A 72,089-nucleotide genomic window follows, 5' to 3' on the forward strand; every position below is an offset into this window, starting at 1 on the left:
CAAGCCTAAAGAACTCACTCAGGTCTGTTTGGCCCACATCAAAACTGTCACTACTGTATCAGTTAATGGCTATCCCTATAAAACTAAACTAAGCTGAATAACTTCAGGTCCAGAAATGCTCTTTGAGGCTGAGGAAACATCAGTTTCATTTCATGATGTAACCTCCCTGTCAGAACACACCTTTATCCAGCCTCGTGTTGTGTCGCTGAGAAGAATCAAAGTCATCTGTCACTGGCCGGTGATGCTAATGAAGCCCAGATGTGGTCGTCCTCTGGTTCCAGCCGACTCCCGCCGCCCGATGCTTTGTTGTCACGGCCGTACAGTACCCAGAATCCTGCTGTTTATTGTGGTTGTCTGGGTGATGGGTTATTGTAACTGAGATGAAAGAGGAGCTGGACGTGATGGAGAGAACAGAGGCAGACAAACAAACTCACTGAAATGTACACATACCTGCACTGATTACCTTACTGGCTGGTTGGTTGGTTGACATTTACAGTAGCAGTACACTCTGATTTCATATTATGTTTATAAAACAGAAATATCTTTGCCAGGATTGTCTCTTGTCTCCGATCCTGTCTGTTGGATTCATCTAAAAGCGTAACCTGCATGAGAATAGAGTCCGGTCTGGGAACCTCAGTGTCGCATCTCTGCGTTTTGCAGATGATGTGATTCTTTTGGCTTCATTAAGCCAAGACCTTCAGCAAGCAAAATGTGAAGCGACTGAGATGAGAGTCAGCATCAGTCTGAGGCCGTGGTTCTCTGCAGAAAACCTGTGGATTGCATTAAACTGGCTTAGACATTAGCTGCTGCAATAAGTGAAGGAGTTTAAGGAGTAAAGAGGGAGTTGAGCTGGAAGGTGGAGCTCCTGATTTACCATTTGGTTGATCTACGCTCCGACCCTCACCTATGGCCATGAGCTCTGGGTAGTGACCACAAGGAAGAGTTAGCAGATACAAGCAGCTGAAATGAGTTACCCTCATAAGAGTTTTGGGATCAGCCTTGGAGGTAGGTTGAAGAGCTTGGAGTGGAGTCGTTGCCTCTTGGTGTCAAAAGGAGCCAGTTGAGGTGGTTTGAGCATCTGATACAGATACTTCCAGGGCGACTTATTTTAGAGGCTTTCTGGGCACATTCATCTGGGAGGAGACTCCATGGTAGACCGAGAACTTTCTGGAGGGATTATGTATCTCATCTGGTCTGGAAACACCTTTGGATCCCAAGGAGAAGCTGGAAAATGTGGCTGGGCAGAGGGACATCTGGAATGACCTGCTGCCACTGTGACTCGACTCCGATGAGCAGAAGAGGATGGATGGATGGATGGATGGATGGATGGATGGATGGATGGATGGATGGATGGATGGATGGATGGGTGCGTTTTGTGTCAAACAAAAAAGAAAGCTTGCATGAGAGTTAAAGTAGTAATAAGAATGAGAACAGACTTTTTCTTTATAATTTGAAGATGAACTTATTGGGATGTTCTATTGGTCCTCACAAGAAAGTCAAATCCTCACAATGCTACTGTGTGGATACATTCCCACAAAATGAGTATACACACTTACACACACCAGCACACACAGAGCCTTCCTAATTGTAACCGTCTGTACAGTTTCCACAGTGAAAGGACCACCATCTCCCGCTCATGTCCCTCCATCTATACCTGTCACTACTAAACACTTCCTGTCAGGGTTCAGGTAACCGATGGAAACCTGGCAGCCGACGGTGAAGGTGGTCTCCCTCCTCAAACACACACACTGCACACACAGTCACATCTAATCTTTCACCACCAGCGACTCTCCCTGACATCAGGCTAAGTGATCTCAGATGTACACAGACACACACACACACACACACACACACACACACACACACACACACACACATAGACACACATAGACACAAACACACTCGTGCCGTGACACTTCCAAACAGCAGAGATAAGCAGCAACATGTCACGGTCAACCAGAAGCAACCGCTGCCTCAAACCAAAAACAAACGGCGTGTTTGTAGGATGCTGGGATGTTTTTGGTCGAGGAGGGAAACCAAACCCACGGACAAACAACGGCAGCTGATCACGAACCCTGACGTCAAGATGATAAACTGGAATCAGAGGGGAAAAGGTCACTGGCTGTTTGTTACTGGACGTCATTTTACTATATTTATTTTAACAGTTGTATTTCTTTTAAGATTAATGGTTAGGTCAATATATAATTGTGGGACTTTTTGTATCATAGTCGAAATTTTTGCTGTTTTCAGGCCTAGTTATTTAGTTGACATTTTAGTGATATCCAGTCATTTTTTTCATTAATAAGTAATTGTTTCCTTAATAAATGACTATGGGATTTGTAAAGACATGATCATAATGAACATAAAAAAACATCAATTTTTTATTTTAATGAAAATATATGTAAGATATCTCCCATGGACTTCAAAAGTCCCTCAGTTATATATTGCCCTGGTTAATGCATGAAGGCAGCCAGTGTTAGGACATTTACTAGCGTAGTGATGATGTAACTATATACTGTAACTCAGTGTATACATCATAGTATAGTATTCATGTACTGGGGCACAGATAGGAATAGCATTAAATCAATGCAGTAACAGTTCTATCCAATGGTTCATGGCCAAAAAGAAATGCAGTTTCTGGGTGTTTTTTATTGTTGTTTGTCTTGCTCCTCACTCACTGTTGACTCATTTCTCAATCTAATTATAAAGTCCTGTATGCACCTCTCTGGAAACAACATGACCATGGATAGAAGTAGAAAGAGCTCAAACATGTATTTTGTCCATTGTGACAATATATGATCATTTATTTTACAAAAACTGAAAAAAATGGAATCAACATGCATAGCATTTTTCCAAATGTCCAGTGATGTTACAGGAAACTAATACTACTTCCAGAAATACTACAGATATTTTATTATTTATATTTTTACAATCTCTACAAACTTAGCTTTTTCAAATTAGTACATACATTAAATCTAGAAGGACCTTGCTGAATGTATCCTACAACAGCTTGCTGACAGTTTGCTCCTCTGCTCACCATTTCTGAGCGATGCCGCGTTTAATTCTTCGATCCAGTATGTTTCATTTTCCTGTCCAATGTTCTTATTCGTTTCCATACTTGCCTCCTCTCTGCTTTGTGTAAACACAGCCTGCAGTTCACCTGAATAGGCCCAGAAACGTCCCTGTAAGTGACAAGTTCTTTTACTGAAGGGTTGACAGCTAAATTATTCTACTTTATTTCTACTATTCTAGGGTTCTAATAGAGACGCAGGTGTCCACAGTGTGAGAGCTCTCAGAGCCTCTTGACTCGTGGACACTTGAACAAATGAGGATTAAGACTTCTCTTAATCTGGTGTAATTGTACCAGGGACGCTTTTACAATTCGAAACCATTATTGTATTTTCTGTTCATTTTTAAGCTTCAAATTGTAGTTTCTTGTACCAGATCCATAATTCAGAGATTGTATTGTGACAAGTGAAGCAAAACTAAGCAAAAGACCAAAGAATCCTTTTGACATGAAGTCTTGTTTCTATCATTTTAAGCATCCTGAGAGTTAATATGTTAGCACCACTCTCTCCTCTTTGAATAAATCAGCAGATGCTGTCTGGTTGGACCTAAACCCTCCGTCCTGCTGAGAGGACTGGATTAGGGAGCAGTGGAGTGGAGACGTCTGCCACAGGTGAGACACAACACCTGTTCTGTTTTATTCATGATCAGAATTAAAGGTTTCCTACTCTTTTGTTTTGCCTTTTTTATTCTTAATATAGTGACGTCAGGGTTTTTTTTTAAATTTTGTATCAATCAGAGATATGAAATCAGTTTATTGCGTGCATTCATAAAATTCCTTTGCCTGTGGTACTGGTTCTTTTCTGGGAATACAAAGGATCGAAAATGTCATTTATTTTTGATATATTTTTTGGGAGATAAATCATCTGGCCTATTTCTGTGCAATACATCTGTTTACTATCTGTTTACTTTCAGCTCACTTTCTGTTTATCTGTTTCTTGTTATTCAGTTTACAGTTTACGTTTCATACTTGTGTTATTTCACTTATTTATTTAAAAAAATGTTTAGACTCTATTCCTTGGCATCCATATAGACACTTCACACAAACACTTAGACACACAGACATTTTGTGTTTTATACTTGTATTCTTTTTTGATTTCTATTTAACTACTAACCTCTGTGTAATTGTGTATATTTCACTAACCTTCGTTTATTTTACTTTGGCAAAAAAAAACAAAAAACAAAGTACCGAACACAGGCGTGTGTTATGCATGTGTGCGTTATTTATGGATATCAAATTACATGACCTAAATATGTAGTGGGCAGAGGTAATTAATGGGATTTGGAAACACCCCCACAATTAAATCTATTGTTCCCTTTACGATTTCCAATGGAAATCCACAGCTGTGGATTTATAGTAGGATCGCAATCATGTGATTGTCAGCAGACAGCTGATGTAGTGTTCACATGTTGTCATGGTTACAGTGACACTGTGCCGCTTTCTGGCAATGATACAGAAATCTTTAACAAATCTGTGGATTCAGACTTTAAGCTGCATCACTGCCAGAATCTAATCACTTGGTCCTCGCGTCATTTCTGACCTTCTCTGAAAATTTCCTCCAAATCCCTTAGTCTGTTTTTGAGTAATGTTGTGCACAGACAGACGGAAGGATTCATGTACGCCGATCATCACATAACTCCGCTACATTCCTTGGTGGAGTAATATGTCCACTATCGTTCAAAAGTTTGGGGTCACCCGAACTCTAAGTGACCCTAAACTTTTGAATGGTAGTGTACATGAAATAAAGTTGCTCTATAATAGTTAAACTTGCTCTTAAAGAGTTCAAGTTGACATACACTTACATTCAAAAGACTGGGGTAACCCAGACAATTTCCATATTTTCCATGAAAACTCCCACTTTTATTCATGTGCTAACATAACTGCACAAGGGTTTCCTAATCATCAATGAGCCTTTCAATACCATTAGCTAACACAATGTAGCATTAGAACACAGGAGTGATGGTTGCTGGAAATGTTCCTCTGTACCTCTATGGAGATATTCCATTAAAAATCAGCTGTTTCCAGCTAGAATAGTCATTTACCACATTAACAATGTCTACACTGGATTTCTGATTCATTTAATGCGATCTTCATTGAAAAAAAAATGCTTTTCTTTCAAAAATAATTACATTTCTAAGTGACCCCAAACTTTTGAACGGTAGTGTACATCTGACTGCAAACATCTAGATATTCTTTACAATGTGTTCTTCTCGTTCTACTAAAAATAATATTCCCTAAAGGTTTTGCTGTGGCCTAAATTTAATAAATTCAACATCAGGATTTGCATTAGGGCCCATTTTTAAAAAATAAATGTGACCATTCTGGTTGTGTTGAAGCTTTTCAGATTATATTTAAAAGCATATTTTGCACTTTTGTGCTGGAGGTTAAACACACTCAACACCATACATCAAGCCCTTAAATTCCACCTTTAAGAGCCAGTTGTGGATGGCTGAGGGGGCTGAGGTTTTGGGTTTCATGTGCACAGATAAGACCCAGAGGGGTTCTTGACCCGGCCTCCTGCCTCTCCATTCACAAAGTGCCCCCTGAGAATGTTTTCATTCAGGCCTTTGTGACCCCCGTCTGTGGTTCGCCATCATCTTCACTTAACGTCTCACAGAGTTCTCATACTGTAGAGCTCTCACTTTTCTACACAAACGGAGGATAAACCTCGTGAGTAGAAAATAAATACAGGTACGAATTTATGTTCAGAATGTCTTAAATCATTGCTGTTGTGGAAATGATGCAACATATCACAAGAATATGTGTATTTATTTACAGCTATGAAGGCTCAGAGTGTTACTTGGACTCAGCTACAGGTAATTTAATTCATCTAACTGTTGTTCTAATGAACTCTGAGCAGGTTTAAAGGGTTAAATCAACAACTTTTGCTGCTGGTCAGAAAGTGTGGATGTCTACATAAATAGAATTCAGTCCCCAAATATAACCTGCGCTGTTTTCATAGCGTCCACGATGGCAAAGAACGGAAAAGATGCGGAATACTGATAAAGTCAGAGCAGGCAAACCAAACCTCAAAGTCTCTCACGGGAAAAGATGTTTGAAAGGTGACATTTTTTGGAAGTTTTTCTTCTTAAAGCACTGCAATATTTCTAAGACTGTCTTTAATGGTAGAGTTTTAATTTCTGGGCCTGAACTGAACTTTTTACTGTGACAACAATAAAAAAAGGGAATTATCTTCATCCTGGGAGAAAATTTGCTGCGAATGTCAGCGTAAATGTTTCCTCAGACACCTAGAAACCAACCAGGGCTCTGATGATCAGTTTCATTCAGTTGATTAATGGAAAGGGAAGCTATTTTAATAACTTAATAATCATGTGAGTCATTTTAAAGCAAAAAATGTGAAAGATTCCCCTTTTAAATGTGAATAGTTTGACTGAAATTTGAGTTATTGAGCTATTTGACTGTGTTAATATGTTGTTTTTGGCACAAGCTGTCATTTTATACACTGAAAATAAAGTAGATTATTAAATAAAATAGATGTCAGGTGTATTGGCAGTTAAAATAACTGTAAGTGGATGTCTTGCACTCCTCCTGTGATTTATTAGGAGGATTTTGCACAACTTCAGAACAAATGCAAGCAGCAGAAACTAACAAGAAAAAGCATTTAATGTAGAATTTGTCACCATTTGAGACGTTTATCCACCAGTATATATCTGGATATTTGGGCCCCTGAACATCTGGGGCCCCCTGCAAGCTCTTGCTTTGCTGAATTCAGTCTTATTCTGTTGGTTTAAACGACCAGCTCAGGAAGAAAAACGAGCGTCCATCCAATCCTCACAGTAACAAATGTAAACCTTTGAGTGATGCTGCAGCAGGCGGGTCCATGCAGGCCTCCACAGGGGGAGGTGCTCTGGGGTGTTTAAAATGCCCAGAAAAGACAGGCCGGGCTCTCACAAAAGGTGGTGAGAGGGCAAAGTCACAAGAACAAGAAGTAAAGCTGGACTAACGCTGCTGCTGCTGTGGAATAAAAACATCTGTCTGGACGGGGATGCTGCAGGAAAATGTTTAACTGTGTCTCCAACAGCGCAGTGAGTAGGAAGGAATCCAACTAGAAATAAGTCCATTTTTTTGTTTTATTTTGTTTTGTTTTTACCAAAATTTGTGGGTTTTATTGGGATTTATCTATTGTCGTACCACAACCTACAGTCTACAATTTCCTCTATTACAATTTGAGTTGACGTGTGAAATCAAACATTTATATATATATGCATTTATTCCTCTTAGCAAAAATTGAAATCAAGATCTAAACCCTGTTACAAACGGTAACATTGATGTTCCATGTCGTATGTATTTAGTAGGTAAATCTGTCAGCAGGTGCACATTTCAGAGGGGAAAGCAAGCGAAACATCTCCCTTAATATTTACAACACATGCATGAGTACTCGCAAAGCACACAGAAAGCGACGACTTTTATTTTGAAAAACTGCTGTAGAATTACTAATGGGCTCAGCAGGACCTCTGAAAGGGGCAGACACCAAGTCGATTTGATGGATGTTTTATTTATTCACACTATAAAGAAATAATGATAAATTTTGTTTTAAAAAAAATGTAAAAAAAAACAAAAAAAACCAAAGCAAAACTATAGTAGCACAGGTGCCAGAAAAAATAAATTAGTTAAATTTTGTCAAATATTCAAATAATTTAAAAACTGTGAAAATAACTGCAAATATCTGTTATTTAACGTCAGCTGTAGCTGATTTAAATACAGCAAAGTGGTTTTTGTTGTATTTTTTGAGTCAACATGTAAATTAATACAGTTTGTTTTACCTGATTTTACTAGATACTATCAGAAATTTAAGAAAACAGGAATAATCTGTAAAATCACAGTTCTATTTTTCAGTCCTTAAAATATATAATTTGTTTTTCAAATAACAGCATATATCTGTAGAAAAAATTATTATTTGATGATTTAAATGCAGTAAAAAAAAAATAGTACCATTTCAAAGTCTGACACTGTAAAAGAACAAATAATTATTCATGAAAATACAAATTTTTAATGTGGGCATCTTTAACGGTTACCTTGTAAACAAAAAGAAAATCATTTTCTGTGATTTTACTAGTTATTATCAGTCATTTAACAAAAGAAAATAAGGAAAATATGTAATTTGGTTAATATAATATTGAATTTCTATGCTCCAATTTGTTCTTTTTCTGATAATTCAGAGTAGAACGAGATAGCTCGACCATTCTATTCTGCTTTCAAGCATTTATTAGTAACTTTTCTCATTAAATATGAGTTTCTGCTGAGCCAACACTCTGATGGTCATTTACTTTTCAGTGTTCTTTTGTGCCTTTTTGTTTGTACAGAAATTAACTTTATTTTAAATGTGCATGTGGCACCTTTCCCCATCAGTGATTCATTTAAGATAAGATAAACAGCAGCTAGGATGTTTCTGCATGGAGTTTCTTCGGCTTCCTCCTACAGTCCAAAACATCTCTAGTTGTTCCAGTGCCCTTTAAAAAAAATAATTTAAAAAATTAGTGCAGTTTGAGAGCTCATAATGTCAAAGCATTAATTAACAAACAGGTTAGAATTAGTTTTTCCTGGACAAAAATGTTTTTGTTGAAAATATGGACACTTGAGTATGTTACTGTTTAGTACACACAAGTATCTTTTCATTGTTCTCAGATTCATGCATATTAGGTCAGCAGCTCATTTATTTACACAATTCAGTACATACTGACTGCGGAACAAACCAGTTTCATTTCATCGGCTGGTGCACTGAAAATATTCCACCAAAAATTTATTTTTAAATCAACCTCTGAAAAATTGCTTTTGTGCACTGAAAAATACAGATCATTTCTTTTTGGCAGTTGCCAAGGTTATGCTGAGGTTAATTGGTAACGCTAAATTGTCCGTAGGTGTGATAGACTGTTACCTGTCCAGGTGTCTCCTGCCTTCACCCTCAGTCAGCTGGGATAGACTCCAGCTCCCTGTGACCCTAATGAGGATTAAATGGTGTATAGATGGATAAACAGCAGCTAGATACAAGACATCCAATAAGCAAGACAAGGAATGCAGAAAGATAATAAGGCTAAAAAATAAAGATGTAAGAAGTTAAGATGCCTTTATTATCAATGTACATAAAAATACAACAGAATTTTGTTGGCAGTCTTTTACAATAGCAGCACGAGTTGTTGTGGTCATTGGAAATCATAATATATATATATAAATTTTATATATATATTATATAAATTATATATAGAATATATAATTCTGAATATATGGCACGGAAGTCTGAATATTCATTCCATACATTCCAAGTTTCATTATATATATTCAGAGTTTCATTCCATATATTCAGAATTCTAGATTCTAAATCATAATTTCCTAAACTGCATTCCATACATATATAATCAAATAAATATGGAAGTATGTACACAAGTAGCAGCAAGGATGTGGTAAACAGGTGCATTTATAAAGTGTCCAGTCGAGCAGTTATTGCACCCGTTTTTAAATATGTGTGTTTTTATGGATTATGAGTTCAGACTCTAACAAATACTGAAATTTGATTCCATTCATAAACTCCTGGACTTTAATATCTCCTTCGTGTTTCAGTGAGATCTGTGCTCCTGTCCAGCACTTTAACAACATACATGTCAGCGTGTGATGATCACGTGATCACAGCAGCTGAAGCAGGAACTCACCTGCGGCTCGTCATCAGGTGCACGTGCGTTGCTCGACACAATCAATCGGATGACGCTCAGGTGTGCGCGCGAGGCCGATGTCCGACAGGTGTCGAGACAGGAAGGGATAACTAAACACCAGAAGCTGTTTTTATTCATCCTAAATATAACCGATAATATGTTAAACACATAAAATACAGTGACAGACGCGTTTGCAGATATTTGGTGATCATTATCGGTGTTCGGTTACCATGGAAACATGAAGGAGTGGAGCTGAGCTGCGGGTCATTGAGGCTCCGGGCTGGTTTCTGGCATCATGTCGGACGGAGAGTCTCGACCGTCGGAGGCTGTTTTCACTCAGCTGCAGCAGGGACACGTTTATATCGACACAGTAGGTCTAAGAAATAACAAAATAACATGTATCCCCCCTAAAGTTACGATTTGAGGCCCAAAGTGAACAATAAGGGCCAAACAAACACCTTTAAAACTCTCGCCTCTGCTTTCCTTTGGATTTTCCAGGCTTTTGACGACATTATAGCTCATTTTTAATTCCAGGAGAGTTTTTATAAACTGTTGTTTTACTGTCTTCATGCCAGGGCTCCTCCGGGCCGGAAGACATCTTCGAGGAGGACTCCTACTCTCCGTCCTCGCTGTCCTCGTCCTCTCTGTCCTCCGTCCCCGCCTCGGCCCCCCTGCAGGGGAAGACTCTGTGCTCCTCCTGCGGCCTGGAGATCGTGGACAGATACCTGCTAAAGGTCAGGCTGATGCAAAGCAAATAACACAACAAGTCTGCAGACTAAGAGCCCAAAAATCATAATAATATTTCAAGTTTTGAGGCTGTTTTGTGTCATTTCTGTCGACAAACTAAACTAATAAATTAAAAGTGGGATGCGGTTGCTCCTTTCAAGATTTCTTTTAAGCTATTTTTTGGCCATTTTTGGCTTTATTGGAGTTGAGAGGCAGACAGGAAAGTAGGGAGAAGAATTGGGGGGAGACCTGCAGCAGAGGGCCGTGAGCTGGACTCGAACCCGCACCGCTGCGTCGGGGAATCCAGCCCCTGTTTATGGGTCTATCTAGGCACCCCTGCTCACCACATTTCTGACATATTTTCAGTTAATTTAAAATTAAATTGAGATCAAAAAGTAAAACTTAATCTGAGTTTGAGCTCCGCTGCTCATTTTTGTAGTTTAAAACATGACCGAGATGCAGCCCATAACTGAGAGCAAATGTTCCCTAATTTTATACTGATGCTTCATTCTACTAAAAGTAGCTAATAGTTGCTGCTTTCAACATTTATGACACTTTTTTAGTTTGTTCAACATGAGTTAAAATTTTAAAAAGACTGTAGATTTGAGTATGTGTTCCTAATTTGTAAACTCCATATTAATAATCAATTTCTGCTACATTATTAGTTTGTTCAACATAAAGTAAATTTGATGATAATGGTAAAAAATTTGTGTGCATTAAATTATCCTGCTCCCACTTTTCTAATTAAAAAATGACCAAAATGCAGACTGTAATTCAGTGTTTACAAAATTTTAAACTAGGTTTAAAATTTGTTCATGCTTTATTGTACTAAAAGTGAAAAAGTGAACATTTCTGTGAATTTTTTTTCAGCATGAAATTAATTTGACTTTTTTAATTTTTGAAAATTTGAGTTATGCTGCTTATTTTTATTTAGTTTTAAAAATGCCTAAGATACCGCCTGTAATCAGTTGCTTAGTTTTCCTAAAATTTAAAATTCATAATCATGTTTCAGTGTACAAAAAATCTGCAGTGAAATAATTTTGAGCTCATTAGACCACCATAGTGAACAAGCAGTTAGTCTTGTTTATCTTCAGCAAAATTTTAACAGTACTAGCATTTTAATATCCTCTGTTTTCTTTAGTTGCAAGGACAAATTTTTTGGTTAAAATCTCCTCTTTTCTAGGTGAACAACTTGTGCTGGCACGTTCGCTGCCTCTCATGCAGTGTTTGTAAAACCTCACTGGGCCGACATGTGAGCTGTTACATCAAAGACAAACAAGTTTTCTGCAAACTTGACTACTTTAGGTACGTTGGACCCAACATCTCAGGTTTATTCAAGCTCTTTTTGGTTTTATTGTATAAAAAAAAAAAAGTTTGATGACAAGCTCAGAAAGTTTGAAGAAGAGAAATGCATTCATTACATTGGGCTTCTTGTTATATGTTTGTGTAGTAATTTAGATTTAACATTATAATGTGACCATATAATTAATGAAAATAACGGTGATACAAGAATTCAACTCAAATGTCATTACCACAGATGAGCTGACTTGCAATCGGAAACATAGTGGAGGGAAAAAACATGAATTTAACTTCTAGTATTAAGGGAACATGAGCACTGTCTCTGGGGTATGTTGTTGCTGATAGCCTGCAAACAGTGATGGTTAGCCTTCCTCGTGTTTTTTGCTTTAAGAGTTATTATCAGGGCCGTTGGTGAACTCTGAGCTCGAAAACAAACGGCATCTGATTAATAAATTGACAGGTACAAAACTAATTTTAAATCTATTCCAGAGCTATACACATTTCAATGCACTTGTTTGTACATTTTTTATAATCTAATAGACATCTGCACATTGCAAAATACAGTCAACAGCTTTGTCTCTTTTTTTTTTCACTTTGCAAATAGTTTTGAAACGCTCAGTCATTTGGGTTTTGTACATATTATGACTAACAGTTAACAATGGGATTAGTAAACCTCTGAATAGGATATTATGACTCATAAAAAATCCCAAGTGAAGCCTGAGAACAGCTGTTATCTGGACTAAGCTGTGATGTTGAGAAGCATGGCATATCCGATTCTCTATGGGGATAAGGAGGGCGGTGTGCTGCAGCTTTATTGTGAAAGGAAAGCAAATGTTGCTGATTCAGAATGTTTACGTTTCATATCCAAGCCTGCATTTAGGTACAATCTCGTCAAACGTGCTGTTATTGAATGTTTTTGAGTCACTGATTAATCATCTATTTGTGACTAATGTTAACGTCAGAGCTTACTCATCCTCTGCTCTTCCTGTTTTCCATCTCTTCAGGAGGTATGGGACCCGCTGCGCTCGCTGTGGCCGTAACATCCACTCCAGCGACTGGGTGCGTCGGGCGAGAGGAAGCACCTTCCACCTGGCCTGTTTCTCCTGCACCTCTTGCAAGCGGCAGCTCTCCACTGGGGAGGAATGTGGACTTCTGGAGAACAGAGTGTTCTGCCGATCGCACTACGAGATCATGATGGAGAATCTCAAACGTGCCAAGGAGAATGGTGAGTTTATGGATTCAGGTCAACAAAAATGATTAGGAAACCAATATTACACGCTAGACTACATCATAAGAATATGAAGTCAAATAAAAACAGGTTCCCACTTTCACTTTCAGATATTCAGTTTTGTCCCCATTATTCAGAATAGTCCACACCTCGTTGTACCACAAAGCAGACTGATTGTTGACCATGTTGATTTTAGGCCTGAAAACAGCAAAAATGTCAACTATGATACAAAAAGTCCCACAATTATATATCGACCCCTTGTGTTTTGTCTTAAAGAACCAAAAGTAGAGGAAGAAGTGACCGACAAAGACGACTCCAGCTCCATCCCCAGACCTGCTAAGAGGGCCAGGACCAGCTTCACCGTGGACCAGTTACAGGCAGGTTCATCTGGTATTTCTGTGTGTTCACTGCTGCTGCACCTACTGGGGAGTTTTTCCTTCTGACTATAGTTGCTTTGATTGGCTTCCACTACACTGTTAGGCCATATACTGCCATCTATAAGAGTAATAAATAAAACGACAGGATTATGTTGGTCTGTCTGTGATATCGCTGCTATTGGCTCATTGTTGCTGTTTCCTGCTAAATCAGTAGCTGCATGTCATTATACTGTACTATGACCAGCAGAAGGAAATGAATGAATGAATGAATGCTCTTCAGTGTTTCATTTATATACTGAGCCATGCAATAATTCAGTATATTTCTACAAAACGGAGTTAAAAGGAGGGGAATTGACTTTGGTTTGTCAGAACAGAAGCATGACTCTAAATGAATGTTGTTCAGGAGGTAATGTTAGTCATAACTGAAGTATGAGCCAGTCAGATTTACTCTGTTTTGATGTGTTCCTGCCCTCTAGTGGCAGGTAACGCATAGTTTGAACACATACTGAGCACATTCTGCGTAATGGACTCCTGAAAATCTATTTTAACAGTATAAAACTGGACTCAAATGTCAGCCATCTAAGCATGCCCACCTCTGTCATCTCTACATCTGCAGGTGATGCAAACCCAGTTTGCCAAAGATAACAACCCAGATGCTCAGACTCTGCAGAAGCTGGCAGAGAGGACTGGCCTCAGCCGCAGGGTTATTCAGGTAAAACAGCCGCTAATGCCTTTAGGAGCACTGCTCTTATAACCGTTAGTCATTTCTGAAATTCCATTTGAGACACTGACTTCAGCAATTGGATAAATCCTCAGAACAGAGCAAGAATGATTGCTCTGTAAGATGAACCCGTAGGAAAAACCCTGTAGTTTAACTCTGCAGCATAAGCAGGCGTATTTTGTGCATCAGTTCACTAAAAAAGTAAATGTAAATTCACAGTCAATTGAAATAAGCCTGTTAAACTAGCATTTTACTCTCCTACAGATCTCCAATAGATATAGTCTAATTAGTAGCTGCATTTTTACAAGAACTATTAGTTTTCAGCCATGTTTCCTCATAAAGCATAGTAGTGTCATTAGGGTATTTGCTTTTGTTGTTAGATTGTTGGGTAATTTTAACAGCAGGAAAAACTGAAACTAAATCTACTCACTGAGTCAAAACTGTTGCAAAAAAATGGAAATTTTAAGATGAAGAATTTCACTGTCCATTAATGTTAATAAAGAGATGTCCGGGGTATTTTGCACAGTTAATGCTTTGATATTTTTCTTTCTAAAACAAGTAGTGAAGTGTTCTGGAACCAGCAGGCAGCACCTTAGAACGTGAAACCTCGATGGTTAGCTAAAAATTCAGTGTATTTCCATTCAGGTCTGGTTCCAGAACTGTCGAGCTCGTCAAAAGAAACACATCAGCCCGAGTGCTGCCTCTTCAGCCATGATGACGTCTCTCACTCCTGGTCAGCTGACTCCACCGCTGATGGAAGATCTTCAATACACAACCTATATTTCTCCAGACGCACCCCTCCTCACGACACTGACCTATATGGACGGTAAGAAGTGCCTACACTTTTAAAAAATTCAGAGTAAACAGCTGAGCTCCTGCCCATGTAGAGTAAACTCAGTCCTAACAATATAAATATTCTGTATGACAGAAGACCAATGCTGCCTACAGGAGTCACATTTTCACTATTGTACAATGATTAATAAATTCTAGTTGTTATTGCAGCAGTTCTTAAAGAAATGACTTGCTGATTTCCATCAACTGTCTGTGGTTCTTTAATTCCGTTTTATTTTTTTTACGTCCCCAGTCCAAACTCCAGATCCACTTTTGCTTCAGCCACTTCTATCCCATTCATTGACGCAGCTACCAGTCAGCCACACCTGAGCTTCAGCCTGCCTCCTGAGAAGAACTGAAGCTGATTGTTTGATGGGAGGATGAAGAGCACATCATTACGCTTTAATTTAAAAAATCCTGTAAGGATTGGGTCAGTTGAAATTTAGTAACTGTCCAGAAAAAGAGTCGCACTGAATTTTCACTGCTGCCTCGTGTGAGCAGACACTTTGAAGAATCAACTTGTTGGCACTGAATTGATTTCATTCTATCAGACAGGGATTCATGGATGAGAATAAGTTGAAAATGTCAAGTAAAATATTGAATTTTGTAAGATGAAAGTTTTGTTAATATGTGTTAAGATTTTTTTTGTACTTAATTTATTTGGAGGATTTGATGAGATAAGGCACTTTGCTGGAAAATGATGTAAAATCGATTTGGTTTTGAGTCAAATGTTATACTTTAAGACTGTAACTGAGAAAATGTCAGTTCTGGCATCTACAAGAGTGAAAATCAGATGTTTTTTGTTCCTGACTAAAGACTACTAGAAAATTTGGGATTGGGTTGTACTGCAAATTAAAACCACAGATTGGTACATTCATGGAGGAAGTCTACTGTTCCTTTCAGTATTATTGGCTCAAAAAACATGTGCAATGTATTAAACAGCAACTTTAATACTGGGCAAATGATATTACCTCAGCTAATTTATAGTTCAGCATGTGTTAAACACAGATGAAAAGCAATACAATTTATAAATGTTTCCTTAGATTTTGAAAGTTATATTTTACGTCATGTCATGTCTTACCTACACACAGGAAACAGATGGAGTTTAGTATTTGATATTGGTGTTGGGGATTCAAGTTCATGTACCATAGTTTTGTTTCTTTGCTTGGCAGAATTTATTTGCTCCTTTGAATCGGTTACTGTGGAAAGGATATCAGTGGTTGTATGAGAGTACTTATACTCATGTTTGTACTTCTAAATGTAAAATTTGGGGGTAGTTGGACCAATTCTTTTGATTATCTGCTACTTAAATATTTAATCTACATCCAGACAAACCTGTATTTACTTGACTATGTTTATCTGACATCGTACAAGTTGCTTTGCAGTGACACAGTATGATCAGTTAATAGACTAAAGTGCAGTGTTAAAGAATACATTGTCTAACATTATTTTGCTACTAGAATCTTGCAATTTTCTGTATTTTAACATTTTTGCATCACAACTTTTACTTGAAGTGCATTATGCCAATGCTTTTATACTTCAGGTACACAAATCAGCAGACTAAATGTAGTTGCAGATCAAGAATCCACTCCTTTACTCCAGTGGCCTCCCCCAGTAGAACAATGTTCCTTACCACACCAGAAACTGCTCAGACAGAGCTGAGGAACACGTGCAATTTCAGATAACATTCACAAAGGCCAACACTAATGCAGCTTTCAATTGTTTGATGGTGCTGGACAAAAGTTTGAGACACTTTAGATTCTTATCTGTTCAGTGGAAGAACATCAGGGAGGTGGAGATCTTACCTTACCCCCAACAGAACCCTGTTGTCAGCTTCTTGGGGTCAGTCTGAGATTACCTGAAGAGGCGATCAACACTGAGCCTGGCTCAATCCACGGAAGTACTCTGGTAAGTTGTCAGGTGCTGAACATTCTACTTGTCAGGCACCTAAGTGAGAGATCTTTTTAAGCCTTTTGCTAACCTCAAAGGTACCCACACTCTTTTTTTCTGAAGGTCTGAAAAAGCTCTTGAGATAGTTTAGCTCTTGACATGATGTCATTACACACTTCAGATCAGATCCTAGATGCCAGAGGTTTAAATAAGATAGGTTCCACCTGTTACTTGCTAATGATGTTCTAAATTAATCTACGCCGATCAGCAACAACATTAAAACCACTTACAGATGAAGAAAATAACACTGAGTATCGCATTACAATGCCACATGTCAAGAGTTGACATATCAGGACACAAGTGAGCAGTCAATTCCTGAAGCTGATGTGCTGATAGCAGGAAAAATGGGCACGTGTCGAACATTAATAAAACACCAGGTCCTGTGAGGTGTTCCTAGTATGCAATGATTAGTACCTACCAAAAGTGGACCAGCAACAGGAGATACTGTGGAGAGAGAAGGCTTGGCTATGTTGTCCGATCACGTAGAAGAGTTACTGGTCAGAACTGGACCATGGAGCAATGGAAGAAGGTCTTTTACACCATGTGCATGGTTGGGTGCGCTGTTTACATTTTTATGCCTCCACAGTGGTGACAGGACAGGCTGCAGGCGTTATATTTCGTTGTGCAACCATCCCTCTGTACATCACTCTGTCCATCCCATTGTAGTGAAGGTAATTTCTCTTGAACTCCTGGCAGGATTTTTTAAAACTTTTATTTTATTAATTATTTATTTATTTTTACAAATTTGGCACAAGTGAGTTCGAAAGTAAAATCTTAGAGATACTCAAAAATCACAATACTGGACATAACTCATGAATTCATACATTTATGACAAAAATTCACACAAATGTCTAATAAATTTAAATGACAGACAAACAGATACATAGATAGATAGATAGATAGATAGATAGATAGATAGATAGATAGATAGATAGATAGATAGATAGATAGATAGATAGATAGATAGATAGATACTTTATTCATCTCGAGGGAAAGTCAAAGTATTCAGCAACTTACATACAACAACAAAAAATAACAAAGATAAAACAGGCAGGTTGGTAACATTAACATTAAAGGTTAGTATATACTCTTCAAACACTTGCTGTACATTACTAGAAACAAAACATTTCTAATTTTAAAATCTATAGAAATACTAATTGTATAAAAAGTCAAAAAACAATATTCACACCTTTCAAAGCACCATGATTTAAAGTGATTTAAGTGGTTTAAAATGATTTTGACAGTTGTACTATTTTAATATAAAAGGTCAAAAGATCTGAACGGACAAGTTGTAAACTGCAACTTAAATGGCTGCACGATGCATAAGTTGCAGTCTTTTACATTATGTGAAAAAAAGTGCTTTAAAGCCGGCAGACGCAGCAGAGTGAATAATTTAGGGTTCAACTACAGTATGTTATTCAATGACGTAATCTCTTAAGCCTTTATTTTGAAAACGGAAGTGACTCTGTCACTTGACATGCGCAGATCAGCAGGAAGAAAGGCAGCAGCGATAACCAGCGGCGTAAAACTGTAAACATTAGCAACCCAGCCGACCTGTCTCTCCGGCTGGGATGGAAATATAAGGTAGAACCCTTTTCTAACATATCTGCTTCTTTGCTGCTTAACTGTCGCTGTTAATACTGTCAATACACGCCGTTCAGTGTTAACTTAATTAACGTACAGGCAGTTTCGAAGATCCAGTTCATGGTCTCTGACCTAATGGTGAGACTGACTCTCACACGGCCACAGAAACCTCCAACGTGTCGGCTAACTCATAAATATCTATAGTTATTGATGCAACTCGCTGTCTTTTGCTGTGTCTAGTCACTGTAACGTTTATAATGTGCTAGAAATCGGCTGTAGATTGACCACAACAGTGTTAGCTGTAGCACCTAGCTTTCTCAGACATGCTCGGGAAATGGTGTAAATTTACTAGTTAGCTACTGTTACTTCGTCGTTTTCTGAGTTCTCTGCCAATGAAATTAGACTCAGATGACCTAAATCCTTCTGTTTAGGTAATTTGTTTCTTCCGCACCTAGATGTAAACCTCGCTGGGATCTAATTCTTACCACACCGTTGGAAATTAGGATTCGTAGCTAACTAGCTAGCCAACTGTGCATCTGAAATAGCTAACAAGCAGCAGTTAGCCAGTCTGAGCTAAGCTACAGTACGTGTCAGTCATGCGAGGAATGCGTTCAGAAATACAGAAATACCGCTGAGTATTAACGTTACATAAACTGACAGGATTAATACTGGAGATATTTTAACACAAAGCTTATGAACTCACTACACCGCAGCAATAACCGTTTTGGCAGCTGGATTCTGTGGCGTCCTGATGTTCAAAATCTGTGTTCAGAGTTTAGTTTACTGTTGTTTCATCTGCAAATGAAGATGCCATAAGAAAAAGAGGTTCTGCAAGCACATTTTAGACAACTTTGCTGGCTCCATCCATCTCTTTAACCCTCCTGCTGTCTTTATTGATGGGCACCAAAAATTATTGTTTCCTTGTCTGAAAAAAATCCAAAAATTCAGCAAAAAAATCCCCCAAATTTCTTAAAATTTGCAAAAACCTTCAGGAAGAAAATTCTAATAATTCCTTAAAAGTTTCCCTTAAAAGTTTTATTTTAAGAAAATCCCCCAAATTTGGCAAGAAAATTCTTGTAAATATTTTCAACAAAATGAGTAAAAATCTTCAAAAAAAAAATCCTAAAAATATCTAAACTGATTCCATATATATCAGTAAAACTTCTAATATTTTCTTTAAGAACATTCACAAAAAAATCAAACAAAAACCAGCGAAATTTCCTTGATTTTGGTTGATTTTTTTGTGTGAATGTTCTTAAGAAACATTTTTAACATTTGTTTTTGTCTACCAAATATGTTCAGAGATTTCCCAAAAATGTTGAAAATGTGGACATCAGAAGTTTCACTGTGAAAATATGTTTTTTTTCTCCACATTTTCAAACTTTAAAACGGGTCAGTTTTGACCTGCAGGACAACATGAGGGTTAAATGATGGCATTCATTCACATATAGGCCACTTTTACATGAATGTTCCTCACAGCTTCAGTCAGACATACCAGTGACAATGACAGAGAGAGCCATGGTATGCATGTGGTATTTGTCATTCACACACGGTTAGAGAGTAAACAAAGAGATGTATAATACCTAATAATGCATCCCAAAACAAAAGACTAATTCCAAACTATTAGCAGCCTCTCAAACTGTCCAAACAACTTATAGCCTAGTTTATTTATCATTTTCTAAACACTGAAAGGTCCGTCTGTGATGATAATCTAACAATTACTTTACCAACTGTATAATACAAATATTTCGACAGCTGTAATGGAGCTCAGGACTCAACTTGAGGACTGCTACTGTGTACAAATGATTTATTGCAGCTTCCAAACTCTGACTCTGTATCGGCTCATCTGTCTAATATGAAGAAAGATACACAGTGTGACCAGCTGTTGGATCCAAATGAATGCTTTCTCCATTTTAGCAATAATTATGAGTAATTTATAAAGTATAAAGGAGTCTATCCCAGCTGACTTAGGGTGAAGGCAGGGGACACCCTGGACAGGTTACCAGTCTATTACAGGGCTAAATATAGAGACAAACAATCACACTCACAATCATACCTACGGACAATTTAGAATCACCGATTAACCTCAGCATATTTTTGGACTGTGGGAAGAAGCTGGAGTACCCGGAGAAAACCCACACAGGAAGCACATGCAAATCCATGCTCTTTATAGACTTTCTTTTATGTGAAGTTTACTTTTAGTTTTATTTAGTTTTCGTGTTTTATTCTGTATTATGTCCTGTTTATTTTAGATGTTCTCTCTTGTTTTATTTAAATCTTACCTGCCTGGTTCTTTGGTGTGATGTCGTCTTTCCAATTTTTTTTATTCTCAGATTTTTTGACTTTTAATTTTAACCCTCAATTTTGTTCTTTAATTTTCAAACTGCCTAGTTTTTTCTTGTTTGATTTGCGTGCTAATCTAGCTAATTATTCATTTAATTTATTGTCACTTTTTCTATTTATTTTAACTGACTGCTCTGACTTGTCCTCTTTATCTTGCTTGATTGTCTCTGTGTTTGCACGTTTTAACTGTTGTTCTTAAGGGTGCTATATAAATAAAGTTATTATATTATTGTTATTATGCTGGGATGCGAACTGGGGACCTTCTAGCTGCAAAGCAGCAATATAACCACCAAGCCACTGTGCAGCCCAATTTAATTACCTTATAGTACGTAATGTACTATATTTATGGAGCTTATGATGTATATTGTTTTTGTCCATACTGTGTCTGAGAAGGGTAGACGTGACATTACAGTCATTTTGACTGTGTTATGTGAGACTGTATTATATTGAAGAGGGAACATGTACTGCACAATTGTCTTTTAATTTAATGGAGGGCAAAACCTCTCTACAGATAATTATAGCCTCCAATTGAGTGTGACCTGTTTTACACGGTGTCAACGAGGCATACATCATACATTTTACAACACCCTGTTTTTCTGGAGGGTGATAATTTGGTTGCAGTAGATTGCACAGGTTTGATCTCAGTGTTGTTGAGGAAAAATGGCCACAGATCAAATTTGGTTGATAGCAGGAAAGAGGTGCAGCCCAGACTAGAATAAACCAAGAAAAAAGTATTAGACTGGGCTCATAGGAGGGAGTTTTTTTACTTTTCCATCAGGAAGCAGATATCATGAAACTTGATACAAAGAATTAAAAGTAAATGAAAAAGTCTCTGGTAAACACTGCTACGTTAAAATACATTTTATCAACTTCTTTTATATCTGTGGTGAGGACAGACTGACAAAGAGAGTCTAATTTGTTTTGATGTCTTTTACAGGTTACCTTGAAGGTGTGGGACCAAACATTGTTCTTCAGTGCATGGACTCAAAGCCAATGCGCAGGTAGGTGTGGTGTCAAAGTTTGTGAGCGTTTTGCAGAATGACAGTGATCCATCGGATTCTTTTCAGACACTTTGTCTTTTAACTATACTAGCTGCATGTCTTTTGTTATCTATCTGTTGGATGCTTGGATGATGAGGGGAACGGACCGAATCTAAGAGCTGCACTGAATGGATCCTGTTGTGTGCGTGTTTTATGTACTCTTAAGGAGATCTCATGTAGCTTGTATATTTAGTCTGCGTGCTCTGAAATGCAAATATAGAATTCTTGCTTTGTTACGTAAAACAATAAACAGTAAAGATAAGAATGCATAACAAGTGGCTCTTGGAGGCAGAAGTTAACTATAGGACTCTCAGTTTGCATCAGTTTATAGAATTTCAAAAATGATGAGAAGTTTGCTTGTGCTGTAAAACAGTAGTCCAAAACTCAACAAAATTGCTTTTACTCTTAGAAATTCAAACAAAAGCAGAAAGGCCTTATATTTAAGCTGCTGAAACTTTTATCTATTTATCTTGTTGCTTAAAAATCAGAATTAAAAATCATAGCGGATTATTTTCCTTTCAATCAGCTAATCATTTTTCAAATTATCAATCTTTATAATAAAAAAAAATCTAAAAGCTCTGGAATTTTTTTTGTCAATTCTCAAAGATTTTAGTACTGCAGGACTCACAGGGGACATAATGGCAAGGTCAGAATTAAAGCAGCAGTGCCAAGGTAACCAGACTTTATATTCACAGTATTATTCAGTGGTCTGTAATGCAAATGACGTCTTTCATCAGATCCTCTCTGTCTGCTAAATACGGAATGTCTGTGCTGTAGTTCATATAGACAAGTGCCCCTTTAATATCACAGCTGAGGTAGATTACAACCTGCCACACATGAATGTAGGTCTTTTATTACACGTCATTGTATACATTAAAGTAGTTTTGTCATGGAATAAATGTGTTTTCACTGTTTTAAAGAATATTTAGATTACTAAGATTTTTGAAAAACTGAACTGAGAGAAAAAAGCATAAGCAGTAAATATATTTCGAACACTATGAGTCATAAAAAATACTTGTCAGAAGCATGAAGCTATCGTTTATCCCTATCATAATGATAAATACACATGCTGTCGTGGATGAGTTGAAATGTCAAGGGTTTTTGGCTGATACTGAGAACATGATCTGAAGTGAATCCCTGTCTCAGAACCAAACTGATCCGGTGGCCACAGATCTAAAAAGATGGAGGAGTAGATTGAGTGAAGTGACTGCTGTGGATAAGTTTACATTCACTGCTGTACCTACGTCCAGTCATCCAACTATATTTATTTCAGCTGACCCCAGACTGTAGTTCACGTGTGAGCAACACCAGTACTCCTGTTTCATGCATCTATAAAACACACACTCATAGATCATTTTAATAGCCGTTTAAGAACTAAAATATTTCCAATACTAGTGGAAATTTGGCTAACAGGTAAATAAAATCCCTTCCCTTAATGTGTAGTGTGACAGATGCTGTTGTGTTGTTGAACAGAGTTCAGATCGATTTTTTTTTTCCACTTGAGCAGCAGGTTTTACACCAAACGGTGATGACATGAGTTTCCAGAGCAGCCTCTCAGCAGGAAGTAGATGCACTGTTTCCTCCCCTGTAACCTCGTAGTTTTATTAGCATCTGCATGTAATCAATGACTGACCATCAAATCAAATAAATTCAGTATGGTTCAAAAACATTTTGACAACTTTTATTCATAAATAACTTTTGATGTAACTGTACATCTGAAAATAAAGTGCAGAACTTGAACTGAACCAACTTATATACATCTTTAACAATACCTAAAGCTCAAAAATTGTAAACAATTGAACACTTTCACATTGTTTTTCTGTCTTATATCACTCCCCCTATATCACCTGCTGCTTAATGGGAGAACTGAGCTGCAGCTTGCCCTGCCACTACTTTTAATAGTGGTCTGAATGGTGTCAGGGTCATTCTCAAACACATTTGGAACTCATTGGTGAGTTTGGAATGATATTTAGTTTGATTATGTTCATAGTTGAGAAAGCTGCCTCACAGCTGTATGTTGAGCCAAACATAGTCAGCATGTGCAGGGCTATTTCCCTCTCGGTGACGCTTTATTTATTTTTCTATTTGTCTGTCCCTCGACTCTCAACTGGTTTCTGAATGCAGAGGTGTGATTTTTAGTGCCTGCAATGCAGAGACTTCATTGGCTAAGTAGCATCATGTGGGATGGCTGAACTCTGGTTGATTGGTCTGTGTGTTTCCTGAACTGATAACCGATGCTGTAAACACTGAAAAAGCTGCGCTGGTAAAATAGAAGCGACCTGTCAAATTTTAAATCCTGTTACAATTTACTGATTACAGGTCCGGGTACATATAAGATGGCGTTTGGGTCCGGATCTGGGACCGCGGTCCACCAGTTAGTGACCCCTGCTCTAGACAAATATGTCTTCAGCTCTTTTGAAGCTTTTGCCTGAATGTCTGTTGTTTAGTTGTGGGTTTATTTTCATCTCTGCACTGATCGTTTTCAGTTGTATCAGACCTGTGCTAAGTGGCCAGTCATTTTGTGCTGTTGCTGCTTCACACTACAAAGTTTCCACTGATGAAGTGGCAGGACAAGAATTATATTTTTGCTTTCCTTTTTAAAACCAAGAATTTCTCTCATATTCATGCACTTCCTACATTTAATGTATACCCTAGTTTTAGTGTTGTGAAGACAGATGGTGACTTAAGACTCAGTATTTGTACAATATTTTAATCAGAAAGTATGTTGTTCTTGTCACTAGAGGTTATAAACTGGACACAGGCTAAACTCCTCATTTGCTGAACATCAGCTTATGGATACATTCCAATTTCCCGATGCTCCTTAAATGCCTCACATTCAGGTTAGGTTAGCTAGTGGGCTACGCACAGAGAAGCTTCTACTTCTCAGGCAGCAAGTCACACAGGTGTGTAACCCAAAAAAGACTTTGAAAAAATTGAAATAAGATGTCCGAGGGGGTTTTCATCTGTCTACGCTGTTTTCTAGGTCTGGTGTTTTCTGTGAGGGAAGCATACTAAATGTCAAAATCAAAGCTGATCACATTTATTTAATTGTGGGAAGCAAAAAATCTTGATTAATATTTGTTTAGTTGTGTAGCTCTTATAGACACTTTAATTGATTGTGATTGTTCCTGTCTGACACCTAAAACTATTCATTCAGCTGTTACAGTGGTCCAGACATAAAGCGGTATGTTGCTCATTTTTTGTTAAAAAAAAAAAAAAAAAAAACAAAAGGAGGAGAAAGAGGAGGAGGCTGATGAAAAAGGAAAAAATCAGACACACCTGCTGATCAGAGTGCAGATACCAGCAATGAGATACTGACTGAGCCAGTGAAGAAGAACAAGTGCTGCTTCCAGCCCCAGTGACTCACACAGTAGCTGGTAATGTCAACCAGAGGACCTTCAAAACAGCCTAATGATCATCATGCACTTGCATGAAAGCAACAGCGTGAAATTGTAACATAGCCTCTAAAAAAATTGCACATACAAGCATTTTGGTTCCCCGATTTGTAATTTCTTGCACAAATGTTTCCAAACTTGGTATTAATGGATTAACAACAATACAAGGAGCAGTTTCACCACTAGAAAATGTCTGTGTGGTAGAAAGGTGAAATTATTTTTGAAACTGGTTGTTTGTGCCTAGAGGAAGAGGAACAAAGCCCTGTGGGGGAAAATCAACCAGACAACAACCAAAGTACTCTGCGATCTGTTCCTTACAAGGAAGGCTTATCTCTACTTCTCAGTTCCAATTTTTACTTTCTGTTTTATATTGTATGCCAAATGAAAACCAAGTATGTGTTTTACTCATTTAATTTTTGCCAATCTTTTTTACGTCAAGGACCACCAGCGCACGTCAAGACGCCACTGGAATGGACATCACCAGCCGCTGTACTCTGGGGGACCCCAACAAGCTCCCTGAAGGGGTCCCCCAGCCTGCACGCATGCCCTACGTCTCGGACAAACACCCACGGCAGACCCTGGAGGTGATCAACCTCTTAAGAAAACACCGGGAGCTCTGTGACGTGGTGCTGGTGGTGGGCGCCAAGAAGATTTATGCTCATCGTGTGATCCTGTCTGCCTGTAGCCCCTATTTCAGGTATGAACAGACACTTTAGCTATTTTATTCACAGCAAAGTTGGGAGTACCTGGTGCCGGCTGTATCAAAGCTGTATCTGTATTTCCTCTGTCTCTTCAGGGCTATGTTTACTGGAGAGCTGGCAGAGAGCAGACAGACTGAAGTGGTCATTCGCGACATCGATGAGAGGGCCATGGAGCTGCTCATTGACTTCGCCTACACCTCACAGGTAGGAGTAGTAGCATATCATTTGCATGCGGATGGATACTGAATTTAAAAATCAGGTTAATATTAGTTAAAAGAGGTAACATGATAGCTACCTGTGCTCCTGCAGAACCCACTGAACATGACTACATTTTTTACATATGGGTCTGCTTTAGTTGCAAAGGACTTTTTCTGTTTAAACAAATCCTAACAAGGGAAGGAGCTTTGTAAAGCCTGGGACAGCAAGTTGGAAGGTTTTGATATATTGTCTTTATCTATGACTATGAACATTTGGAAGGATAAACTTAAATTAAACAAAAATTCTCTTCATTTTGTACTTTGATATGAATTGTTTTTCAAAATTGAATAATAAAAGTAGCAATCAGGAGAAAAACTTTCCACAGACACCATATATTCTTCAGAATACAATAAGATCTGTAATAAAAAATGCAAGGAGTATGTCTCTGATGCTGACCTCCGCCCTCCCAGGTGACTGTGGAGGAGGGGAACGTCCAGACCCTGCTACCTGCAGCTTGTCTTCTCCAGCTGGCTGAGATCCAGGAGGCCTGCTGTGAGTTCCTCAAGAGGCAGCTGGATCCGTCCAACTGTCTGGGCATCAGGGCCTTCGCCGACACACACTCCTGCCGCGAGCTGCTCCGCATCGCAGACAAGTTCACCCAACACAATTTCCAAGAGGTAGGAAGATATGTGTAACTGTTCACTGTCCTGTAAGGCTCTTTAGCCACATATAGCATTGCATCAATATTACAAAAAAGCTACAGGGAAATTCAAACTGAAGGTGCAGAAAAGTAAAATGTAATTAGAGCGTGTTCAATTAATTATTTACATGTAATTTTTCAAAGCCAAACAAGCAGACTAAGTCTTTCATTTGTTATTTTATTCGTCAGACTTTGAATTATGCAGTTCTTGGAGATGCAAGATGAACATCATCATCGGTGTCGGCTGGGTCATTATAGAATTACACGACTTTTTGTATCATAGTTGACATTTTTGCTGTTTTCAGGTCTAAAATCAACATGGCCACCTATAACCAAACACCACATGGCATTTTTAGAGGAAGATTCTTCTTAATATTATATATACAATTGAGTAAAATTGAAATTGAAAGTTATTTATAAAGATTTTGTAGTAAACCTGTTGACAAGCGATAAATCCACACTTGACTCACACAATAGTTTATATTAAATAACTCAGAAAGCCTTGGAGTCTTGCCAGTCTGTTCTTCAGGAGGAAATGACATCATGTGGAGCAGGTCATGTGATCTGGAATTAACACACTTCCTTGAGAGGTGTTTTTGTAATGGGTAACTTAGTTGAAAGGGATTTCTTAGACACAGGTACAATCTGTTATTTTCCATATAAAATTTGATATATTGCTAAAAAAGAAATATCTGTCATGATTATCTGAACTTAATAAAATGAACACAATCAAAACTATTTCTGAATAAACTCATTTTATTATTGTTTAGCTAATTAGAAGGTGGTTGTTATTAAATTCAGACGGTTATTTAGTTGACATTTTAGTGATATCCAGTAATTTTTTATTAATAAGTGATTGTTTCCATAATAAATAATTCTGGAATTTGTTAAGACATGATCATAATGAACATAAAAACATTGTTTTTTTTTTTTAACTTTTAATAAAAATGTATGCAAGATATATCCCATAGACTTCAAAAGTCCCTCAATTATATATTGACCAGGCTGATGAAGGCCTTAAAGTGAGATCTCGGTATCAGGAAGATAACACCTGTCAGCCTTGAAGTTTACAGTTTAGTTTGTAAATGTTCCATAAAAACATTACATTTAACTAGTTTTCTTATTTAGTGTACTGAATGTATACATTTAAAAACTATCGTATTTTTTATCTGCACCTGCCTTTACAGTAAGAATAATGACAATATTAATAACCTGTTAATTCCTTTACAGTCGAGATGTGATGGTTTATGTAGTTAAATGGATAAATATGTGCATACCTCAATATCTGCCCTGGCAATCAGCCAAAATGAGATGGAAAATATTGGTAGGTCACAAATGGCCTGAAATTTAGTATCATGCATGCTGAGTTATTTTCAGTATATAGACAGCGCCACACTTAGATTTTAGTCTTCCTTCTATCCTACCACACTGCTGTCAGCTGCTGTTGCCACATGGTTAGTCTTTGTTGTGCTCCTGTGTGTCTGTAAAAACAAGTTTTGAAAACTCAAAAGAATTTGGTTAGTGCAGTAAAACAAGCAATAACATGCGTCCTGTGTATCTACAGCCTGGTGCTCCTTATTGAAAGCATGTGAAACGAAGCATGTGTCAGTTTACATTCACCTTGTCTCATAGCTCAGCTTGTTTTCTGCGTCTCTCTCCAGCAGTGTTTGTTTATCCTTCTTCCAAGCCTCAGGATGTGTGCACACACTAACTAATAGAGTTGTTGGAGTGATTCTGAGTTTGGTGTTATAATTTAACGAAGCATTGTCAGCATGGAAAAAGACCAGACAGTCTATTGACTCATGATTGTGAACTCCAGATGGAGGCATGTGACTGCAGGGTTAAGTGGTAAGACGGCACAGAAGAGGGAAGCTGTCACTGCAGCACGTTCTGAAAAGTTTCATAGCCCTGTAGCAGAATAAATGTCTGCAGTCAAGCAGAAAGACAGAGGACATGCTCTCTATTCATGATGTTTTGAGGTGCAGCAGGTAGAAGTGTAACAGTGGATTTGCTTATGTGAGTAGTGATTATATTTTATCTCTGAGGAGTTCAGCAGTTAACTGTATGAACTGTAAATGACTGGTATTAGAGATGTCTACATCAGGTGTCCTTTGGCTCTGATCCCAGTCTGAGTGGTTTAACACTGAGTATCTGCTGATGGTGAGTCCAGTCTGGTCCTTATATCTAACTAAATGCTGATTAAATATGGAGGGTATTCCATAGGTTTCTGATGCGCTTAGGTGGAAGTGGTGGGTTAGCATTTTCAGACTGTCTTTTTGAGCTTATCAACCATGACTTTTTTTCTTTATTTTCTCTGTAGAGGTGAAACATGTTACAGGAGCCTCCATAATCTCAAGGTTGAACTAGGCTGTTCAAACACTTTCAGTGCTGATTAACTCTTGACGACTTACAGTAAACAGATGAAAACACTCTTTAACTAGGCAAGATTAAGGCTTCCAAAGAGACGTGCAAACTGTAACTCAACAAAGTTTGAGAGTTGAAGCATTACTCTCGAAATACCACCGACATTGATCCTCCTGCCCTTCAAAAGCATCTGTCAAATGAATATATGTTGCCAACAATGCTTCACGTGTTGTGCTAACTCACACACACAACATTATATTTTAACAGAATGAACAGTATTGACCGCACCCAGGTGAGGTTATTGCTGCTATGTTAGCTTAAACAAAATAAAGTTGTGTGTTGCAGCTGTTACAATTTACAGACCATAACAGCAGCATTTCAGAATGTAATAATTTTTGATGAAATGCTGATAAGATTAACAACTTAAACTCATGCCATAATTCTACTATATTGGGGGCAGTGGACGTGCAATGGTTAAGTCTCTGGACTACTGATCAGATGGCCAGTGGTTCAAACCCTGATGCAGCTACTGTTGGGCCCTTGAGCAAGGCCCTTAACCCTTCCTGCTCCAGGGGGCGCTGTACTGTGGCTGACCCTGTGCTCTGACCCTGATTGCGATAAGCGAAAAGCGACATTTCACAGTGCTGTAATATATTTGTGACAAATAAAGGCAAATTATTTAAGTATTATTATTATTAAATTAATAATTATCATTAATAAATTATTAATTGTTATTGTTATTAATAATTAGTATTATATCCAGCTCCTGTCATAGCTGGGGTACTTTCACTTATTGCAGACCATAACAGAAACAAGTTTCCATGCAGTATCTGTTCTCATGACAATACTTCTGAGCTGCAAGTTGGATGGTTAATACAAGTTATACTGGCCAAACCAAATGGTTTCTGGGTCATCCTTGTTTTTTCTTGTGAAACTATTATATAGCTACTGATAACGCTGAGTGTTCTCGTGGTTCACCAGACCAGAGGAGTCATTATTGCCTCTGAGGTCACAGGGTGGAGAACCTCTAGAACCACAGTTGTTAGTGGGTGTTTTTTGACCAAAGGCCGGAAGAGGCAACAACACGAACCACACAAAGTGTAAAAAGCGGAAAAATGGTGAATTCATGCTTCATCAGTCTTTTCAAGCCATAGTTTTTGGTTTCACCAAAGACAATACTTCATTGAAGACGAGTAACAGATTGATCTGCCAAAATGTACAATCTGGTTTCTTAGCTCCATTTAAAGATCAGCCGCTTCTGTGAATTTTTCCACGTGACCTTTGGGGGACTGTCTGCCGCACAGTGAATAATGACACAGTCCTGAGTAGAGCTTGTAAATGCCAAGAATAAAAACCACTAGGAAGTGATATGGCTTTGAGATTTTTCACTGAGACACTTTGAGCAGCCGGTAAAAATGTTCTGCCTCTGAGTCAGTGTGAAGGAGAAACCGTGTTCGGACTGTTGAGCTGAGTGGGTTGGCACATCAACTGACACACTGCCAGCCTTGTTGTCTTCTTCTGACTCTTGTCCTTGCTGCCTCAGGTGACAAGTGAGAGGTTTCTGGCATGTGTGACACATTGTGATTGTGTGATAAACAAGCTGACACACTGACTGACAGAGAAACAGACACATAGTGACGGTTTCTGAACGCTTCTTTTCCTCATTTGGTGGAAAGTGAAGATGTCTGTCATATTTAAAGGTGTGTCACATATGTAGTATGTATTGAATATACACACTACCTTTCAAAAGTTTGGGGTCACTCAGGCAATTTCATGTTTTCCATGAAAACTCACACTTTTATCCATGTGCTAACATAACTGCACAAGGGTTTTCTAATCATCAATGAGCCTTTCAACACCATTAGCTAACACAATGTAGCATTAGAACACAGGAGTGATGGTTGCTGGAAATGTTCCTCTGTACCTCTATGGAGATATTCCATTAAAAATCAGCTGTTTCCAGCTACAGTAGTCATTTACCACATTAACAAGGTCTGGACTGTGTTTTTGATTCATATAATGTTATCATCACTGAAAAAAATGGGTTTCTTTCAAAAACATGAAACTTTTGAATGGTAGTGTGCATTTTTGAAATACACAAAGTATTTTCCTTGTTCTTTGTATAGTTCTTTATTTTTTTCCTTTAGTGTCCATGCTTCTACTACACAGACTTAGTTCATCCACACAGGTGCTTTCACTTACGTTGTCTCATTACAGTTTTTTTTTACTGACTGACATCTTCCTCGTCTCCTGTTTGATTTGCAGCACCTGCCAGGGTGTGCCAGTATACACCTTTTTGTGGTTTGTTTTTAGTTCATAATGTTTGGTAATGTTTTCAAAACATTCCCTCCAGCACATAACACTTAACTGGATATTGACATGTAGTATAGATAATTACAGCAAAAAGTAGTTCCATCTTTGTGAGGTTGTCCTGTTTCTAAATGAAGAACTTATGTAGCGATGTTATGAGTTTACAGAACAGCTTGGTTGCATGAAGGCACTTACTCGTACTTTGCATGCAACACAAACTGTAACTTGAATACTAATGTTCATAAAACGCAGTGGAGACTTGCTGGTCTGCAGCTACAGTCTAAAATACATTCACTGACAGTTTATGAGTCTTCATCTGAGCTCCTTCATCCACCTCATCTGAAGGTAAAACGGCTACATCTGGTGGATAGTTTGTGTCATGACATTCTTTGCAAACAAAATCAAATGGATGCTTCGGATCATTAACTTCTGTGACCTTTCTCACAGCACACATTTTGACTTGTCACAGGAAAGCCAGAGGAGCCATATTTTATTGGCAAAGGCTCAGTTCCATTAAGAATCCTGGTAATCCATTACAGTGAGCCAGAATCATGGAACCAGCTCAGTTCAGTAACTTTTAATGTCCTCAGCTACACTTGTGCTTTCCTGCTACGAAAATGCAAAATGTGCTGTAACAAACGTCTGTACCAGAAATGCTGAAAAACTCTTAAGGATCCCACCACCATTAATTGATTGATTGGTTACACTCGTGTGTGTCCTGAAAAATTGATCGTAACTCATCAGTTAATTGTGTAAAGTACAACACTGAAATTATAATAAATTTGAAGTATGCATTCTCAGAAGATTACCAAAATTTACATTAAGAAAGGTTGTATATTTGTTGTTGCAGAAATTTGTTTTCATGCATTCTGAGAAACTTAAATTGCTTCCACAAGGAGCCAAAAAAAGCTTGTTTGATTACATCTGTGAAGATTCCCAGTCATCCAGGTCATGGTAATCGTAGGAGTGTCAGTAAAAAATCATCTTGTTTCATCACAAGGCTGTACAGTGACAAAGGCTGATTTGCTGATCCATGGGTGCAGACCTTGAATGCTGCTCTGTCCTTTACTGATGGATCTTCTCTGTTTTCTCAGGTAATGGAAAGTGAGGAGTTCATGCTGCTGCCTGCCAACCAGCTGATTGACATCATCTCCAGCGATGAGCTGAACGTGCGGAGCGAGGAGCAGGTTTTCAACGCTGTGATGGCCTGGGTGAAATACAGCATCCAGGAACGCAGACCTCAGCTACCCCAGGTTTGTTGCAGAGGAGGAAAAAAAAATGACTGAAACTGGAGCCACTGGACTTGCATCTGTGGCAATTTTGGATGGATTATGAATTAAATCTCGATTTCTGCTTTGGTATTATATTTCAATAAACTAACTGTTCACCTCTTATGTGATTTAGTCGCCTTCAGTTGTAATGTTGATCATATTGCCAGAATGTCAAAAATGTCAGGAGGGTTGAATAATTTTTGCATGCAACTATATTTAGCACCTCTGTGTTTGATTATCACATTGCTGTCTGCTGGTTTATTGCCATTCTTGACACTTCTTTTAACTTGTTAACTTGTATGTTTGTCCTGCTATTGTCTTCATTATTTCTGTTCATGAAGTGTTGAGACACTCGCATGCTTATGCACTTTAAGTACTGACATGTGGAGTTTTGTGTTCTGCAGGTTTTGCAACATGTCCGCCTGCCGCTGCTCAGCCCCAAGTTCTTAGTCGGTACTGTGGGTTCAGATCCTCTCATCAAGAGTGACGAGGAGTGCAGGTAGGTGCTGTAGCTGCAAGGAAACAATCGTTCAGATGTTCTCGGTGGGGAAAATGCTGCTGGTGCAAATCTGGATCTGAGAATTTTCCGGTGTCCTTAACCTGAATGTTTTCTTGTTGGATCCAAAATGAATGGTTCAAAGTGGAGAAGATGCAGAGACAATATAATTGATTTATGGTTAACATCAGAATCTCTCTGTTTCAGAGACCTAGTGGATGAGGCTAAGAATTACCTGCTGCTGCCCCAGGAGAGGCCGCTGATGCAGGGACCCAGAACCCGACCGAGGAAACCTATTCGATGTGGAGAGGTTCTTTTTGCTGGTCAGAAATTAAAACTGTTGTTTTCTTTAACATCAAATCATATTTTTAGCTTTTCCAGAGGATTAATCTTAATCTGTAACCACCATTACCTGTGTAAAATAATTATAAAAACTGTGTCCTGCAGCGTTTTATCTTAATTTTACAGTGTTTATTCTTCTTTGTATCCTCCCTGATGTCCTGTAGTTGGTGGTTGGTGCAGCGGAGATGCTATTTCCAGTGTGGAGCGCTACGATCCACAGACCAACGAGTGGAGGATGGTTGCATCGATGAGTAAGCGGCGATGTGGAGTCGGTGTCAGCGTCCTGGATGACTTGCTGTATGCGGTGGGAGGACACGACGGCTCGTCATATCTCAACTCTGTGGAGAGGTCTGCCTCCATCGCCAGTGTTCTGTTCTTAGACTCAATGAGTCACTCTCACATTTCTGAAGCTGAAAATTCGATATTTTTCCTGTCCAGATATGATCCCAAGACCAACCAGTGGAGCAGTGACGTGGCCCCAACTAGCACATGTCGTACCAGTGTGGGTGTCGCTGTGCTTGGTGGATATCTGTATGCTGTGGGAGGACAGGATGGGGTTTCCTGTCTCAACATTGTAGAGAGGTATACTGTGTACATCGTAACCTGACCCTGTTTCTATTCCTTCATACTAAAATGACCAAACTGAAACCTGCAACTTTGTAACTTGTGGTAGGTCTTTATGATTATAGCCAAAAAGACGATCACTGTTACTTTATTCACTGTTGAGATCACTCGTTTTTACCATCTTTATAATTTATTGAAACAGAGCACTACTTTGATGACCTTACGTTTCTACTAATGTACAAATCTACCTAAAAATAAAGTTCTTCTTTTCATATTAGTGCATCTCCTAGAGGCAAGATATTACTAAAATTGCACCCAAAACACTTACACTATACACAAACCAACATTCCCTACACGTCTCACATGCAGGCTAAAGTAAAAGCTAACAAAGAGAAGCCTCTAGTCTCCATTCAGTTACCGCAGCAAAGCAGTTCAAACAGGTGTGGAATCAAAAATTACTTTGGAAAAGACTGAAATGAGATGTTCTATAGTCAGACTTTGTCAAGCTGAAACTAAGTGATTTTATCTACATGGGCAGCTTCCTGTGTGCTGAGTTTTCCATCATTTTAAACATCAGTATAACACAGGATCATGTTCCTTTAAATGTGAGAAGTCATGAATAATACATGATTATTTGCGCAGGCCAGACTTGGAGGTTATTCCTGCTTTCATGATTAACATGATTGAAAAGCCAACTGCAGACATGATGTGAGCATATTATCCTACAGAATACTCTGCATGGTTCTGGGTAATGGCTGTGTATAATAGACTGCCAACCTGTCCGTGCTCCAGGTATGATCCTAAGGAGAACAAATGGACTCGTGTGGCCTCAATGAGCACCAGGCGACTCGGTGTAGCTGTGGCCGTGCTGGGAGGATTCCTGTACGCTGTCGGAGGGTCTGATGGGACGTCACCATTAAACACAGGTGTGGTACTGAGCAAGCACAATGTTAAATATGACAAAAGTGTCATTAGGCTCTTAGTACACAAGTTAATGTTAATGTACGTTGCAGTAAGGACACATAGATGAGTAACAAGACTTAGAAACTGACAGTCGCTCACACTCAACTGAATGTCATCAGGTTTTTGAGACATAATGCAGAGTGTTAATATTTGTTCCAAAATTTTCTTTCCTCCTCAGTGGAACGCTACAATCCTCAAGAAAACCGCTGGCACACTGTGTCGCCTATGGGAACCAGGAGGAAGCACCTCGGCTGTGCGGTCTACCAGGACATGATTTACTCTGTCGGAGGGCGAGACGACACCACGGAGCTGAGCAGCGCCGAGCGATACAACCCCAGGACCAACCAGTGGTCTCCTGTAGTGGCCATGACGTCCAGACGGAGCGGGGTGAGTGTGTGGACCTAAAGCTGCACTGTATTTAACTTGTTAAGTTTTATGATATGTGTCATTTTAGGTTGAGAAAATGGATATTAAGGCATTGTAATGCTTCTGCTCAATGCTATAGTCCATTATGTGAGGCAGAGGTATAATTATGTGTGTCTGTAGGTGGGCTTGGCAGTGGTTAATGGTCAGTTGATGGCAGTAGGAGGCTTTGATGGAACGACGTATCTCAAAACTATAGAAGTCTACGACCCTGACGCCAACACATGGAGGTAAATGACACTTTATAACAGGAGTACATTAGACTACATTACATACAATTCTGGAACAAATACTGTATAAAAGGACACTCTTCAATACTTAGATCTGCCTCAGTACCACAGTTTACTGTCAGATGCTGCTAGTTTTAAAGCTGCTTCCAAAACCTCTGTCCTTTGTCACTTCGTCTGGTGAAGGAAAAACTCCCTAAAAACAGGAAAACAAACCTACAGAAGAGCAGCAGAGAAGGAATCTGTCTTCCAGGATGGACTGACATGCAATAAGTGTCTTGTGCACAAATAGTAAAGGCAGTAAAATTACAGAAAGCACAATTAAAATGATAGAATCTAATTAGATATAAACAGTATTATCCAGGAGGATGCTGAGCAGTTTCTAGCCACATGAGCTCTTCTCTCCTGCGGTGCTTTATTAGTAAAACTAATAGTTTTGCAGATTGGCTGCTTTTTTGTTGGCAGAGTTTTTGTTGATGTTTATGTTGTTCATCTTGGCAGTTTACTTTCTTTTGAGTTGTCACACATCCAAAAGTGCACAGACTGCTTTTGTCTGCAGCTACAATTACAGCCACAGTTCGTTTGTATGGACACCAGAGACTGGCTGATATCTAATATTTGACAATAGCAGCATCTGCTCTAGGCAGTGTTATTTTCACTGTTGGTAATTAGTATGTAAACTTCAGTATGTGTCTCAGCTTTTCTTCTGAGAGTAAGCCATTCGATGCAAAACTAATTAGAAATGTTCATTTTAAGTTTTTTTTAGTTTGACAGCACAACTCAGAGTGTGATACAATAAAAAAACTGATGTTTTTTTCTACTTGAGGCTTTTGAATTTGAAGTCAAAACCAAGCAGTGACGAACTTTAGCTTTCACTTTACACCATTTACAGCGTATAGATACTTGCATTTTTTATATTGATATTAGGGATATACGATATTGGCTTTTTTTTTTGCCAATAACCGATATTGTCCAGCTCACAATTTCCAATTCCGATATCAACAGATACCGATATATGTGGACTATTTAACTAATTTTAGGAAACATCACATATCTCCTGTGGTGGAATTAACACATCATGCCTCATTTAGTTTTGATGCCCCATTGGATGTGTTCTCAAATGCAACAAGGCTTTCTAAATGTAAACACTGTGAAAAATAAGAAAAACTACTTCAACCTAAGTTATGGAAAAAATGCCATATTTATTTTTCTTTAATTGTCTCAAACAGCAGTTCACTCCTTCACTCTATGAGTCCGGTAAATGCTGGCGAAATCCATACATTATTTTATTGGTTTTCATGATGGGAAAAAAAACAGATAACGACATTGACCGATATTACATTTTTATGTCAATATCGGATATCCCTAATAGATATCCAAAAGTATGTGAACAGTAGAGTGAAATTTCACCCTGGCAATGTGTTTTACACTTGAATTTTCACAGTAAGATTTTATAGATATGTCACTGATATAATTTTCAACCACTATGGAAGGAAATATAATTGATTTTATCTGTAAAACTGCATGTTGATGCATGTTTGTTGGGATAATATTTATTTAAGGTTTGCATCTGAAGCATCTCTTTTAATTTCCTGCTGTCATAGAAGAATAAATTTAGCATATTGAACATTATGTGATTTATTATCTAGAAAAAATACAGTAGTGGAATTTTTTTTTGTGGATACTATTAAAATTTTACACAATCTCAAATATTATCATGAAGTATTTGTGGAAAAATCTTTTTTGTGTTTCAAAGGCGTGGCTGCATTAGACAGACACAAACGAATGGAAATGATATTTTTTTTGTTTATTGTTTATAAGAAAAACTAACAAAACTAAAATCTACCAAAATAACCCAATACTCAAAATGTGTTATTTTTATGGAACCAATGAATTTCAAGTTTTTATTGGTCTTTTTTAGGATTTGTTCAGTATTATGGCTGTGATTGTACTAAAAGAAATTGCACTTGAAGACCTAAGAGTGATTCTTAATGCAATATGCATGCAAATGTATGGGGTGTCTGAAAACTTTTTTCCACAACTGTATTTCCTCACTTGTTTTGTGCTAAAATTGGAAATTAACAGCTTTACAAAAATGACTTTTAAATGAGAGACTCTATGATTAATTAAAGCATCAAGGCTTTATGTGAACATCATTTTGCCTTCATAAGTACAGACTTGCTAAACTGTAATTAGCAGTTAAAATTCACTTTCTCAGTGTTTTGATTTCTCCCACTCGCTGCTGTGTCCTTGAACTGTGAACACTTTGAAATCTGTTTTCCTTCACCTTCTCTCTAGGTTGTACGGAGGAATGAACTACCGCCGGCTAGGTGGAGGGGTGGGCGTCATCAAAATGACTCACTGTGAATCCCACATATGGTAACGCTGTCCTCCCCCCTCCTCCCTCTCACACACCTTCACTTCTCATCACGTCGCCATGGATGCTTCTTTTTGCCGACTCTCGTGCCTCCAGTAGAGACGCTGTGAGAGAACCGGTGAGGAGGGCGGAGTCGGGGTTTCGGGAGGCGAGACGGAAAAGAGGGACAAACTTTTGAACTCTAGTTCATCTCCAACCCCCCCTCACTACAAGGTCATTAACTTTAAAAACACCCTGGCTGTCTTCGCTGACGGACCGCGGTCACCATGAAGTGCACTGAGAGCAGAAGTCTACCTTTAATGCTTCCAGTTCAGAGAGGTCTTAGATCTCCATGTGTGACGGGAGCTCACTTTGACTGAGACTGCTGCTGGGGAAGTGGGGGGGATGAGCTCATGTCTGAGGTTTCTAGGGGGGAATTTAAAAGCATTGGGTCACTGAAGGAGGCCCGTGAAAGCCTTAATTTGGCTTTAACCCCCAAATTCTGGCCACTGACCACCAGTGACTTTGAAGGAAGCAGCCAGCAGACCAGCAAACCTTCTCCTCATTGTGTGGGACTGATTATTTCCTGGAGACGCTGCATACTGACTGTCAGAGGTAAATCCACGCTCTCTCATTCTGTTCGCTTTTGGGTTTGAATCATACTGTACATCTCAAGTAGCATTAAACAGTAAAAAAGCTGGATGTCCAGAGAGGAAAACACTGAGGTGTCTCACTAAAAATGGCCTCCAGAGAAGTGCAGGAGAAGGATGTAATAAACTTCATCCAACAGGGGGGACTTTAAAATTCGGGGTCGACAGATGTGGTTTTTCAGAGCTGATTAGTAGTAATCAAAGAGACAGACAACGGATATTTGGGAACGATATCTGGAGCAAAAATGAAAATCTTGGTGTCAAAATGCCAAACTTACACAGAAAACTTCAGTAAAAATCCTTTATTTATTTATGTTTTGCATAAGGTATGTTTAAGTAAGCTAAACTTTCCAACATTTATCCTTCAGAGCACCAATAGAGCAAAGACGGCTCCATCAGAGCCAAAATAGTGCATTTTAAAATATAATTATTTACCAGGATTCTGTTTAAAAATATAAAATGATACCAATAATTGGGACAGTCGGTCGACCCCTAATTCTAATCAGGAGTTTCTTTTTTTCTTTCTTTTTTTTTTTTTTTTGCTGACTTCTGTGATAAATCTTCAAGGTCTCAACGTGCTTCAAACAACAATCACCTGTGAATGTCAACACTCATAATGCATTTAAGAGTAACTTGGCCAACTTTAACTGGCAAGTGACACATTTCTAAGAGCTTTAAAGGTTAATTCTTGCAGTTTTTTTGTGTTTTTGTTATTGTCAACAATTCTAACAAAAAAGACCAAAACCGGCAAATGTTGCTCAAAAATGAAAAAGTGGTGAGTTTGGTGTTTTGTTTGTCTGTTTTCAGCAGCACATTAGTACACATTTGGGACTCTGGTGAGTAATTTAGGGCAGCATGAAGGTGTACGTGGCTCTGAGTCAGAATGAAAAGAGGAAAATACAGAGGAACACAGTGTAACGGCGTGGGTTACTGATGTGTTTTTAGACAATAATGGAACAGAGAAATAAGAGATTCGAGGATTTGGATACACACTCAAATCAATTTAATGTTTGTTTTGGTCTTTTTTGTGGAATTTGTTTACATCAGAGTTCCCCTTGAAAGCTAATTTTCCTCATTTCAAAGTAGCCGCATCACAAACTCGCTGGTTTTAAACTAAATTCCATTAAAAGTGGCGAAATTGTCAGTCGTAAAATCACTTTCTAACACTGAAACCAGCAACCTATTGTGGACACGGCTGATTTTAGTGTCTGTCTCACTGTAATAAAGGTAGAAAAGAAATCTAGAAATGCCTGAAGAGAAGTGCTGAAGTTCAGCGTAAAATTAAAAACATCCCGCACTTACTCTGGTGCCATTTTTCAGGCTTCTGTTTGATCCTCTGGGTGACAGATTTACCACGATGTAGGCGACACCACAGCTCACTTATAGACTACATTCTATAGCTAAAACCGCTACTTTTTTACAGCACTGATCACAAAAATCCGACATGTTACTGAACTGGATGCCTCTTACTTTGAAATCTGTGCTGAAAATTGTGAGTTTCCTGTTAAAAATGTCGTTAAAAAGATGGCCCACGTGAATATAACTCTCAGTGCATTAATGAAGTAACAGTTATAGTCAGTATTTGTTCACACAGGTCTATTTTGCTCTGCTTTCTCCTTGTGTTGGTTCAGTCGTCACACAGTGTAACGGCGTATTTACGGCTAATAAACGGTCCCTGGTTGTACAGCTGATCTCAATGTGAAACACACAGTTTGAGTAGATGTTTGGATGAATCGTCTCAGAATTTATTGCACTGTGATTGGAAATGTATTTTAGATTTTATCTTTTCTTGTTGTTTTTGTTTCTTAATTATATTTTATATGGGTGTTTCCAGATATATGGGGAGGGGAAATCATCAGCCGGGGAATCAAAACATTTCAGACGTGGATTTCACACGCAACACTACATGTTCACACTCGCTTTTACACACAGTCGATCACAGCTCTGCACTTTAAACTGTGTGCGACAAACAGGAGGACACGGGGGAAGATGTTGTGCTTTAGTTTTGCCACACATTCGAGAGCAAGCAGCCTGAATGTCAGCGTTTATGTTCGATAATGTGGCAGATTTAGATTCGGTTGGGGTTTAGTCGTCTGTGCTAGTCAGGGGGGAGGGGGGTGGAGGAGAGGTTATGGATCGTGTAGTTACTGTATGCAGATCTTCACGTTTAAAGACGAATGTTTGTGCTTCGGGACGCTCACTTGACCTGTTGAATCTGAACATTTCATGCAACTTTTAAACGAAAACGTTGAGGAAAGGCCCTGCAGCTTGTGTTACAAACTGTACCGGTTGTGTCTCAGTTTCTGAACAAAAACCGTTTGCCTGCTTTTTAAAAAAAAAAAATCTCTTAAGCATATGTTTGCTGTTTTTTTTTTTTTATTTTTCACTGCCACAGAAGGAAATCCCACTCAGTTGAAGAGCCCATGTATGTTATTACTTTGGTCTTAGGCAGCCTGATTACTGTCTAGGACAGGAGTGTCAAACTCGTCTTAGTTTAGGTTCCACATTCAGCCCAATTTGATCTCAAGTGACCAGTATAATCACAGCATAATAACCTAGAAAAAAAAAAAACACAACTCCAAATATTTCTTGTTTTAGTGCAACAAAAGTACATTCTGAAAATGTTTACATTTAATGAATTATCTTTTTACAAAACATGAACAGCCTGAAATTTCTGAAGAAAAATAAGTTCAATTTCAGCAACATTATGCCTCAGTTTATCATTTCCACATTACAACTTCCAGATCACAGAGTGTGCAGGAAGGAGCAAAACATTTTGTCACAGATATCTGGAACTGAATGAGTGACTAACTGAATGAAAATATTTTACTTTATGATCAAAACGACAAAAATCAGACAAAAAAAGACACAAAACAACAAAAACAAGACAAAATATTACAAAAAATAGATGCAAAACAACACGAAACAAAACAAAAAATTACACAAAAAAGTTACAGTGACAAAAAAGTGGACAAAGGACAAAAATGAGACAAAAAATGACATAGACACAAACAAGACCAAAAATAAAAAAAAGAGAAACAAAACAACAAAAAAACTCCACAAAACAACGAATAAAGCAAAACACAAAATGACAAAAATAAGATTAAAGAAAACAAGGGAGACAAAAAAAACACAAAACGACAAAAGACAACAGAAGTCAGACAAAAAACAAAAATGTAGTATTTTACTTTTTAAATTATTTTAATTTTATAATTTTACAAATTTACAATCTGCAGTTAATGTCCTTTCTGTAATTTTTACACTTTACAAAGTCATCCCGCGGGCCGGATTGGACCCTCTGGAGGGCCAGTTTTGGCCCACGGGCCACATGTTTGACACCCCTGATCTAGGACATTGATCACTGGCTTATAGTCCACCTTCTTTCCAGCTGTAAGGGCACAGTTTTCAGTTTTCATGTTATGCAATGAGTTTCAAATCCTTTTTTTTTGGTAAAGTCTTTACTCCATTTCTTATTGATGATGTAAAGGCTTTAAAAGTATGGGAGGCAGGTCAACCTAATATTTGAATTGTTTGAAATTAGTCAAAAAGACATAAACATAAAGGAATTTTCTTCTTTAACAGGCCTTCAGCCAATGATTGTTTTCGTTGTCAGTCTGTTGAGCATCTCTTCGATCAATCGATTAGTTGTTTGGTCTGTAGTTTGTCAGAAAATGCTGAAAAATGTTATCAGTGGTTCCCAAAGACCACAACAATGTCCTTAAATGTTTTGTGTTGTCAACATAACACAACATATTCAGTTCATTGTCACAAATTTAAGAAGCTGGAATTAGAGAAATTTGACTTTTTCTCCCCTGTAATTACTCTACTAATAAGTTTACTGTCATGGAGGAGTGAAGAAACCAGCAAATATTCAAATTTAAGAAGCTAAAAACAGAGAAATTTGACTTTTTTCCTTTAGTTACCAATTGGTTTACAGTCATGGAGGAGTAAAGAAACCAGCAAATATTCAAATTTAAGAAGCTAGAATCAGATAATTTGGACTTTATTTTGTCTTTAAAGGTTATTCCAACAATATAATCGATGTTTGATGTTTTTGATTAAGTGATTAATCATTGCATCTCTGTTCCTCTTATTTCCTGACAGCTGACGTAGTGCTAACTATACTGTTACAGACCAAAGTAGTACAGCTACATTTGGCTTCCAGACTGAGTGGAGTTTCTCTTTAATCATGCAAGTTACTAATGATGCATTGTGATTGTCAGCCAGCCTTCAGTCAGCAGCCTTCCTTCAGATGTCTGGTTCTGAGTAGCAGCTTGTCTGTTCAAACATGGCTGTACTCGCAGGTGTTTGTTTTCATGTATCAGAGCATCTCTCAGCTGCTCTGGATTCACCATGTTACACTATGACAAGGATTAAAGTTTTTCCCTGGGAAATTAAACATGTCAGAGGTTTTTTTTGTGTGTGTATAATCGTGTGAAAGGTTTTCTCAGAAATGAACATTTATTTGGTCTATAACTAATCTCTACATACTCGATAAAAAGTCAGACACGTTTCCTGTGGGTGTTGGACTCCTCCAGGGCTGTCCCTTGTCTCTGATCCTGTTTGTGGTCTTCATGGACGGGATCTCAAGGTGCAGCCGGGATGAGGAGGGTGTTCGGTTTGGGGACCTCAGGATCATGTCTCTGCTTTCTGCAGATGATGTGGTTCTGTTGGCTTCATCAGACCGTGACCTTCAGCAGCACTGGAGCGGTTTGCAGCCGAGTGTGAAGCAGCGGGGATGCAGATCAGCACCTCCAAGTCTGAAGCCGTGGTTCTCTGCCAGAAACCGGTGGATTGCTTCCTCCGGGTTGAGGGGGAGTTGCTTTCCCAAGCGAAGGAGTTCAAGTTTCTCAGGGTTTTGTTCACGAGTGATGGGAAAATGGAGCGAGAGATGGGCAGGCGGATTGGTGCGGTGACAGTAATGTGGGTGTTGTATTGAACCGTCGTGGTCAAGAGGACGCTAAACTGCAAGGCGAAGCTCTCAATTTACCGTCCATCTTCATTCCAACCCTCACCTATGGTCATGAGCTCTGGGTAGTGACTGAAATAACAAGATCATGGATACAAGTGGCCAAAATGAGCTTCCTCCGTAGGGTGGCTGGGTTCCGCCTTAGAAATAGGATGAGAAGTTCAGACATCTGGAGGGAGCTCCGAGTAGAGCCGCTGGTCCTTCACCTCTAAAGGAGCCAGTTGAGGTGGTTTGGACATCTGATTCGGATGCCTCCAGGGAGACTTCCTTTGGAGGATTTCCAAACATGTCCACCTGGGAGGAGACTTTGGGGCAGACCCAGAACTCACTGGAGAGATCATGTATCTCATCTGGCCTGGGAACGCCTCGGGATCCTCCAGGAAGAGCTGGAAACAGGTGCTGCGGGGAGGGATGTCTGGAATAACCTGCTTCATCTGCTGCCTCCACGACCCGACCCTGGATAAGTGGAAGACAATGGATTGATGGATTTCAGCCTTTGGAAATGATAGAGCGACTGAACAGCCTTGACAGAGGACTGCACTCTGAGTGCTTTTCTTGTTGTTTTTGTTATTGAAAATCATAGAATTTCAATATTACCAACTGCCATGTTTCATAAAAGGACCTGAGTACAGATTATTTTGCCAAGCTACTGTCTCCAAGGTAAGTATGATTTGAACCTCTTCACTTAATAATTTTTTTGGGAAGCATTTCTCGTGAGCATATCTTTAAAAAAGTCATTTTTAAAATATTTATTGAGAGAACTCAATCAGTCCAGACTGATTTTCTGTCCATGTGAACAGCTTTCTAATAATTTGACATTCTGCCCACTGCAGCCAAAGCTGTGTATTATCTGCCCTTGAAAATACTTCAAATCTGTGGTAATGAAAAGTAAACTGATTCATTACGTTCTGTGCCCCTCTGCATGTTGGGAAATTATAGGGTACAAGATTAAATGCTTAAAAGACGTCCTTTTAGCAGTCATGTAGAAAATGAATTAAAATGTCCACTTCCATCAGCTTCAGAGGCTTTATGCAGCGAGGAACAAGATGCATCATAATTTCATCAGAACTGGACCAGTGAAAATGGGATTTTCTATGCTCCGTCTCCATGAAGGTTTCTTTTTGTTTTGGTTCTAGTTTCCCCAAATTGATTCTGTGTTTTGCTGAGCAGAATAGAGCGACAGCAGCAGATGACTTTGATTTGGTTACAGATCAGCAGCTCCCTCTTCGTCTGCAAACTGCTGAGAGGAATTTTGTCCAGATGTCAGGAAAAGAGAAGAAAGATTGATGTTCAGTCACAGTCAGCTAACTAACGACTAACAAAAAAAAAAGTTGTGTGCACCACAACAAGAGGAAAAGTGGAGCTGGAGCATTGTGGTGTCGTATCTTTTACCTGTTGTGCCTTCTTTGTCGTGTGAGGGTCACGGACAGAAGTTTGGTTTTGTCAGTTATAGAAGTTACTCACCATGTACTGCTGTCTTCGTTTTGTTTTCTGCTACTTGTTTGAAATGATACAGCTTCAGATAGTTTACAGTCACAGTTAAATTAACTGAGTCCCCTTCAGACATGCACTTCTTTTCGTGAAGCTGATGGTGTCTGAATGTGTCGGTGTTCATGTCTAAATTAGCACCCTGGTCCGCAAAACATTCTAACCTTACTGTATAACTTTTAACATAAGTTTGATCAATGTCGCGGTAACAGACAGGCACAAACTTTGAGTTGTGCAAAGTGATTGGGAAAGGCCTGGCTGAAGAAATTTCACTCTTAGTCCTTCAAAGTTTGCTGTAGTGGGGTGTTTATTGGCTTACCAACACAGAGCACGAGTCTGTGAAGGTAAGCCGACCAAGAACGTTTGCAGAATCCACATTTTATAGAGATGGTCAGAGGGTAGGGAGGGGGCCGTCTGTAAATACGAGGGTGAATAGTGGTTCATTTGCTTATAGTTGCTAATCAGTGACAGATGGTAAGACAACAAAAAACAGAAGGTGATTGAATCAAGAGATTTGGCAGAAAACAAAAGGTCAGAGGGGGATCTGACAGACAATAACAAATAAAAGATAAAAGAATTGTGGATAACTGAGAAATGGAATGAAGGAGTGACGTGTGGCACTAGAAGGTATCTAGAAAAAGCACTATTTTCTTCATCAGCCTCTTCTCCATTTCAGCACCAACACTGATCCACAAACATCACAGAGAGGAATAGACACCGTTTACTGCCAAAGTTCACATCTATTAGAAACTGAAAATCTGTAAAAAATAAACCTGAGAGATCACGTGACAGGTCAGATTAATGACCAAAGATGAATGTGATCCAGGTTTTGACAAAACATTAACAGGAACTAAAGTTTAGTTTGTTGCTTCCAGGTGTTTGTAGGAGCAAAGCATTTGTGTGCATTCACACAGCGGAACAAGAGGACCAGTGCCTTTATTCATTAATTATAATTATAAATTATCACCGATATGTAGACAGGATCAATCAGGATCTAGCAACAACTTCCACTAGGCACTTTTCTCTACATCTTCAATCCTTTGCCCATTTAAATTATTTGTTAATTGCTACTAGTTTACTGTTAATCTCTTGTTTAATGGTGCGTTATTATGAATTATACATGCCAAGGTGCACCTTCAGCGTCTGTACAAAAGAGATGATCTATCTACTCTGAATTTACTTAACATCTATCTGGAGGTTTTCCTGTGCTCTGTGTGTTTCCTCTTCATGTGCCAATCTAATATTCATAGAGAGCTGCGCCGTACCAGCGCTGGGATTGGATGGCAGGATGTCGGGTTGGCACAGGATTGGTTGGGCTACCATGAAAGCCGGTATTTAACGACGTCAGAGGGCGTGCCATCCATCCATCCATCCATCCATCCATCCATCCATCCATCCATCCTCTACTGGATCCAAGCAGCGCACACATCCAGCACAACTTGTTCTTTGTGTAGTAGACTGATTTATGGTTATGTATAGTAGGAGTGAGCTGCCACTTTTGGGTTAACTGGTTTTTCTCATGTTTAAGTTAAGATAGGGAGGTGAGACTGTGTTTCTGTTACCAATGTTTGTTTCCTCAGGCCAGTCTTGCTCAGCAGAATAGTGGGGTTTTTGTTCTGAATTTAAGCAAAACATTACCACTCCTTTGTTAGCAGTTCATATTTATTGTAAATAAATGATTCATTTCTCTGAGATAACACGTTTTGTGGCTGCTTGGGAACCAGTGAAGGATGTTTTTTCATGTTTCATTCCAGCAACCCCCAGCTTTTCCTTTTTCATTCTTTAATTTGCAAATTTGACAGTTTAGTTCAACAGGTCAGCTTGATAGTTCCATTTGTTCCATAGAGGGAATAACAATAATAACAAAGGTCTAACATTTTAAATACTGCACACACTGTGTATAACATTGCAAAAAATGTAATACAAAATAAACATAGGTTAGAAAATGAGAAACATGGTTAGAAATATTGCAAAGTGTAGTCTTTACCTTTAATTACACAATAAGTGCAAATTAAATGACCAACTGCTGTCATAACCTTGAATTCTTAATGTATTTCACTGTATTTTAGCATTAGTGTACCATGTTACATACATACCTATACATGTCATAGGTCGCCAGACTAAAATTTCACGCTGGTGCCTTCAGGTCTTTCAGATGGCAGCACCAGAGCAACATTTAGTGGCACCGCTTTCCTGTAATGTAAAAGTAGGAATGTGTCTGTCCACAAATTCCTTTACTGTCACATGTATGAGTGAGTGTGTTTACAATAAAATGAATATTTTATGAGATGAAGAGCCAAAAACTCAGATTCCAGATGGTCAAGAACACAGTCGACACACTGCCGGGCAGAATTAAAATGCAGAATAAGGTTTTATCTGGAGCTCAGCTTTACTCCAGAGAAGAATTTCTCATTTCATTTTAAAAGCCTTTTCTCTTGAACAGTGTGATATGCCGTGTTGAACACAAGGCCAGATTACTAAGTGAGCAACTGCCAGGGGCTCCAAACCTCCAGGGGCCTCGAATGTCTGATTTAATCCATATTATCTATGTCTACATAATTCAATTTATTATGAATATGGTGGCAATTTGAATAATGGAAGTAGAATATCAGCTACCAAGGGTTTTGTAAAGGCACTCTATGTTAAAATCTAGTTCTAACTAAAATCTACCACTACCGGTCATCAAAAAAAAAGAAGTAGGAAGAATTAAGAATTGTATTACCATTCATCACAGCCCCATGACAAAGCTTAAGATTCATGAAGCAGCATAGAGTGTCTTTGTGTGAAAAAACACAGGTGGAACACAAATATGTCTCCTTTAAAAATGAGTTTCTAGTTCAGCATCACACCAAGTTACAAAGTACTTCCACAGTCTGCAGATTGTTTTCTTACTGCTGGCCTCCAAACAGTAATGAAACTTTTTGTATTTTAGATTACAATGAATGAAAAATATCTCGCAAAAGAAATCAATCCTGATGCATTCCAACAAACACCGCATGTTTACAGTGATACTTACGAGTTTAAAAATATTTAATGTACCAATACATCACTGGAGGCACTTGGACAATTTGCCCACAGGGAGTGTTTCCTGTTAGTCTGCTGGATTAACTTCTCCACTGTCAAGCATGAAAGAGATGCCATGGTCTGTAGAACAATAAGAATGAAACATATTCATTGCAGTAAAACTGAGCCTTTCAGCTTAAACACTGTTACAGAAAGTCTAACGTTAACCGATATACTGGAGCTGACAGCTCACTGGTGAGACCAACACACCATCAGCCCAGTGTGACAACAGGTTTTGTGTTTAGAAGTTGTGGGGAACCTCAAATCAGAATTGTTTCTCTGCTCTTTGCAGTAAATGTTCTTATGTTAGCTTCATCAGACAACAACCTTCAGCCAGCATTGGGGTCATTTGCAGCCAGATATTAAGGGGTTAGGATGGGAGCTGACACCTCCACATCTGGTTTTCTGCTGTTAAAGAATGGATGGATTGCTCTGTATAGATTAGGAATGAGTCTGTCCCAAGTGTGGGAACTCATATCTTGAAATCTTCATGTACCAAAACATTGTGATGATGGAGGTGAGCCTCAAGACGAAGCTTTCCATTTTGTTGTTGTTGTAGATACAGTTCCCTACATATCAGGACACTGCCTGGACATTTCCCTTGGGAGGTTTTTCAGTTCATGTCCAACTTGTAGGAAACCAGAGTAGACGCAGAACACACTGGAGAGATTATGTATCCCATTTGCCTTGCAACACTGGGGAATTCCCAGGAGGAGTTGGAAGATGCTGCTGGGGGAAGTGATGCCTGGAGAACCTTCTCAGTCTGCTGCCATCATGACCCACTTCCAGATCAATGGAAGTAAATGGATGGAAGCAGCATTAATGTTGGTGCTTAGTTATTTGACAAACATGTACTGTATATTAATTTAAGTCAATGTCTGGTGATTTGATTTTTGTTGAAGACATTTCAGTCTTTAGTCATGCATTTTTATTGCTCATCTTCTGGGCATTTTAAGGGTAGAACTGTAGCCATCTTTGTCCTACAGTTGGTACCATGATTGCAGGTGTCTTGTTCTGTCTGGGATTAGCTTTAACATCAGATAACATTAACACTGTGATATTTCTTCAGCAAACACCTGAAAACTTGAGATGGTTGACCACTGACTTTATTGAAAGACAGCCGACTAAAAGTAAAACTAATATTAAAACAGCATCTAATGGGTTCATTGCTGGTTCTGTTTTTGTGGTCATTCTTGTCATTTTATTTGATTATTTTAATAGTCTGGCTCTTTGACAGATCAACTCGGTAAAAAGTTAACTGTTACATGCAATTTAAAGCATGTGTTAACAGGATCTGACTGATGGAGCAGTGTTTGTGCGAGAAGTAAGCTAGCAGCATGTAGCCACATCCATCCATCCATCCATCCATCCATCCATCCATCCATCCATCCATCCATCCATCCATCCATCCATCGATTTATAAGTTATGACATTATATGTTGGATAAAGTTGTAAATGATTGTTTGAGTTACTACAACACCTTGATTACTTGGACAGTTGTAGGAGCCTATCATATAAAATCCCATTAAAAGGTATCCAATCTGCTTAGCTTAGATGAACCCATCCCAATAGTCATCACCACCATTAGTCACCACTTCCTATTTTAAGCTGAAAAACTGCAGTAAAATTTTCTATAGTTTTTTGTGTGTTGTTTGTAGCCCAGTGGAGGCTGTGCTTGGTCGGAGTGTAAGCAGTGAAAAGTAAAATGGCAATAAGGTTTCTATATGCTCTACTGTTGCCTCAAGGCACCTGAGGGTGGAGAGACATCCAACACACCTACTGTATAAGAAGGAAAAACTCAGTCTCCACACATCGCTGCCTCTTGCCTCTCCTTCAGTTTCACTACTTCTATTTTCCCCTCTCTCTCATCTTTTTCTTCTTTTTACAGTCTCATAAATGAGTCGGTGGCTGCAGGCTATTCTTTACCCAACAATCTCCTGCTGACTGTCCCACAAGACACACCTTTACTCTACAACATACACTAAACCATGAAAACTTTGCTCTGGGCATGACTCCAAACAATCTGAAATGCACTTATACTGTAATGTGGCTCAGCTGGAACTGATTTCTGTTCCAGAGTGTGTGTTGTGTATATATATATATATATATATATATATATATATATATATATGTTTGTGTCACTTGGGTTTTTACTGCATCTTTCTGGCAGTTAAAACCTAAACACTGAGCCAGAATTACAACCCACTGCCTACTCGGTCCTATTACTGACCAACTCCTCCGCAGAGAATACTGGAAAACAAGATGAAGGGCTAAAGGTGATTGCTCAGCTGGTGCCAACATTGACACTTTTATGGGAATGTACTTAGGGGTAGATTTAGAAACACTGGGTTGACTTAATGAGTTGATTACCAGTTTTATGTGACAACTAAGCCTGACTGCAGTTGTTGTGTTTATAAAAAACCTGATAATGAAAAGATATCCTGGTATGTTGCTGGCTTCATAGTAAAATCCTCAGCTTGTGTTCTGATAACACCACATACTCATCACCACTGTTCCCTCTAAGCTGCGCGTGTGCGCAATTGCGCACTGCTGACACGGTCTCCGCGCACAGAAAATCTGCGCTGCGCACAAAAAAAAAAAAAAAATCCAACCAAAATTGTGAATAAAATAAACACGTAACAATTCATTCTGTGCTATTTTTCAATGTGAGTCAGTGAGTGACTGGTGACTGGCTGCTGCAGCCAATGATGCGATTCACATACGTATTTACCATAGACTGTATATAATGGTATTTACGCAGCTAATCAACGTCATTGACATGCGTCCTTATGTGCAGCTACCGTTGTTCTCATAGATATGAATGAGTAGATAGGACACGCCCCTTTGAGCTGCGTGCTACAGCGAGGCTAAGCTAGTGGGGGCAAAGTTTCAGTGCATTCTGTTGATGTAGACGGCGTGAAAACGGAAACAAGAAGTATGCCGGCTCACTGTGCTGCATACAATTACACACTACGTCGTACGATTGAGACAAGGAAACTTGGAATGACTTTTCATAGGTAAGAATAGTTTTTGGCTCTTTTTTCATTATGAAATCTTGTTGAGAGCTTCCAGTCTATGAGAGCTAACTAGTTAGCCACTAGCAAAACACTAAGGCGAGCTAGCAGCTTGACAACCAAATACCAGACGATTAGTAGTAGCTGTAGTATAGTTGTACAAGCAGTAGTAGTAATACTAAAAGTACAAGCAGCAGTAGTAGTATAAACAGCTGTTAGAGTCGTAGAAGTAGTATCAGCATTTGTAATAGTATTACAAGTTGTAGTAGCAGTGCCAGTATCAGCAGCAGTAGTGAGTACTACCAATACTACTAGTAGTAGTCACATTGCTATTACTACCACCAATACTACCAGTAGTAGTTATAAAGCCTAACTCATGTATATCCAGATTACCATCTATGTTCTTCCTCCAAACCCATTTTATGATTGGGATTACAGGCAGTTCTTTAGGACTGCTCTCAAATAATTGAAATGTTACTAAACAAGGTTATACTTATCAAATTAAATAGCTCTGGTCTCCAGTATATTGGCGAATTCGGTTCTTTGTACTTAATTTATTAGCATGATTTCTTTTTAATATGTTGTGTACAGACTTAATTACTTCTCTGTCTACTTTTCTTACTCCATGTAGGTTTCCCAGAGACTATGGGTTGAGGAGGAATTGGAAGTTTGTCGGCTTAGACCTGGTGTCATTCCATCAGTGTTAAACTTCCCAGGCTCATCTTGGAAGAGTACGTGCCAGAAAGACCACGACCAAGCAGCCTTGAGATCTTAGGCAGCGTCTCCCTGAGGTGGGTGTCAACGGTGTTCACTGTCAGGTCTGTGGTAATCCTGGCAAAAAACAAAACAGAAAAAAATCTAGATTATAAATCAACATGTAACCAAAGCACTCTGTGTATAACACCATAGTATAGGATGTAGTTCAGAAAATGTCAACGTATAGTATGCTTTACTGAAGAATAACATAGTATGGCCTGTAGTTCATAGTACAGCATGTTGGCAAGAAAAAAAAAAACATAGATTATTATGTGGTTCAAAAAGCGCAAAATGATAGGATGTTGCCTAAAATTGTCATGTATGATATGTGATTCAAAAAATGTGATAGTGCAGTATATTGTCAAAATAGTATGTAACTCAAGAAAACAGAGTATAATATGTCATCTAAAAAATGCCATAGAATAATAATTTCATTGCACAAGTAAAAGTGTAGTAACTTTTAAAACTGTTCGTATTCTTATATGTTGCTAAAAAAAACAAAAAAACTAAAACAAAAAAAAGGTCACAGTAATATGTCAATTAAAAAAGCCTATAGTATAGTGTGTCGCCCAACAAACATCATAGTATAGCATGTCACTCTAAAAACGTCACAGTATAGCCTTTAGTCCACAGCTGTCAGTAGGTGAGGAGCAACACAAAAACAGTCCAAACGCTGGTTTCCAGAGGGTTAGACGAGAATTTATTTGAAAGAGTACAACAACACATGTGAGGAGGTTAAAAACAAATGGGTGTTAGTAAAATAAAAATAAATAAACAGAACTAAAAGTGAACTTCATGTTGACGTTGATGGACATTCCAACCAGGAACAAAGTAAAACATAATCAATACGAAAAAAAAAAACTCTTCCTGTTCACCTCTTCAAGCCCAAAAACACACCTCAGTAGCAGCCTAAACTAAAACTACCAATGGGTTCCCTGTTTTCCTTTGTGAACAATTCAAAGGTCCCTCTCTGTCTCCCCACACATCCACCAACCACTGGAACACATCTCCAAAGTTCTGCCGGGCCAGCTCAGCTTCCCCTCAGAAGAAGTGCTGCCACCTGCCAGATGAAGGAGCCTTTTGAGAGGCAGCTGGCATCATGATTGGACTGTACTTTGGTCTGTTCCAATCCAGCTTCAGCTCCAGAGACGGCAGGCGGGACGAGTCAACGGAGGCCGGGTGGATGAAGACATGCAGCTGAGTACAATCCAGAAAACAACAGAGGAGGAGTGAAGCAGCCCAGTATAGCCTTCAGTATGAAAAAACACCATCATATACATCGTATATTGTACAAATAACAAGTCAAAGGAAAGAGACATACATTGTAGAATTGTAGTAATTGTGGGCTGACTGATTTACTGATTATCAGTATTTTATTTTTTACTGATTTATGGTAATAAATACATTTAAAAATGGTGCTACTTTGGCTCTGAACCTTTATCTACCTGTGGTCGCTCTGTCTTCTGGAGTGATTTGATTGGTTATACGTCACGAATAAAACTCCTTTAACTTAACATCTGTAAACAAAACAAAAACGTATCAACAAAGTTTTCTGTTAGAGTTTGTGTTCTTCTAAGTTTAACTCAAGATTTTAAATACTTTCATTTACTGCAAATGAATATCTACTCCAACTGTCTCACTAATAATCATTATCAGCCTTAAAAACCCACAAAACACCCCTTTATACTCGACCACACTTAGTACAGTCCGGTTCCCCCTTCTATAAATCTGCTTGGAATCTTCCACTTCCTGTTTGTCAAAGTGGCCTTCTACCTGGACAGGTTTTGTTGGAGCTCATGCAACAAACATTTTGGGTAACTGCACTTTAATATGGATGGATGACACTGAATTAGAGTCTGTTTTAATGAGACTGAGTTAAGATGTGTAGCTCTGTCATTAAATAGTAAATTATTTCTCAGAATTCACAGAGAAAAGTCTGAAATGTTTGCTAGGTTAGCGTCCCACATGTTCTTTGGCTCAGCTAAAGCTAACTCTCTCCAACTTCTGGATCTCTTGAGTTGGTTGTTAAAATATCTTGCTAGATTTGCTGAAGCTCAGAAAGTCTGAGATGTTTGTTCAGAAAAAGCTCATTCTCAAGTCTTATCTGAACTGTCCTCTTTTGTTTGAACTTTCCCTAAACTTAGGAGTTAATGACAGAGCAGCACATCCAGACTCAGTCTCATTCATGTAGAGATTAAACTTCAGTGTCATTCATTGATGTTAAAGTGCAGTTTTTCAAATGTTTGTTGCACATGCTCCCGACCAAACCAGTCCAGGTGGAAGACGATGTGAAGAGAAAGCTCCAGAGGATGAATATCACACATTTACGTTGGAAATAAATGTCCTTTAATTAGACATTGTCATGCAAAAGTTGGATTTCCCTTCAATGATGTTCAAATCTTTGTTGAGTGTTTTGTTGATGTTGGTTTCTAAATGTTTTTTGACACTCGGCCCCAAAGATTAAAACCTTTTACGGCTCACAAGCTGCAACAATTCACACATTATCAACTATCTTTCTGACTAAACTAAGATAAAAAGTGAAAAACTGCCTGATTCCTGCATCATGAATGTAAATGTTTTTGGTTTTTATGACAGTAAACTGAATATATTTGGGTTTGACATTTTATAAACCAAAACAAGAAATGAATTACTGGAGAAAACAATCAACAGATTAATGGTCAAAGAAAATGTGTTTTCCAACATATATGGCTGAATTACTCCAACATTACAAGATACATACAATTTGAATTCAGTTTTATTTATATAACGCCAATTACAGGACAAATTGTCTCAAGACACTTTATTATTCCATTTTTTGTCATATTTAAAATATGACAAAGTAAGAAATTTAAACCTCTTGACTAATCCAATTTAATATTTGGTTTTTAAGAGACTAATCGACAACTAAAATAACTTTCTCCACTAAAACTAATAAACATGAGGTCAAATAGAAGGAAGAGTTTTAAATACTGCAGTCCCACGATGACAAGAATAAAGTTTGTCAACAAAAACTAAATCTGCTGGTGGATTCCATTAAAGTCCTAATAAATGATAATAAAGTGTGATACTAAAGGTTTGTGGTGCTAAAAATGTCAAAGTAAAGATATGAAGTTGAACATCTGGATGGAGGTTGATAAAAATTGACCTTTCTTCATTTCTCTGGAGCGACTCCATGGATTTTATGGATGGTGGTTAAAGACCTGCTCTTCTAGTCGTCTTCCTTCTAGTCGCTGTAAAAAGTCAGTCCATCCTGGCCAACTTCAACATCTCTTCATGACTTGTTCTGCCTCCGACCTGGTGGAAACTCCAGAAACTCGGGAAAACCCGTGGAGACTCGAAGAACTCGTGGAGACTCGAAGAACTCGTCGGGAGGGGGAAGGTGTGGTGGGCGGTGGGGGAGTAGAGGGGGGAGGCCGCCACCCACCTCCCCGCCTACTCTCCGCCCTGACTCCACCCAGACTCCGCCTTGGCTCCACCCATGTGGTCACTTGAGAAACTACGATGTCAAAGGGACGACGAATTTATTTCTTTTTATCTGATCTGTAGCTCAGTGAGTTAAGGATTTGCCTATGGAGCTGCAGGTCGCTGGTTCAAGACCAGACCCTTCTTAAATTTTATCAAAATTCTGACAAAGACAAACAAAGAAAGCAGTCAGCGGCGGGTCTTGAACCTGCGACCCTCCGCTTGGGAGTCTGTCTTCTTATCCCCTGAGCTACTCGCTCAGATACTAATTCTTCTTTTTTTTGCGCATTTATCATCTATTTTTTGTCGTTTTCGAATTTTTTTTTAACTCGTGTCTCGACTCGACCGTTTTTCTCAGGAGGTTGGACTTCAGCCTTTGTGCTGGAGGGTTGAACCCTCAGTTCCAAGACTTTCCAAAGCCTCCACACCTCCCGAGTCCTCAGGACCTGAGCTTTCACACAGTCTGAGGGCTGAAATCTTCTAAGTTCCTGAGTAGTTCTCTGTTAGATTGAACTTTCAGACAGTCCAAGGACTGATATCTTCTAAGTTCCTGAGCAGTTCTCTGTTAGTTTGAACCTTCAGACAGTCTGAGGACTGAAATTTTAAAAGTTTCTCAGTACTTCTCTGTTAGTTTGAACTTTCTGGTTAACAGAAGCCTTAAAACTTGTGACCACGAGTCTTGATTTCACATTTAGACCATCCATCTGAGTTCTTCTCAGACCTTCACCTGTGGGTTTTTTAGAAATACTGAACAAACTTTGATTCTCTTCACTGAACAGTAAAGTTTGGGGAGATCAGAAGGTAACATTAGTTTGATCAATGCCTTCAACTACTAGTAGACTTTATCTGGAAAGCAGTTTTCTGAAATTAGTTCTTAGTAAATCTGTCCACAATCAAACCAAGAACATAGAAAGAGGAAATGTTTGAAGAAACAACTTGATGTTTTCATTTCAGACTAGAAAACGCTTTAAGACTTTATTGTGTTTTTGCTCTTTTTGATCGTTTTATTGTCTCTTCTGTTTAATTTGATCTTCTAAAGTCTAACTCGTGTCTTTTCAAATGTTTTGTCTTTAGTTTGATTCTTCTTAAATGTTTAGTTTTGCTCTTTTCTCACCTTTTATTCTTTTCTAATGTCTGATTTGATTTCCAAATGTCTTGTCTTTTTAATGTTTAATTGTTTTTTCAAATGTTTTATCGGCTTGTTTGAAGTTTTTTTCCTTTCCCAATATTTAATTTTTCGATTAAATCTTGAAGGTTTTTCTTTTTAAACGTTTTACCACCTTTTAATGTTTGTCTTTTTAAATGCTTCATTGTATTTTCTGTTTAATTCCTATTTGAAGTTTTATTGTCCTTAAGATGTAATTTTCTAATAAAACATTTAATTTTTTAATTAAATGTTTTCTTTTTAAAGGTTTAATAATCTAATTAAATGTTTTGTATTTTTTAAAATGTTTAATCTTCTTCTTGTTTAATTGTATTTTTTGAATGTTTAATTATCGAAAATATTTTATCTGTAATTTTGAATATTTGTATTTGAAAAATTTTGTTTAATTTCATAATTACATGTATTGTATCTTGTTTAATTATCTAATTCAATATTTTGTCTGTTTAATAGAATTTATTTGTATTTAATGTTTAACTATATTAAACAGACAAAATATTAAATTAGATAATTAAACAAGATACAATACATGTAATTATGAAATTAAACAAAATTTTTCAAATACAAATATTCAGAATTACAGATAAAATATTTTCGATAATTAAACATTCAAAAAATAGTCTTTAATAATAAACCTTTTTAAAAGTTTTATTGTATTAATTTTTTCCCCTTTGATTTAATTGCTTTTTGTTATGTAGTTTATTTCTTTAATTTTCTTTTTCTGTCAAGATTTTAACCCCAACCTTAAAAATGAAATAAACCCTTAAATCACAATGAAAACACTTCTGTTGTCACAATCATGAGTTAGTCAGTTATTCAGTTTATCAATTCAACTTTATTTGTTTAGCACCTTTTACACAGATGACAAAACTAAACAAGCAAAGAGAAAAAAACTATGCTAAATCTATGATTAAAACTCAAAACCATTAAAAAAAATAAATAAAATAAAAATTTAACATGGTAATAAAATATGTTGTGTCCAGGGTATGGAAGGAGTTTATTTAAGTCTTCTTGGACTCACATGGGAAATCATTTAAAATATAAACTTGATATTCAGTCTAAGGAAACTGCAGAGCGACAGAAGAACCAACAATATCTCCTGTTTTCTCCTTTAATGAGTCGACTCTTCTTGTGCTTTCAGACCAAAGAACTACAGACTCTTCACAACCTGCTCAAACTCTTGGTACAGGACCTCACCACACGGGTCAAGAAGGTTTCCATCTCATTTCTACTCTGAAGCTCACCTTCTCCTGCTCAAACTGCTGATAAATGTTTCTGCTGTCTAAAGTCTGCTCTCCAGAACTTCCTAAAAACTCTCAAAGTCTCTTCTGCTGCAGGCTGCTTTGTAGAACTGTTCCAGAAAACCTCACTAAACCACATGGAGGAGCCTCAAGATAGTCGTCCAAATGAAACCATACAAAAACCAAACTAGCACAACCCAAACGCTAAAGTCTCCTGCAGCCTACCAGAGAACCTCTGAGAACAGAGAATCAGGACAGGAACTCTTACCTTCTGGACAACCAACGCTGGTTCTCAAACAAGAATACAGAATGTGCCTGACCAAAAACCTCTAAAGACTCACTACAGCCAAGATAAAGACACAACTCAGCTGCACCAAATCCACTAATCACTGCACACATTAGCAACATGTGCTAACTGTGGCTAAAGAACCACATTTACCAAGACAACTATCCAGTACAAAGCCCTGAAACACACCAAGAAACACATTAAAGATGATTTTACTGCTGGAAGCTGCAAGCCAACGCCTAAAGAACAAACTGAAGCAACGGAACCAAACCCAGGTCACTGGTGAAGAGAAACGGAGGAAATGTTTGTCTGCAGCTAAATAAAGCAGGAAGACACTGAGCTGCTCAGGTGTTCCTGATAACACCAAGCAGCCACCTGGACAGCCAATAGGAACACAGCTTACTGGAAGTCCAGAGGGCTGGCTTAGTGAAGGAAATTTATTTAAAGTCGAAGCAGAAAGTTAACAAAGAAAGTTGAAAACCACCTTCTGATACCTGAAATCTCTGAGTTTTCACACAAAGAACACCTGAACATGTCAAACTGGTTCCATAGTAGAACCATCATTCTAAAAACGTCATAGTATGGTGTGTTGCTCAAAAAACATTAGGACCCGGCTGTCAGGGGACAAACATGTAAGAAACATGAGAACAGAGAGAATCCAACCAGTAGGTCACAGTTTATCATCCCCCAGTCATCTCCTGAAGTCCATATGGTGAGAGACATCAGTATCTGGTTGTTCATTTACCAGAGGATGCTTATAATCATGCTGATGTGGTCTGTACTCTACAGTATTTTAGTGACTCAATAAATACCTAAGTTGTTTTTTTTTAAAATGCTTTTTAGTTTTTAATAAACATTTAAGAGCCTATATGTAATCAATAAATGGCCTTTGCCTATCTTAAGAAAAATTCACTCAGAACTCTGATATGTTAACAGTACTAAATAAATCAATAAATACATGCATACACACAAAAATAAGTTAATACATTAACTGTGTTAAGATAAGATTTAGATTTTAAAAAAGTTGTTTATGTTTTTGCAGAATCCAGTATTGCTCACTGGTTGGTCATTACATTTTGTTAGTTTGATTTCACTGTTTAAAATGATGCCACCTCTTTTCAGACAGAACCTGTGATAATAAAACAATACAAAATTTTTAGTTCCGTGTTAATAAAGCACTTAAAGCTTTAAGTATGGCTAAATGCTTTTTTCAAAATTAAATATATCACTCCTTAGGTGGTAGTGGCCCCAAGTTCAGTAAAGTTGGAAAGATATTCACAGATTCGGACTTCCAGCATCAATAACTCGTTAGATATAGGTTGTCAAAACATAAACGGTGCCTCTTTCCCATTGTTGCAAGGCAGACAATGTGCTACAAGCCCAGTTTTATCAAAAGTAGCTGTCTTTCAAGCTACAGGAATAACATTGGTGTCTATGGAGTGAACAGGTCCGTCTGCAATTTGCAAAACCACTGCAACAGTAAAGAGAGACAAATATTCAATAACTTCACTCTTATACATTGTAGTGTCACTAAAATCACTGCAGCCTTCAACTGGCTCCTGTTGACAAAGTGTTTTAACAGAAATGTAAATGCTGTAATTTGATTCTTTTAATGAACCATGTAACTTGAATGGATGTGATGCTGGTGTGACCACAGTGCACACGTCTGATGTTGCTCACAGTGGTCCAAGGGACGCTCAGGGAGTTTGTGTGTTTGCTCACACTCAGGAAAAATTACAGGGAACATTGCTTATCACCTATGCTGATGACTGTCATCTATTCAGGATCCATATTTGCTTCCATCTCACGTTGTTGTCACTTCAACTTTCCCTCAGTTCATGGCTGCAAACTTTTGATTAAATTTCCCAAGCTGGAGCGCTTCTATGAATAGTCGATGACATTTCTGACACGGCTCAGAGTGAATCAAGTTTTAACCTCCGTAATGGAGCGTGATTTCTCAGTCAAGAAACCACTTTCTTCGGAGCTGTGCTATTCAAAAACCAGAGGAGAGTAAACAAAGCACGCCTCGGTTTTGGGTCCAGTCTGATTCTGAGCTTACAGAGAAATGTTTTGCCTGCATTGTGCATACAGAGGCATCTCAATATGCTCTGATTTCCAGAACAAAGTTTAATCACGTCTTTCTCTAACGAATTGACTCTGCACTCCCTACCACTTATTTTCCATTATTGCTGAGGATGTGGGAACAAATTCACCATTAGTACTGCAATCATAGATTCTGTCCCTGGTAAACAGATGATAAGGATCCTCAATCAGTGAGATGCCCCCCCCGACACACACACAAAGGCACAGGGAAAGTATTATAGATCTTTAATCAGCTGTCTCTCAGCAGGGCTCCTGCTTTGAGCTGAGTGACGCCAGCGAGATTCAGTATCTGAGTGGAAATTAGAACAGTGTTTGGTGTGTAAATGATAGAATGTTTAACACGGGCCATTAAAACACAATAATAAATTCATATAGAAAAGAAAATTGGAATTTAACTCATTTGTAATGAACAGCACGACATATTTGGGGTGACAAATAAAAGGAAAAACCAATGTAAAATGTATTGGTAGGGTGTTTGGTCACCATGTTTTGCCAGAACAGCTTCAATACAGCTTGGCACTGATTCTCCAAGTCTCTTGAACACTACAGAAGGGATAGAACATCATTCTTCAAAAAGATATTCCATTATTTAGTGTGATGACAGTGGTTGAGAGTGCTGTCTAACATATTGGTCCAAAATCTCCCATATGTGTTCAGCTGAGTGAAAATCTGGTGCCTGGGGGCCACTGTATAGGATTTACATCATTTTTATACTCATCAGACCATTCAGGCACCCTTTGTGACCTATAGATGGTGGCACTGTCATCCTAAAGGAGACCTATCAGGGTTGGTGATCACTTAGAATAACTTCACAATTGAAAGGATCGACTGATAAGGGTTTTTTTTGTGTTCTTTTGTTTTATAGGGATGATACCGATGACAATTATTGGTAATCAGGAAAGACGGGTAATTGATATCTTGAACCGATATATCATAACTAGGCTTCTTCATTAATAAGGGTGACTATAATTGGATACATAACATAGAAACAGGAGTCATCAAATTATGACGCTCTCCTTTTTTGTGGAATCGACTGAGATTGATGAGTTTGTCTCCTGTTTATGTCTGTTGTTTTTTTCTATTATTATCAATTTTTCACTGTTCTGTCACTTTTATTGCTCATTAAGGTCCATGTCTTAAAGGATTATTAATTATTGTTTTCCAGACTCTGTTTCAGGATAATTTATGGCTGCCTTCTAACTTAGCTGTTAGCTTAGCCTTAGCCACTGTGAGAGTAGCTGATTTCCTGGTTTGTGTCAACGGCTTGTGTTAGGTTTTGAAGTCTTTGCTTTAGAGAAATTTCTGAGACCACAAAGTGACAACAGAGAGAGGAGACTGCATCAAACCTGAAGTAGGGCACTGAATTTATCAATAATCACTCAATAAATATACTCATATGATAATTGGAAAAATGCAAATTACTGGCCACGAAAATTGGCTGGGTCGATAATCGCTCAATCCCTAATTTGCATTAACTCTTCCATCTAACAGGACCAACAAAATTCCCGGCTACAGCAAAACAGCCACCAGAGCACTTCACTGTAGCACCCTAAAAGTTCAGGCTTTTCCTTTAATTCGTCACCCGTCTATATGTTCTATCAAAATACATCGTCGTAATTCATCCTAAATCACCTCTGCCCCCTGCTCACGTCACACCACTTTCATGTCACAGTGAGATACGGATAAGGAAATTACTTATAGCTCATTCCAGGCCTTTTCGCATAAATCCTTCAACGGCGGAACTTAAAAGCACACATTGTCAGTTATCATACAGCTCAGTGGAAAGCTGGCGTGATTTATCATTATGTACCTGCTGATGTGAGTCAGAAGAGCTGCGCTGTGAGAAAGCCTTCTCTTATGCTGAGAAGACACCTCTTGTCCCATATCTCAGCTATAATATACAGCTCTTGGATATACTGCCATTGCCGCTTTCCAGAGTCACAGTCATCCTCCTGTCACACACTTTGATCTTTCCGCTGAAAATCACCTGCCTGTTTTCCACAAGTATTGCCATAGAACTGTATAGATGCATCAACAACGGCAAGGAAAACATCCGGTATGTATTTTTGTTTGTGTGTTGGTTATGTGTTGTTGGTGTAATTGTACTCTGAGTGCTGCCTCATACAGTTTCATGATCTCGACTGTGCATGTGACATTATTTTATCAAACGTTCGCAGGTGCACGTTTTGTTTTTTTGGCATATTAGTATCTTCGTTTCATGCAGTTTTGCACACACAGGCATACAGACATACCATTTCTTTACGCAACTGGGCCTTCCACATTTCTGTCATTGAGCAAAGTGAGAAAGAGGAGACGATGTGTGAATACATACCGGGGGAGGACTGACACCTCAATGTGTAATCAGCACTGTGTCTCTTTGAGCCGCCTCTAATGCTGACAGACAGGACTATAAAGGCCAGAACACATGTGAGCCACGTACAGGTTTATGTAACGGCATATGCCTCAGAACTGCACTTCAGTTAATTAGGACCATGACTGAAGAAGAGAGCAGCTTCTCAAGCAAGCATAAGTTATGGCAACTGGACTAACCTCGTGTGAGTCGAAAACGTTTCACCTCTCATCCAAGAGGCTTCTTCAGTTCTGAAAGCCTGGTGGGGAGTACCAGATATTTATCCACCAGGAGGGTGGTGGCAAAAACAAGTGGACAAAGACCCGAAACCAACAGACTCGTTAGGTGTTAATGTGAGTCGTTAGCCTTTGATGGGCGGTCGTTACCCCTCCCAGCCCTCTAGGAGGGTGGTTGGGGGTCACCTGACCGCAAGTGGGACAGATGGCTGCACCTCCTTGGGAGGGCTCTAAGAACGGCGTTGTAAGTGGAAGACAAGTGGTGTCTGAGGCCCCCTCCTCTGTTCAAAGATGGCCGTTCTAGTTTGACATGAATGGCTTCTTTTACCCCTCTCTCAAACCATCTGTCCTCTCTGGCTAGAATGCGCACCTTGTGGTCATCAAAGGAGTGCCCCTTCTCCTTGAGGTGGAGGTGGACTGCTGAGTCCTGGCCTGTGGTCGTGGCCCTCCTGTGTTGTGCCATGCGCTTGTGTAATGGCTGCTTAGTCTCTCCAATGTACAGGTCAGAGCATTCCTCATTGCACTGCACTGCGTACACCACATTGCTCTGTTTCTCCCTTGGAATTTTGTCCTTGGGATGGACCAGCTTTTGCCTCAGAGTGTTGCTGGGCTTGAAGTGTACTGGGATCTGGTGGGTGTTAAAGATCCTCCTGAGTTTCTCTGAAATTCCTGCCACATAGGGGATGACAATGTTGTTTCTCTTTTTGTGGTCCTCGTCTTTCTTATCCTCCCTGCGCTTTTTTTGCTGATTTGATAAAAGCCCAGTTTGGATAGCCACAAGTTTGAAGAGCAGAGTGAATATGTTTGTGTTCCCTTCTTTTTCCATCCGCTTCTGATGGGATGTTCTGTGCTCTGTGCTTTAAGGTACGGATCACCCCCAACTTGTGTTCTAGTGGGTGGTGTGAATCAAACAGGAGGTACTGGTCTGTGTGAGTGGGTTTTCTGTAGACCTCAATGTTGAGTTCCCCATTGGTTTCAATGCGTACCACGCAATCTAGAAAGGCCAGACAGTTGTCTTGGACATCCTCTCTTGTGAACTTGATGTTTTTATCCACCGAGTTGAGGTGTTCTGTGAAAGGTTCGACCTCACCCTTCCTGATGGTGACCCATGTGTCATCCACATATCTGAACCAGTGCCTCGGGGAGTGGCCACTGAATGTTCTCAGTGCCACAATCTCCATTTCTTCCATGTACAGGTTAGCTACAATGGGGGATACAGGGGATCCCATGGCACAGCCGTGTTTTTGCCTGTAGAAACCATTGTTGTACTGGAAATAAGTGGTGCTGAGGCAAAGGTTAAGGAGGTCACACACCTGTTCGGGGGAGAGGTTGGTCCTCTCAGACAGAGAGTTGTCAAGCAACAGTTTTCTCTTTACTGTCTGTATTGCATCTCCAGTGGGAATGCAAGTAAAAAGCGAAGTCACGTCATATGAAACCATAGTTTCCTCAGGGTCTAAGCTGATTTTTCTGACCTTGTTTGTAAAGTCCATCGAGTTCCTTATGTGGTGGGGGGTGTCCCCCACCAATGGGGAAAGGATGGTGGCAAGATACTTAGCAATGTTGTATGTCACAGAGTTGATGCTGCTTACAATTGGTCTCAGAGGGGCGCCCTCTTTGTGAATTTTTGGCAGCCCGTATATGCAAGGGATAGCATCGCCTGGATAGAGTTTGTAGTACAGGGCCCGGTCGATGATCTGACTTTTCTCCAGTTTTTGCAGGCAGTTAACCACTTTGAGTTTGTAGGTGTTGGTGGGGTCTCGTTTTAGGGTCTCATAAGTTGCTGAGTCACATAGGAGGCTGCTGACCTTTGAGTGATAGTCAGCTGTGTTAAGGATAACAGTACATCTCCCCTTATCTGCAGGTAGGATTGTGATGTTGGGATCCTTCTGCAGAGTTATCAGTGCCCGTTTCTCCTGTGCGGAGATGTTGGACGGGGGTAACTTGGCACTGGAGAGTGCTGCCGACACCTTAAGCCTGATCTGTTCCGCCTCTGTCTCTGACAACCTATTGTTCCTAATGGCCGATTCTGTGGCCGTCACCAAGTCCACCACCGGTAACTCATCTGGTGTGACTGCAAAGTTCAGTCCTTTGGCAAGGACCCCCCCGCTCGGCTGGAGTGAGCTCTCTGTCTGACAAATTCTTAACCCATTTGTCATAGGTGTCCAGTTCCGCTGTTTTGCTCTGTGTGGCCGCCTGGGAAGGACTGCCGCCAGTCCTTCCTTCAGAGCTCTGTATTTTGGCCCATTCTTGTTCCCCCCTGGAACTATAGAACCGGGACTCAAGGTTCTGAAATTTCCGTGTTTGCCTTTCTTTGCCCTTAGCATGCTGCGCCATCTGTGCTGTCTCTGTGTGTTTGGAAACGGCTTCCCAAACATGCCCAGGAAGGACTGCCTCCAGCCCTTCCTCCAACGCATCAATTTTTGATCGTAGGACATCGATCGTAAAATGAACCTGTCTAACTCTCTCATTGAGGAGTTGGTTCTGTGCCCTCTTTAGGATGCTTTCTGCTTTGTGGCCTTTCACCGTGGAGGTGAGCCATAAGCTTTTGGGAAAGATCCTTTTTTGCCTGCAACGCAGGTTGAACCGCAGGTGGTTCCTGTAATCCGCCACTTTCCTCGCCAGTCTCTCATACTCCCGCACCCTCCGCAGGGTGTCCGCCCCAAAATGAGTATGAATAAATCTGTGGATGTTCTCAGTCATCCAGGTCATGATAAGTCTCAAGCAAGCATAAGTTATGGCAACTGGACTAACCTCGTGTGAGTCGAAAACGTTTCACCTCTCATCCAAGAGGCTTCTTCAGTTCTGAAAGCCTGGTGGGGAGTACCAGATATTTATCCACCAGGAGGGTGGTGGCAAAAACAAGTGGACAAAGACCCGAAACCAACAGACTCGTTAGGTGTTAATGTGAGTCGTTAGCCTTTGATGGGCGGTCGTTACCCCTCCCAGCCCTCTAGGAGGGTGGTTGGGGGTCACCTGACCGCAAGTGGGACAGATGGCTGCACCTCCTTGGGAGGGCTCTAAGAAGTCCTAATTAACTAATTGTAAGCAGCATCAACTCTGTGACATACAACATTGCTAAGTATCTTGCCACCATCCTTTCCCCATTGGTGGGGGACACCCCCCACCACATAAGGAACTCGATGGACTTTACAAACAAGGTCAGAAAAATCAGCTTAGACCCTGAGGAAACTATGGTTTCATATGACGTGACTTCGCTTTTTACTTGCATTCCCACTGGAGATGCAATACAGACAGTAAAGAGAAAACTGTTGCTTGACAACTCTCTGTCTGAGAGGACCAACCTCTCCCCCGAACAGGTGTGTGACCTCCTTAACCTTTGCCTCAGCACCACTTATTTCCAGTACAACAATGGTTTCTACAGGCAAAAACACGGCTGTGCCATGGGATCCCCTGTATCCCCCATTGTAGCTAACCTGTACATGGAAGAAATGGAGATTGTGGCACTGAGAACATTCAGTGGCCACTCCCCGAGGCACTGGTTCAGATATGTGGATGACACATGGGTCACCATCAGGAAGGGTGAGGTCGAACCTTTCACAGAACACCTCAACTCGGTGGATAAAAACATCAAGTTCACAAGAGAGGATGTCCAAGACAACTGTCTGGCCTTTCTAGATTGCGTGGTACGCATTGAAACCAATGGGGAACTCAACATTGAGGTCTACAGAAAACCCACTCACACAGACCAGTACCTCCTGTTTGATTCACACCACCCACTAGAACACAAGTTGGGGGTGATCCGTACCTTAAAGCACAGAGCACAGAACATCCCATCAGAAGCGGATGGAAAAAGAAGGGAACACAAACATATTCACTCTGCTCTTCAAACTTGTGGCTATCCAAACTGGGCTTTTATCAAATCAGCAAAAAAAGCGCAGGGAGGATAAGAAAGACGAGGACCACAAAAAGAGAAACAACATTGTCATCCCCTATGTGGCAGGAATTTCAGAGAAACTCAGGAGGATCTTTAACACCCACCAGATCCCAGTACACTTCAAGCCCAGCAACACTCTGAGGCAAAAGCTGGTCCATCCCAAGGACAAAATTCCAAGGGAGAAACAGAGCAATGTGGTGTACGCAGTGCAGTGCAATGAGGAATGCTCTGACCTGTACATTGGAGAGACTAAGCAGCCATTACACAAGCGCATGGCACAACACAGGAGGGCCACGACCACAGGCCAGGACTCAGCAGTCCACCTCCACCTCAAGGAGAAGGGGCACTCCTTTGATGACCACAAGGTGCGCATTCTAGCCAGAGAGGACAGATGGTTTGAGAGAGGGGTAAAAGAAGCCATTCATGTCAAACTAGAACGGCCATCTTTGAACAGAGGAGGGGGCCTCAGACACCACTTGTCTTCCACTTACAACGCCGTTCTTAGAGCCCTCCCAAGGAGGTGCAGCCATCTGTCCCACTTGCGGTCAGGTGACCCCCAACCACCCTCCTAGAGGGCTGGGAGGGGTAACGACCGCCCATCAAAGGCTAACGACTCACATTAACACCTAACGAGTCTGTTGGTTTCGGGTCTTTGTCCACTTGTTTTTGCCACCACCCTCCTGGTGGATAAATATCTGGTACTCCCCACCAGGCTTTCAGAACTGAAGAAGCCTCTTGGATGAGAGGTGAAACGTTTTCGACTCACACGAGGTTAGTCCAGTTGCCATAACTTATGCTTGCTTGAGACTTATCATGACCTGGATGACTGAGAACATCCACAGATTTAAGAGAGCAGCTTGGCTCCCATAATGAAAATAATCACGTAATGTGTTCCTGTACCTATGTTAACCATTACGCTGCTGCATTATGAAGTGCGGGTGAGCCGTGTAGCTCCACACCACACTTACAGCTTAATCACTTGCCAATTTAGAAGCTTAAGCGGTCCAGAGTTCCCTGCAATAAAAGCCGTGGCAATTGGCTCCACACATTTGCAGTAATACCACACTTGCAAAATCATTGCAATTTGGCAAGTCCAAATTATATGTATTAGGCTCAAATCAACCAGGCAGTAAGCACCATCAAGAGGAAAAAAGCAGAGAAAATATGCAGCTCTCTTAGAATATTTTCATATTTATTTCAGTCATCCTTATTCTTAACTAAAATGTTGAAATGGCCATTACTGCTGCATAAAACTTAGTATTTAGTCATACTAGTATTTACTGAGTGTAAAGGTAGCTGTCCACTAGATCCGGCTATTTTGAGCATCCCATTCATTGTCTATGTGAAACGCGCTGCGTTGCATGCTGGTCCGGTTGCGGTGCGCTGTGTGTCATTCTGCCTATAAAACTGGTTAAGTGAAGTCACCGTTATTAAAAACCACATTTAAAGTAACGGTCAAAGTGCTTTCCAGTCAAATAAAAAAATTCAAATTAACACTATAACTGCTATAACAAGTGTGAGTACTTTGGCTGAAACCCTGTAGTGTTGTTTAAGATGTGACTTGAATTGAGAAATTTACAAAGTAGTGTAATACAGTGAAGGTGTTTTTAAAAGTCACTTTTCTAGCAATGTGGAATTAAATTCCACCTTAAATTTAGACATAGAAATTCCATAAAGAAGTACATCAATGTGGACAATATTACAGATAGTGACGAACATCTGGGATGGATTTGCTGCAACCAGTTGGAATTTGAAGCCAATTTCAGGAAATAATGGAAACCAAACACTTCATTTTGTACGCTTTGATCAGTTTGATGCACCACTTTGTGCCTTTCTGCATCAGTTTATGCTTGTGGAAAGCCTTTATTCAATATTCAAAATATAAGGAAGTATACTGCAGTAAGGCTTTCAGACATTCTGTATGTTGCATAAAGTCATCTCTAGAAACAGGTCACTGCTTCTGAAGTCAGACATTTTCACGATTTCACTTCACACTTCTTGTAATCAGCAGTACTTGGACTGTGCAGAAAAGATGCTAACAAGCATCCCAGGTAGCATGCGGTACTCTGCAGACTTGCAAAGGAAATCTCTTGTGGCAGGACTAGAAGCACTACGATGTATCACAGCATGTTTTAGATGAGAAAGCAGAGAGAGGTGCACTAAAAAATTTACAAACCATGTTGTTATTTTCCATCGGGTCTGACAGTGGAAAATGAAAGTGAAAGTTCGGCCCACCTGCCTTTGCTCTTCTCCAGCTGAGAGAATTAAGCACAGGCTTGTTGCACTTTCATAAAGATGACAGCCAGACAAGGGAGGCTACTGTGACACACATCAGTGCTTTTAAGTGACAGTGGCAAAAATAGACATAAAATGTTTTCGCTTGTTTGGCTGACAATGTGTCTGTAATTTCTTGTAAACAGGAGCAAAAGCAGTTCACTTAATGTAGATGTAAATGTCAGATAATTCCTAAATGCTTTCAAAACTGTGGAGGCTTTAGACTGATAGAAAAAAGTTTGCTCTTTACTGTCTTATGTTTGACTTATTTTCAGTTCCAGTGTCTTTTAGGAGAATAAAACCCAGAAGTAGATCTTTGCTCTGTTTTATTGCGGATGGATTTTTGTCATCCAACCTGTGTTTCAGCAACCAAAAAAGATGATTACCCTCCTTGCCCCTTTCATTCCATTTGAAGCCATAGTAATATCCCTCTAGTTTTTGTCTCTTTGGCAGCATGGTGATGTATGTCCATGTATAAGTTTAGCTAATTCACCCATCACAGTTGTTTCTTGTGTTCATTGACAGACACATTTCCTGACCAGAACTGCTACAACATGATGGTTAAGGTTATCGCACAAAATGGCTGTTTAGGGAAAGATGATTGTTTCGGTCTTGTGAAAAGACGCAATGTTTTGTTGATCATTATCAACTTCAATCTCCTCCCTATGTAGATGCTACATCCTCTGCTACTTACTGTGCTTGGTAATGGACTTTGTACAGCCTCTGTATGTCTGGATGGCTTGTGAAGACCTTATTGATTAAAGCTGGCTGAAGACTGAGCTCCAAATTCCACCTGGCAGTCATCTGGAGTGATTGGCCTGGAGCTCCAGACCTGCTCCGTCCCGGTTCTTCCTGCCTCCCAACTTGTTGGATTGGTCCACAACCACAACGCCTCCTCCCACAAACCTCCTGAAGAGTTTGCTCTTAGTTAGCTCTGTACACTATTCCCTCATTTATTAGTTTCTGTTACTTGTGGTGTTGCTACTGTGTTTTGGTTTAGCTAGGGAATATAGTTGTTTTATTTGTGTTTAGGTAGTTTGTGAACTCTGTTGGCCTTCGTTTGGTTTTATTTGGTTCTTTGATTTAGCAGCATCCACCAGCCCTCTTTTCTTTGTAGTGTCACTGTTCTTTTGTGATAATTTGCCACTAAGCAATAAACTGCTTTAACAAACCAATAACATCTGGTGATTTTTGTTCCATCCAGCTGACCCTAGAAGTTGGATCCTAACACAGACTTTATGGCTCTATGACTACATCACTTGACCTCCTCCTAGGTTGCCATAATAAGGATGGTGGAAGACTTTGCCACCAAGTTTCAGAGCACCTGCTGAAATTATCGATTCTTTAACCTAGCCAACCACCAGATTCTGCTCTTGGCTAATGAAAAATTGCATTTTTCAGGCTCCGCATACCTTATCCAACAAGTTACACCGACTGGGAAAGGACCTAACCATGCAGCCTAGCAACATAATACATGGTTCTCCTGTATAATATCTTTAACCTTTTGCTGTTAATGCTATGCTAATGACACTCTGCTTTTCTTCTATCCATACCACTGCATGTCTGGTGGGAATCTAGAGTGAATATCAAAGCACTACATTGGAGAAATGACCAGCACCACTGAAGATAGTGTGGTGATGCCGGCTCAGATGATGGTGAACTGAGATGGGATGCACTAATCTGTTGGTTTTGGCTACAGAGCAGCAGTGGCTTCTGTAGAGCACAAGTCAGCCTTTCTCAGCTAAGAGTTTTATCCAAAGTCACACCCTTCCTTTCCTTTAGAGATCTTGTAAAAGATGGTGCTTTGTGCAACTGGTGATATGTGGGTTTATCACACGTGAAATCGCTTTTTTAAGTTAGTCTTGTGTTCCTGCATTACTGAAAGTGCAATATACAGATGCCTCTTCACCCCATCTTTTCTCAAGTGTTTCCCGAACAAACTCTATGTTTTTCTGTTGTCTTAAACCTGCAAAACATGCAATCAAGCTGAATCCAAAGAGGACTTTTTCATTTTCACCATCAAAATCGGTTATTTTTTCAGTTAACAGATCATTATAGTCTGTTTATGGCAATGTAGAACAGAGGAAATGAGCAAATCCTCACACCTGTGGATCAGCAAATGTTTGGTAAGTTTTAATGGCAATTCATCAAAGTTAACATCATTGATTAAGCAATCAATTGTTACTACAGGCAGCCACTCATGACTGTGTTAAATTCTTCCAAAGCAGAGCTGAAATCAAAAAATCATGAAGTGGACCTCTCCCAAATGATTCAAAGGAAGGAAGATAAAAATAAATCAAATTGAATATGTAGTAATATTGATCCCCAATTTGGGAGGACTGAAATATTTTCTTGTCTAAACAGTGCCGGAGAAAATAGTGGATTCTTCATTTCCTCTCCAGCATCCTCACAAATCATTTGAAACACAAAGAAGCATTGCTTTCTAGAAACCCCTTTAGCAACAATGACTTGGATAAATAACCGATTTCTGCCCAATAAAACGTATGACTGGAGCTGATGACCCACTGGAGAAGAAGCTGCAGTATGTCTTTACTGGGACTGAAGCAAAGGAAAGAATCAATTTCTGTTTTGCAGTCAGGAATAATTCACAAGCGCTCAGAAATATTTCCAGTGAGACGGCTGTAATTGAAACAAACTTTGAGGAACGGACCCAATTTGTGTAAAATGTAGCGCCCCCGATAAAAGGAGTTTGCCCAGGTTTTGCTGGAGACCTCACGTTAATGTGTCTGTCTGGCGCTCTGCCTGGATTTCTAAAGATCAGCCTGCATTCTCCCTCACGGCTATTGAGCAGGGCTGTGATACTAATGGGGCTGCCACTGAAAGCTGCAATGGGCTTTTTTTGTCCAAAGCAGCAATCCCTACAGACACGGCCTGTAAATCATATCTGCTCCGGGAGAGTGTCTCTGTGTGGGGACTGTTAACCTGGGTGTGAAATAAGCTACAGAATGTGGGAGATCTCAGCATGTAGTGACGAAAGG

At 39.3% G+C, this 72,089-nt stretch overlaps 2 protein-coding genes, 1 long non-coding RNA gene and 1 pseudogene across 4 annotated transcripts; 3 read left to right on the forward strand and 1 right to left on the reverse strand.

The window, feature by feature from the left end:
- Nucleotides 1-6,988: 6,988 nt before the first annotated feature.
- On the forward strand, nucleotides 6,989-16,347 carry LOC111577533 (LIM/homeobox protein Lhx8-like). 2 transcript variants are annotated; one of them, XM_023283870.3, is made up of 8 exons: nucleotides 6,989-7,113; nucleotides 10,308-10,466; nucleotides 11,642-11,763; nucleotides 12,762-12,982; nucleotides 13,262-13,362; nucleotides 13,979-14,074; nucleotides 14,729-14,909; nucleotides 15,168-16,347. In XM_023283870.3, exons 1-8 carry the CDS (start codon nucleotides 7,087-7,089, stop codon nucleotides 15,242-15,244), a joined length of 984 nt encoding a protein of 327 aa, XP_023139638.1. In that variant the 5' UTR covers nucleotides 6,989-7,086; the 3' UTR covers nucleotides 15,245-16,347. The 2 variants fall into 2 exon arrangements, with proteins under 2 accessions (XP_023139638.1, XP_023139637.1); XM_023283869.3 differs by lacking the exon at nucleotides 6,989-7,113 and adding an exon at nucleotides 9,402-10,102.
- Nucleotides 16,348-18,329: 1,982 nt separating this feature from the next.
- Nucleotides 18,330-43,190, forward strand: klhl20 (kelch-like family member 20). The gene is made up of 14 exons (XM_055014482.1): nucleotides 18,330-18,448; nucleotides 21,729-21,792; nucleotides 25,666-25,923; nucleotides 26,023-26,131; nucleotides 26,596-26,802; nucleotides 32,594-32,752; nucleotides 33,175-33,269; nucleotides 33,474-33,589; nucleotides 33,773-33,956; nucleotides 34,047-34,190; nucleotides 34,965-35,098; nucleotides 35,314-35,522; nucleotides 35,682-35,788; nucleotides 38,084-43,190. The coding sequence occupies exons 2-14, from the start codon at nucleotides 21,770-21,772 to the stop codon at nucleotides 38,166-38,168; spliced, it is 1,830 nt and encodes a 609-aa protein (XP_054870457.1). The 5' UTR covers nucleotides 18,330-18,448; nucleotides 21,729-21,769; the 3' UTR covers nucleotides 38,169-43,190.
- Nucleotides 43,191-51,074: 7,884 nt separating this feature from the next.
- On the forward strand, nucleotides 51,075-53,496 carry LOC129349781 (uncharacterized). Its single transcript, XR_008602900.1, has 3 exons — nucleotides 51,075-51,328; nucleotides 51,957-52,116; nucleotides 53,044-53,496. It is a non-coding gene; the product is annotated as an uncharacterized LOC129349781 (long non-coding RNA).
- Nucleotides 53,497-62,946: 9,450 nt separating this feature from the next.
- On the reverse strand, nucleotides 62,947-65,860 carry LOC111588417 (uncharacterized; annotated as a pseudogene).
- Nucleotides 65,861-72,089: the final 6,229 nt, after the last annotated feature.

Source organism: Amphiprion ocellaris, chromosome 10 (genome assembly GCF_022539595.1).
Source record: "Amphiprion ocellaris isolate individual 3 ecotype Okinawa chromosome 10, ASM2253959v1, whole genome shotgun sequence".
Classification (NCBI taxonomy): domain Eukaryota; kingdom Metazoa; phylum Chordata; class Actinopteri; family Pomacentridae; genus Amphiprion; species Amphiprion ocellaris.

Excerpts from the sequence above, each read along its gene's own strand:
- klhl20 (XM_055014482.1), top strand. The coding sequence starts at position 21,770 with ATGGACTCAAAGCCAATGCGCAG. Across the intron at positions 35,099-35,313 it reads GACGTCACCATTAAACACAG|TGGAACGCTACAATCCTCAA; the intron begins GTGTGGTACTGA and ends TTTCCTCCTCAG. Across the intron at positions 35,789-38,083 it reads CCTGACGCCAACACATGGAG|GTTGTACGGAGGAATGAACT; the intron begins GTAAATGACACT and ends CCTTCTCTCTAG.
- LOC111577533 (XM_023283869.3), top strand. The coding sequence starts at position 10,028 with ATGTCGGACGGAGAGTCTCGACCGTCGGAGGCTGTTTTCACTCAGCTG. Across the intron at positions 11,764-12,761 it reads TGCAAACTTGACTACTTTAG|GAGGTATGGGACCCGCTGCG; the intron begins GTACGTTGGACC and ends CCATCTCTTCAG. Across the intron at positions 14,075-14,728 it reads TCAGCCGCAGGGTTATTCAG|GTCTGGTTCCAGAACTGTCG; the intron begins GTAAAACAGCCG and ends ATTTCCATTCAG.